General features: G+C 38.2%; 2 protein-coding genes across 3 annotated transcripts; one reads left to right on the top strand and one right to left on the bottom strand.

Annotated features, from left to right (window-relative positions):
* Nucleotides 1-29,479: 29,479 nt before the first annotated feature.
* On the bottom strand, nt 29,480-36,930 carry LOC127636858 (solute carrier family 46 member 3-like). Of its 2 annotated transcripts, none has more exons than XM_052117633.1 (6): nt 36,736-36,928; nt 36,058-36,263; nt 34,223-35,084; nt 32,614-32,697; nt 32,194-32,350; nt 29,480-31,620 (listed from the first exon to the last, which is right to left on the bottom strand). In XM_052117633.1, the coding sequence occupies exons 2-6, from the start codon at nt 36,244-36,246 to the stop codon at nt 31,524-31,526; spliced, it is 1,389 nt and encodes a 462-aa protein (XP_051973593.1). In that variant the 5' UTR covers nt 36,247-36,263; nt 36,736-36,928; the 3' UTR covers nt 29,480-31,523. The 2 variants fall into 2 exon arrangements, with proteins under 2 accessions (XP_051973593.1, XP_051973594.1); XM_052117634.1 differs by having other exon boundaries at nt 31,567-31,681; nt 36,736-36,930.
* Nucleotides 36,931-38,800: 1,870 nt separating this feature from the next.
* On the top strand, nt 38,801-71,841 carry LOC127636784 (synaptojanin-1-like). The gene is given in 32 exon segments (XM_052117514.1): nt 38,801-38,885; nt 40,073-40,220; nt 40,518-40,604; nt 41,601-41,868; nt 43,561-43,786; nt 44,086-44,169; nt 46,431-46,492; nt 49,260-49,356; nt 49,524-49,699; nt 50,046-50,127; nt 50,230-50,382; nt 53,220-53,376; nt 53,898-53,921; nt 54,674-54,865; nt 57,215-57,299; nt 57,453-57,593; nt 57,761-57,953; nt 58,030-58,188; nt 58,291-58,447; nt 58,656-58,773; nt 59,176-59,388; nt 59,501-59,579; nt 59,732-59,894; nt 60,746-60,931; nt 62,418-62,549; nt 62,775-62,813; nt 63,669-63,704; nt 65,009-65,055; nt 65,184-65,229; nt 65,232-65,369; nt 65,513-65,808; nt 68,355-71,841. Coding segments are annotated over 31 exon segments (4,752 nt in total). The 5' UTR covers nt 38,801-38,885; nt 40,073-40,096; the 3' UTR covers nt 69,147-71,841.
* The last annotated feature ends 248 nt before the right edge of the window (nt 71,842-72,089 follow it).

The raw sequence follows: 72,089 nt of genomic DNA, 5'->3' as shown, positions 1-72,089 counted from the left end.
GTCCATGATCAGCGCCTCAGCCAGTGAGGGAGGCGCCTGTCGAAACGGTTTTCCGGCGACATGACGCTCCCGACACTGGCCCTTGGGACAGGAACCAAGGTTTCTTCCATATTAGCAGAGAACGAAGGCACCTGCGCGCTACTCTGATTATACTGAAATGGATTCCCGCTGGGGAAAACCCCTTGGCTTTCGGCCACCACTGGAGGGGCCTCATGTGTAGAAGGCCCAACGGTACAATGTTGGATGCCGCTGCCATGAGGCCCAGCAGTCTTTGAAATTGCTTTACAGTGATGGCCTGGCCTAGCTCTAACCCGGACACCATCGCCATAAGGGACTCGATACGTGCAGGAGACATGCGTGCCTGCATCGTAACCGAGTCCCACACAACACCCAGAAATGTTGTGCACTGGGATGGTTGTAACACACTCTTTTTTGTCACTGAACAGTGAGAAAACCGGCGTGCTTGGCTCACGGTCGTCCGCATCGATGCTGAGCATATCCACTTCCTCGGAAGCAGTGAGCTCAAGCATCGGGACCTGATCATGGGCAGAAGAAGCCGCGACGCGGGCTTCTGCACCACACACAGTAGGCTCGGGATCCTCAAACGAAGAATGAGAAAGTGCCGCAGCAGTCTCATTCTCATCTGCAAAATCCCGCTGCGAACCCCGCGATCTCAATCGCCGCGCTGCCTCAACAGACGCGGGACCAAAACCGTGGGGAACGCGAGCCTGACCGTGCTCATCAAAGCACGCCAACCGGAGCGCAGCACTCTCATGGGTAGTGCTTCACAACTTTTACAGGCAGATCCCTCGAGAGCTGCTCAGTGCGTAGCTGCGCTCCCAAACAGTTCAAACATAAAGCGTGCGTGTCCCTACCCGTAATGAAACGAGGGCAGGGGTGCACGCACTTCTTGAACTGTTCGGTGGCCATAATATTTTTAAATCAGACAAACAACACCAAATAAGACAAACAATTTCAACATAGAGCGCTTGCTGAAGAGCGAAAGCTAATGTGTATGTGTGCCGGCGTCACTTTTATGCATCCGGTTATGCCGTCACATGTTACGTCATGACGCAACACCAATCAAGATTGGAATAGTTTCATTCATACTTCAGAGGCGCACGCTAAGGAGCGTTCCCCAAAGAGTCGTTTTCAACGACGCAGTGCGAGTTCCCTCGGAAGGGAACTAAGATTTGTGTGGCTTTCTTTCTTTTGCTGAACACAAACAAAAATCTTTAGAAGAAAATCTCAGCTCTTTAGGTCCAAACAATGCAAGTGAATGGTGGCCAGAATTTTAAAGCTCCAAAAATGAGATAAAGTCAGCATAAAAAGTCATCTATAAGACTCTAGTCAAGTCTAGTAGTTTAATCAATGTCTTCTGAAGTCACCCAGTTTGTTTTAGGTTAGAACACACCAAAATATAACTCCTTTATCACTGTACATCCTGCCACTGCTGTCTCTAGGCACGATCATGATTTCAAGCTGGATTACACTTCCCAGTGCGTGACACATTTGCAGATTGCTAGATGGTGCTCTAGGAAGTTTAATCGAGCTTGAGATCATGATCACCAAGGAGACTGATGATGTCAAGGTTTATGGTGAAAATGAAGTTCTATTTTGATCTGTTCTCACCCAAAACCGTTTTTTAAATAATTCAGAATAAGTCCTTTGATCACTCTTAAGAGGACGTCACATTGAACAGAAGCTGGACAAAGGAAAGGACATTCAAACTAAATTCTGCATCTGATGAATCCAACAGCTGCAGCTACACACACCAGCTATTAAAAATAAAATAACCTCTCTTTTAACGGTTATTTGTTTTTTCAAAGCAAGTTATGACAGTCATTGACCACATGTTAACCTTGAACTGACCTGACACTGCGCCATTAGTTGTATGCAAGATAGCTGGAGTTGTCTATGATCTGAGAGACAGGAGGAAGAGAGTAAGGGGGAGAGATGCAATGTTTGGAACAGCATACTTACTTTACTGTATTTCTGCATTGAATAGCACTGTTCATGTACAGTGCACAGTATGCAAATGTGCTTTATACATAAAATACCTACATTTGCCAAAATGTGATGTGTACAACAGCACATTCTTGTGGAATTATTAAACCAGATGTAATTACAGCTGTTATTTTCATTTTTCATTTTTCATTTGTTTTAGCGGATTGTCTTTTTGGAATACATTTTCACACAGAAATGTAACTAAAAATCGATTATTAATAAGATGATAACTGGATGCCACTCACTTGCAAAATGTAAAACTGCAGTTTTAGTAATCTTAAAGAGCTACTGTACTTCAACCTGACCCTTAAAACTTTCACTGGTATAATCAGGGTACTGTAGGCAGGTTGGCATTTCAGTCATTCTAAGACATATTAGGTTACCTAACTAAACATTCTTTAAAGTGTAGCAAACTGCTGTTTATCATGGAATAACCTGATTCACTTACTGTTCTAAAAAAACAAATATAGGGAGTATACTGTGTAAACTGCACAGTATACAGTAACTAGTGTTTACATACTCATCTCCAGATCTACAGCTCTTCATTTCCTCTCTGTGAAAGGTGGAACATTGAACAAAAGGCAGGAAATTGTTTTAAACATGCAGCTAATGATGAGAAAGTCATGCTGTATATTCACACTTTGTGCAATTAAATATGGGCAACATATGGATGTACAGGTTTGTGGGCCCATATGTCGTTCTAAATCCAGCTGCCGTGCTACTGCTGGACTCGTGAGAAGTTGTCTCTGTAACAGCAATATATAACTGTAATGTTATTATTGAAAATATTCGTGTAAGGGCATGTAATAAAAGGTATGACTTATGCACATGGAAACAATTACAGAAAATAATTTTGACATATCAGATTTAAACGTAATTCTTTGCAGCTTCTGAATAATGCAAAAAGCCATGAGAGGCACACGTTACAATTTTACCACTCATAAGAGGTTTTCTTAGGCACAAATGTTCAATAAGCAATTCAATGTTTTATTAAAGGGATAGTTCACCCAAAAATGAAAATTCTCTCATCATTGATTCACCCTCATGCCATCTCAGATGTGTTTGACTTTTTTTCTTCTGCTGAAAACAAACAAAGATTTTTAGAAGAATATCTCAGCTCTGTAGGTCCAAACAATGCAAGTGAAAAGGTAGCAAATCTTTAAAGCTCCAAAAAGCACATAAAGGCATCAACTCCAGTGGTTAAATCCATATCTTCAGAAGCGATAACAGACCAATATTAAAGTCCTTTTTAACATTTAAATTCTCCTCCCAGACCAGTAGGTGGTGATATTCACAAAGAATGTGAATCTCCAAAAACAAAAGAAGAAGAAAGTGAAAGTGGAGATTTATAGTAGAAAAGGACTTAAATATTGACCTGTTTCTCAGCCACACTCATCGTGTTGCTTCTGAAGACATGGATTTAATCACTTGAGTCTTATTAATTAATTTTAGGCTGACTTTATGTCCTTTTGGAGCGTCATCATTTTGGTCACCATTCACTTGATTGTATGGAGTGGACATGTAGAGCTGAAATATTCTTCTAAAAATCTTCACTTGTGTTCAGTAGAAGAAATAAAGTCATACACATTTGGGACGGCATGAGAGTGAGTAAATGATGAGAGTTTTCATTTCTGGGTGAACAATTGGCTACCTTTAATAATAAGAATAATAATCAAGTTCATTATCATAACTATAGGCTCTTTACGGTTGCCAAGCAATGTAATGTATTACATTAATACAGAATGTGTGCATATGCAGGTGTGCATTTATAGTTATTTTAGAATGGCTTTGAATGTGGCTCGTCCAATCACAACTTGGAGTCAGAACTATCCATTTTATAATAAAAGTTTTGAAATGTTGAACTAGGAATTGACAATGATATCCAATTTTTTGTCAATTAAAACATGAATTAAACCCACAAAGCCGGTAAGAAAATGTTATTCATGCAAAACTAAACACAGATAAGTATTTCCTCTGTATCCAGTCATTTACCATGATTTATATTTCCAAACAAATTTTATACCAGTCCCAATTATTACACTAAAGTACTTCTGCAAGAAAATATTCTGCTCTTTTACACTGGGGTCCCTTGTGCTTGCAAGCTTTTGGGTGATCACCACAGAACCCATAAAACCCATAAAGGTGGTCTTTTTATGAGTCCCACAGTTTCACTCTTGTTCTCCCCTAAATCATGGTGAATTGTACCCAGTTTCATTTTCACACATCAGGCTCCTCTGATGTGGGGTCTCTGTGTTTCTGGGGTAATTAAGGTTTTTTTTTTACGTGAGGGGGTAGAAAGGAGGGAGTATGTGTTGGATTCTAACCTCTCAATTTATTAAGCCTGAGGGGACACTAAACAGAGGTAGGGCTGGAAGACACACTCTCAAGAAAATCCCGTAATGATCAGTAACTCAAAGGGACTGTGTTGTGGTTAGAACGTTCACAAGCAGTCTTGTGATGTGGTTCTAAAACATCAAATATAGAACACAAGCATTTGCCCACCTGCTCCTTTATGCCCTTGTTTTCTGACAACAAAGAGAAAAAAAAATGGAAGAAAAAAAACAACGCACTTTAATGCAGCAGACCACATTTTAACATTTTATAGACCAACATGCGAGCAGTTCTGTGGGGCGTTTCAAATCTACTACAGAATTTTAAAGGGATAGTTCACAAACATGAAACTCGCTCATGTTGAAAAAGGTTTCATTTTGGGGTGAACTATCCCTTTAAGTACTTTTCTTGTAGGGTAATACATTTTGTAAGTTTATACTTGTCTAAAATGGGGGTAACAGTCTAAAAATGAAAAAGCAAAAGTAACTGTTAGCGTGGCTCTGTGGTTTTCTATTTGTGGTAGAGGGGGTGTGGTTTTTAACTAAGGAGGGTAATGAAAAAGATTCGAAAGGCGAAGCCAAAAAACATTCAATGTCGAGCCAAAATGTTGAATTTAATCTTTCTGGCTCAGCTAAAAAGTGTCTGTGGTTGAAACTCTTAATTTTGAGATCATTTTGGGTTAAAATGACAAACACCCCCATGGCTTGCAAGTTCAAAGGGGTAGTTCAAATAATCAATCCCATCTTTCATCTCAGTGTGCAATGAGGACAATTACCATGGTGATATGCAGGTGGTTCTCATTTTACTGGCTAGATCATCTTCTCTGTTGACTCTCCATGTCTTCTTCTCCTCCTTTCAGCCTTGCATCTCTCCTCTTTTGCTATCACTTTTTCTTAGAGAGCAATAATGCTAAATGGACTAGACCAATCCCACTGGGGGGAGGGGCATAATTCAGGTGTTAGGTATAATTTAGCTCAGGTGGTGACAAATGAGCGTCTTGTGGGAAATTAGTTAGTCTGAATCAATGATCAAAAGAAATATTTAATCATTTAACATTTGAATGTCTACAGACCTACAAAGAGACATTAGTAGAGGTTTTAAACATTATAAGAACAAAGCATATCTATAATTTCCATACAGTTTGTGAACTGCTAAACATGACTTTTATCAAGACAACAATAATAGTCTTATAATAACTATGAGTTTCAATAACGTCTGTACGTTTCCATGTAGAAAAAGCATGTCTACCAACATAGAGTTAAAAATCAGGAGTTGATATTAAAAATAACTTTATATATTTAACACAGATCTAGTAATCTGCTTAAATTGGCCAAAACAACTGATCAAACTATTACCTTATTTTATAATGTAAAAGCATAACTTTATGAAGACTCGTGCACTGATATAATCTCCACTTACAATGTGTGCTTTAAAGAAGGATTGTCCTTAGTTTTTTTTTTTTTTTCATGTAATGCTGCCAATCAAGAACTAAATAAATAACTCTTTATTTGCGTGTTCCTCATCTATAGATTATTAATTTAGATCAACATCAATGCCGATAAATAAGCATTGTTGAAAGCAACTTTGTAGAAATGACCGGAGCCACATTGATTAGACCGTCTGACTGACCGCCTATTACGTAAGGACTGTTTCATGAAACTCACCTGTGATTGGCTGGATGGTCACTCAATCAGCCCAAAGTAACAAACCACAAATAATTCTGTATACAAGTCTGTTATGGGTTTAGCTTGGAAATGTGCGGGGACAAAAATCACCTTTTCAAATAGCACGGGGGACGTGTCCCCCACATCCCCTGTGGCTGCTACGCCCTTGGCATGCTCAGTAAGGACAGATATTTGACAGATAAGACAGCTAGCATTAGCTAAGCTCCTCTAAATATTGCTAAAAGATCATATAGCTTTGAGGATCAAAGCTAACTAGGTTTGTTTACACTAATGCTAGTCATACAGCTAGTTTATAATTATCGATTAAATGAAAGTACAACGCTAAGCTGTCAAAAATACAGAAACATTCTTAGCTATACTATTATTATTATTATGATATGAGTTTATAACATACCTGTAAAATATTTTGTGAAAAGCCATGAGTTGGAAATTATTTTCTCAGTCCATTCAGCTCTGCTGACAGAATCTGATAAAATTTAAGCCATCGGTTTTTTCCATTTTATGATTTTGACAGCTAACAGCACAGCACGACATTTCATTTAGCTTAATCAGACAAGTTAAAGGTAACAGCCACATTTTTAAGGACTGTTTTGGCTGCTAATTACAGGTTTGATTTACTGTTTGAGCCAGTCTTTTTGCCACCACTTGTGTCTGTGATGTAGGCATTGACGTTGCCAAAGTATTGGTCTTTTGTCAATTGGATTGTACTAAAAGATGAGTCAATTTACTTATACAGTCATCTATTTGTTTTTTCTTTCTGATTTTATTAGATTTTTCAATGTTCTTGTCTAGTTAAAAAATAAAAAATGCATTCATTATTTACTCATCCTCGTGTTGTTCTAAACCAATAGAATGTTATTCTTTTTCAGAACACAAAGGGAGAAATTTTGAAAAAATTTCATACAATGGCAGTTAATAGTGACCTCAAGTTTCAAAGAGACGCAAAAGTATAATTCAGAAGTCTAATAAATTAATCAATGTGACTCTTGCCTTGTTCTGAAGGCATATGATAAGGTTTGGTAAGAAACAAACTGAAATATAATTGATTATTTAGTGAAAAACTTTACCATCTGTTTCTCTTCTGTGCGTGTTCATGAGAGTGCACGAGAGCAGCAGTTATGCTGCTCCTGCTCGCAAGATGGGGCGTTCAAGCAAACATTGGCTTGGTACAATCTGAGATGTAACAACAAAAACACAGCACAGCTGCTTACAAACCATTGAACTGAACATGCAAAACGTAGCTTTTGTCATTTGTGCATCAGCTGATCAGTGAAGGGGCTGTGGACAGTCTGTAGGCTATAAATGAGATTACTTTTATATGGCTAATACCAAATCAATGTAAAGGATTTGGTAAAGGAAGTGCATATTGCAAATCTCATTAGAAGGTCAGTAAGAACAGCAAACCAAAGATTATACAATAGTTATGAAAAAAAACTATACCTGTCATCACTATAAAATCATTCACAGCACCCCAGAAAATGTACTGTCTGAGCATATGTATAAACATATTTAAATGACCTCACAACATGAGGTGAACTGCAATTACTCAACAGAAAGACATAGATTTTTAAATGCACTCAGAGTGTTGCATGATGTGTTATGAGCTGGCTCTGACAAGAGCACTGAGCTGGCCCTATACCCAAGAGAGAGAGGGAAAAAGAGAGAGAGAGAGACTGTGAGAGAAGGTTGTGAAGTACACCAGCATGGGAAGTGGGAAGAATCTTGGCATGGTGAAGAGTGTTAATATGTTTAAGGGATGCCAGGAAAGTCTGCAAAGAAAGCCAGCTCACTCGCTCCTGCTCTGTACTCTCTCCCACATCTCTATATCTTCCCCTTTACTGTCTTACTCTGTCTCTCTCTATCATTGGAGCAGCCCCAGGCAGAGGTTTGGTTGATGCCTGTCTACAGCTTGAGTGAGAGGACTAAGGACCCAGCACACAGTAGGGAGGGCAGCCTCCATGCCAAACCAACCATTTTAATTCTAAAGAACAAGTACACTGAGTCTGGAAGAAATTAAGATGTCCCTTTAACACTGCAGCAAATTAGATCTTACAAACTCTAAAACTGTATGTCATACATTACTTTTAGCCTCAGCCTCCTAGAGAATCACATAAATGGGATTGGGTGACCTTTCCATTGTCATTAACACCCAATTTATCCCATATTTCCAAAAATGTTCTACTTAAAATATTTTTTGCAGGCTCATTACAGTTCTAAAATGCTTTCTTTGGTTTCACTTCTATGCTTTGTATTTTACTCTAAGGCAACAGACCTAAAATCGCACAGAACATTACAATAAATGAAATTAAAGGAATGTTCCGGGTTCAATACATGTTAAGCTCAATCGACAGCTTTTTTGGCATAATGTTGATTACCACCAACACTAATTTCAACATGTTCCTTGCTTCTATATATATATATATATATATATATATATATATATAAAGCAACAATCGCGGTTACAGTAAACTGTGATGGGTAAGATACTCAAAATTGTAATCCACTACAAGTTAAGTAATTACCTTAATTGAGAGTCTGTCAGTAAAAAAGTCAGTCACTGTAATATGATTACATGAATTTAAATTGTAATGAATTACACTACTTTTTGACAATAAATTATTAGATTACAGTAACTAATTACTTTGTAATCAGATTAAACCCAACACTGGCAGTAAGGCACTAAATATGGAAGTGAATTGTGCCTTGGCCAATGGAAGTTAACTGTTTCAAATGTATAGCCACAAGACGATAAAATCTGGATTTTACCAGCATTATGTCGTCATGACAAAGAAGTTGTAATATTGGATACAACTGTACACAGACAAGGTTATTAAGCTTTGCTATAGGCTATGCATAATTTTATTTAATTTAAACCAACTGATTTCAGTTAAGACACTTGGCTGTCATAAATGGTTTAAACTTTTTCTTGAAATATGAATGGATGCATCCAAAAGCGGGAAAATGTTGCTTTTAGAGTTATAATGAAAATAAGGTGCATTTCATACTGTTCTGAGACCAGTGCCGACAGACAGCAAACTGGAGGTTAAGTCATTCCCTAATTAGGGAACAAGAGAACTTTCTATATTTCCAATGCAGCTAAGTGCAAACACCTGGTCAAAAGTTCAGGTTCAGGCTGTAGATGATGTTTGGAGCACTTAACATGTTTGGCAGACATGGGACAATGATAATCTGTACATAGATTCACAATTTTTCATGCAAAAGTTTATTTGAACATGGTTGACAGAGATTGGATGATGCTGGACATTACTTTAAATCGTGATTATTTATGCTATTTTCTGATGTAATGTCTGTAATGTCTCAAAAACTTGAATAACCAGCACTCCTGGAAACATATATAGCAATTTGATCAAAGATCATTTACTTTCTATAACTTGGTATTATTTAAAATTTCACAACTTGGTTCCCTGTCCACATTATTTTATTTTATTTATGTATTTTTTTTTTTTTTTTTGCATGTTTCTTTTGGACTACAAGGTACAAATCAAAAAGGGGAATGGAAAATGCACATCAGGCTCGGGCCTCAGGAGATTAAGAACAAAACTCTTACTCATTCATTTGTTTTTCAGACAGTGTAAGTTTTGTGTAAAAGAATACTTCATACAGTATGCAGAGAATCATACATGTTCAATCTTACAGCCATAATGATTCATATTTTCCTAAAGTAGCTGTTAATTGACATAAAATACATATCAGTTCCAGCAGCTGAGCATTTAAATGGATTAACACTTCAGAGTGGGTGATTGGGTACCACTACTTCTTGAAAAATGTACTGAAATATATTTCATAGTAACTCTCAGAGGCTGCATCACTCAAAAGCCTTACTCTTAGAGAATATCCACAGCCCTTTTTGGCAAGATTTAGCCAGATTTATATAGAAGGTTTCACTCATTTCTGAGTTTTGCAACTGGTTTTGTGTCTGTTTATGCGTTCGTGAGAGTAAATTGTGGTATTTGGGTGCATGAAATGCTTTGCATGTGTGTCGTGTGTTTGTATGGTTTTGCCACATCGGTCTGTTTCTATTTAACAGCACTAGAGAAAGGGTCTAATTGAGAGTTTAAAAGGCCCGGCCATTGTAACGCAGGCTCTAATTTGCAGTGAGGATAGTGTGTGATGGGATAGTGATCTGGTACAGTATAACACTGCACAATGTTTTAAATATGCTGGCAGGCCAAGCACACATCAGAAGCTGACCGCTCCTGGGTTACACACTTACACTGACATCCTAAAAATAAAAGCGGACTATATTTTGGGAGACTGTGGACACCAAAAAATGGCTGCTTAAAGTCATAAAGTCTGTAAACTGTGAAGACCTCATTTCTAATTGACAGATTTTACTGGGAAACCCATTTTGAGTTTTAAATACAAGGAAAGAATGCAAAACTATGCCAGACGTGAAATACCAGCAACTTGCTTTGGGGATTGCACTAGCAATACGATTTGTTACAGAACTAGTATTTGCAATATAAAAACTTTAGTATTTTGTGTTAATAAACCAAGTCAAGAGCTTTCCCCTCCAGAATGTAAAACGATTCAGCTATTGTTTTGCAGTTTACTTTTCTCTTCATTCAAAACTGAACCTTCCTCTTCTCCCTTATTTGCCATATTGCAGAGACACACACTACAGATCGCATACTTGTCCCTTGTTTTATACTGCTCACATATTTTATTTTATTTTATTTGTGGGTCTATCATGTTCCTCGGGAGCTTATGAGAGCTGCTTTTTCATTCTGGGACAGTGTGTTTGCACTGTACATCAGTTAGGTTGTAATCGGCGAATGTAAAGTATACAGAATATGAATACAAGATACTTACTTTGGGGGAAAAAAAATATAAAAGCCTTTTAGACATATAAATCATTGATGATTTTGCATCATTGCGTTTGAATTGGAGCTTATTTAACACTGCATACAAAAAAGCCAAAATAAAGAAAAACTCATTGGTGATGAAGCCTTTGTTATTTTAATTCTGTTAACATTCCATCAGTTAAGGAAACCGTGGAGTTCACAGCAAGTGTCAATATATGTTCACTTCTCGATTAGGATGAACTGCCAAAACCTAGAGAAGGTTCTGGCATAGGGTTTACTGACTTACAGCTGTCCGATAAACATCAAACAGAGTGAGATGAAAAACTTCTCATCTGCCCTTGATATGGTCTCTATGAGTGCTCAATGCGTGTTGACATGATTTTCACATGAAGCACAATAAATACTTCACAATACAGAGATTTGGCTAACCGACTGGCCAAAAGGGATCTGCACCTGTGTAAGGGCAGTTGGCTCCTTGTATTTTTATAAAACCATTCTGCAGAGCATGTCAGTAAAATAGCACAGCTCCAGGTGCATCAGAGCACAGGAAATGCTGAGCTTGTTTTTATTACACTACTGGAAGGAAACCACAGACAGAGGCAGGAGGCGATGAAGGGAAGATTTTGGAGTCTTGGAAAGGAGAAAACGTGTTTGAGAGAGAGAACATGTTCACTGCAGGGTTATAATAGTTTTACATTTTTCATTAGGGCTTTATTTTTATTATATTTCCAATTTGTCCTTTTTAGGCTTTTCAGTGTTTTATAGTTATATTACCAACTGGCTGGTGTTTTTACGGATATTTTCAACCTTTCCCTCTCCTTGTCTGTGGTCCCCACATGTTTTAAAACATCCACTATTGTGCCTGTACCAAAGCAATCCAAAATCACTTGTTTAAATGACTGGTGTCCTATTGCTCAGACCCCCATCATCAGCAAATGCTTTGAGAGGCTAATCAGAGATTACATCTGCTCTGTGCTGCCCACCTCACTGGACTCACTGCAGTTTGACTACCACAACAACCGCTCCACTGATGATGCCATTGCATCTACACTACACACTGCTCTCTCCCATCTGGAAAAAAGGAACACATGTGTGAAAATGCTGTTTGTAGACTACAGCTCCGCATACAACACCATCGTGCTCTACAAGCTTGATGTGAAACTCCAGGATCTGGGTTTAAACAGCTCGCTGTGCAGCTGGATCCTGGACTTCCTGTCAGGCAGACGTCAGGTGGTTAGAATGGGCAGCAACATCTCCTCATCACTGACCCTTATCACTGGAGCCCCGCAGGGCTGTGTTCTCAGCCCACTCCTGTATTCCCTATACACACATGACTGTGTGGCAACACACAGCTCCAATGCCATCATTAAGTTTGCTGACGATGCGACGGTGGTAGGTCTGATCACTGACAATGAAACAGGCTACAGAGTGGAGGTGCACATTCTGACACGCTGGTGTCAGGAGCACAACCTCTCCCTCAATGTCAGTAAAACCAAGGAGCTTGTAGTGGACTTCAGGAGGAAAGACGGAGAACACAGCCCCATCACCATTAATGGAGCACTGGTGGAGAGATTCAGCAGCTTCAAGTTCCTCGATGTCCAAATCACTGAGGAAGACACATGGTCCGTCCACAACGAGGTCGTTGTGAAGAAAGGCTCACCAGCGCCTCTTCTTCCTGAGACGGCTGAGGAAGTTTGGAATGAACCACCACATCCTCACAAGGTTCTACACCAGCACTGTAGAGAGCATCCTGACTGGCTGCATCACCACCTGGTACGGTAACAGCACCACCCTCAACAGCAAAGCCCTGCAAAGTGTGGTACAAACTGCCAGACACATCATCAGAGGTGAGCTTCCCTCCCTCTAGGACATATATAACAGGCGGTGTGTGAAAAAATCTCAGAGGATCATCAGAGACTCCAGCCACCCGAGTCATGGGCTGTTCTCACTTCTACAATCAGGCAGGTGGTATTGCAGCATCAGGACCCGCACTAGCCAACTTCATGACAGCTTCTTCCCCCAAGCAATAAGACTTTTGAACTCTTGATCGCTCATAATACATATATCAGCACCACATTTTATTAGCCTCAGACTGGACACCATATACTTCTCTAAATAACACACTGGCAACTGACTATCAACCGACAGCTGAATGTCAACACACACACAACATTTTTTATTTCCACTGATTACATGGGGGGATAGATAAACAAACTATTTTTCGCTTGAACGCCCCAATGTCACGAGGGGGCTGTGTGAACTGTTGCTCTCGTGCCCTATCATGAACGGCCACAAGAGATTAATGGTCAGTGAACATTTTCACTAAATTATACATTAGATTACAGTTTGTTTACATTCTCATATGCTTTCATAAAAGTCTGTCTCATGGAATAATTTATTAGACTTCTGAATTATACTTTTGTGTTCTTTTTAAGCTTGAAGAGGTGGTTAGCCATTGTATGACATCACAAAGCACACATTTTTTTCACAATTTCACCCTTTGTGTTAAGAAAAGGTAAGAAAGTCATATAGGGATAAACAACAAAGGGGTGAGTAAGCAATGACTGAATTTCTTTTGGGGGGTGAACTATCACTTCTAATATCAATTGCCAGTATTTGTTTTTATTTCTTTTTCATTACAATTAACTTTTTATCATTCAGTTTTCATTAACAATAAAAGCACTCACTGACAGCTTGTTCCTCTAACACCAGGAAAATGGGTAACAAAGTTATTAATATCTGTGTGGGTACGCGTGTGTTTGGGAAACAGCCAGTGGGGGGAGGCATTTCCGGAAGTGTGGCCGTGTGCAGAGCGGTGGTTCACATGCTGCCGTGCTGTGCTTTTTGGGTCATAACAGGGTGTAGTTGCTAGAATTTTCCATTTTGGGTGGATCCAGGAACCGTATCAGGAACAGAGGTCCATTACAAACCACAATACGTTGACTAACCCCACAGTACTCTTTTACCAAAACAAGCAACAGGCATGCATGATGTGGCCTCGGCTGCTCTGGTCCAACGGGAAACATATCCAGTGCCCTGCTGTGGTGCTGGGATTTTCTAAGCAGGATGCATTGTTTGGTTTGCGTTTGAGAGACGGTCATTTTAGCCATAGGACCAATTGTCAGGCAATGAAAACACATCACACGTAGAAAAAGCATATATGAAAGGATCATGTAATCCGTGTCTGTGTGAGATCCACCCATAGTTGTCCTAAATTAGATGGACGTGTGGTTTGAGTGGTGATTTTCTGTTGAGCCAGGCCTGGCCACTAAAAACAGCAGTTCTTCCTCAATGTGCCCTTCACTGCAACAGCTTATAATGCCTTAATATAAGTAAGATACAGTAGATACAGTAAGACCAAATGACTTTATTTTTTGTTTTACTACAAGAATAAATGCAATGGCAATAAAATAAAACCCACTTTTTTATCTAGGTGGCATGTTTTTGTACAAAGTATGTCTACCATATGAATCCAGTCCACATGCTGAACACAAGTGAAACATTTCCGTTCCATGCATAGATTACTTTTAGTTTAGATGGGCAAAGGAAGTAGACCTCATCCTTTATCATCCTGCTCATCATCACATTTGTTCAACACACCAGCAGAAATAAAATCTAAAGTGAATCTTTAATAACTGAAGGGCTGTTAAAAGAGCTGGGGACAAATTCCCTTGCTGTGCTATATATCATATATCAAAGCTGATGACTCCTCTGTTTCCCTCAAAGACCATCTTTATACAGGGGCTGACACATCCTTGGAGCTCGTCCGATGCAGGAAGTGAATCAGACAGCTGTTGAAGAGGTTTCTGTGAGGTTAACCATCTTCAAACAAGAAAAGCCAGAGTGGGTTTTTAAATAAATATGAAAATGAAACACTGTTTCACACAAGCACTTCAGTTCTGTCGTAATTGAATCTGTTAACACCTGCTCTATGTGTGTGCTCTGTGGTGTTTTTTCATGCTACCTTTAACCTAAAAGTTTTTCATGAATCAAATTGTGGGAACAGGACAAGCCAGGGATCTTTTAAGGCCATTGGAAATATGTTAGTTTTAGGGAGGTTTCTGCAGTGCAATAACACTTATAAGGGCGGTAGGATAAGGCCTTATCTTCTCTGTACACTGATGATCCAAAACATTATGACCACCTGCCTAATATGCTGTTGGTCTTCCACATGCCAACAAAACAGCTCTGACCTGCCGAGGCATAGAATAGAAAAGACCCCTGAAGGTGTCCTGTGGTATCTTGCACCAAGAAATTAGCTGTAGTCCTGTAAATTGCAAGGTGGAGCCACCATGGATCGGACTTGTTGGTCCAGCACATACCACAGATACCTAATCGGATTGAGATCTGGGGAATTTGGAGAGCAGGGCAACAAACTGAACTCTTCATCATGTTCCTCAAACTATTCCTGAACAATGTGTACAGTGTGGCAGGGTTATCCTGCTGAAAGAGGCCACTGCCATCAGGGAATACCATTGCCATGAAGGGGTGTACCTGGTCTGCAATGATGTTTAGGTACGTAGCATGTGTCAAATTGACGTGCACATGAATGGACGGACACAGGTTTCCAAGCAGAACATTTGTCAGAGCATCACACTCCCTTAGCTTGTCATCTTCCCACAGTTCATCATGGTGCCATCACTTCCCCAGGTAAACAGCACACATGTACACTTTATGTAAAAGAAAATGGGACTCATCGGACCAGGTGACCTTCTTTCAGTGCTCCAAGGTCCAGTTCCGACGCTCACGTGCCCCTTGTAGGCGCTTTCGAAGGTGGACAGGGGTCATCGTGGGCACTATGACCAGTCTATGCTACATGAAGGCATGAGGACTGCAGATGTGGCCAGGGCAATAAATTGCAAAGTCTGTACTGTGAGATGCCTAAAACAGTGTTACAGGGAGACAGGAAGGACAGCTGATCATCCTTGCAGTGGCAGACCAGGTGTAACAACACCTGCACAGGATCGGTACATCCGAATATCACACCTAGCAAGACAGGTACAGGATGGCAACAACAACTGCCCAAGTTACACCAGGTACGCACGATCCCTCCATCAGTGCTCAGACTGTCCGCAATAGGCTGAGAGAGGCTGGACTGAGGGCTTGTAAGGCAGGTCCTTACCAGACATTACCGCCAACAATGTCGCCTATGGAAACAAACCCACCTTGCTGGACCAGACAGGACTGGCAAAAAGTGTTTTTCACTGACGAATCATGGTTTTGTCTCACCATATCGTTTATCGTTACACCGAGGCCTGTAATCTGGAGCGGGTTCAATTTGAAGGTGGAGGGTCCGTCATGGTCTGGGGTGGTGTGTCACAGCATCATGAGCTTGATGTCATTGTAGGAATTCTCAATGCTGTGCGTTACAGGGAAGACATCAGCCATACTGCTCGTTCTGTGCATGATTTCCTGCAAGACAGGGATGTCAGTGTTCTGCCATGGCCAGTGAAGAGTGCAGATCTCAATCCCATTGAGCATGTCTGGGACCTGTTGGATCCAGTAGCTCGTTCTCTCCCACACTGACACTCTGGGTGCTGTTTCAGATCTCATCACTATAATTAGAGACAGGTGTTACAGTACTCAACCCAGGTGATGAGCCTTACTGCTCTCCCTCTCTCGCAGACCGGCATATAACCCCACCATGCCACAATGACCATAAGGCAACTTTTTGGGTGAGGGATCAGGAGTCTGAGCAGCAGAAATGGGATAAGATGACATACAATACAAAAAAAACTATTAAGACTAGAGAGCCTTTACCAATATTCATGGAAACCAAAAACACATACATTACCACATGTCTTAGAAAAAATAATGATGTTTTGTTCCATACTTTAGAAATTGAAAACATTGTTTTTAACCAGTATACCATGTTATTCTTTTAAGTAATATGGGAAATTTTCAGTACCAATGTACCATGGTATTACCATCTGAAACCATTGCATTGTTCCAGCACAATGAAATGTGAATGGTTTGTGCCTTGGCAAAACAAGGCTATGCTATTCAGTAGCCGAGGTAAAAGAACCCACTTCCAAGTCATGATATTCTGGTCCCTAGATATGGCTTGGGTCCCTCCTATGAAATATATTTGCCCACTTTATCATCCGTCAAGATCAATTTGCAAGCACATCAGTGATAAGATCAACATACATAATCTAAAGTGGGCATATCATGGTAATACCATAGTATTCTTTAAAATACCTTGGAGTATAATGTAAATACCATGGTATACGAAGAGGATACTCCTTCTACATAATAAAAGTCTAATGCTGTTACCATCTGTAGCATGCATAAGACCACTGCATGCTACCAGTACAGTAAACATTTGTCACAGCAGTCCCATGTAAAACCACAGAAGCTTTTAATGCCTGCATAAGAATAGTGAGGATATTACTGCAACCCCCACCACTGCTACAGCTAAGCAGAAGATCAATACACAATGAAATGGAATGCAGTTAAGCAGGGATTGCACACTATGGATGCAGCAGGTAATTGTGATATGTAGAAATCAATAATGAGAGGGATTCCACAGACTAAAGGAGCAGTCACACTAGGCTTTGAGCATGCACATTTTTGGACAGCACCCTGGAATAGGATTACACAGATTCGTCATATGGATTCACAGATCAGAATTTGCCAAACTTGAACTCTTAAACTCTAAAAGGACATAGAGGCAGCATAAATGTAATCCATACGGCTCCAGTGGTTTAATCCATGTCTAATGATTTGATAGGTTTAGGTGAAAAACAGATAAATATTTAGGTGATTTTTTTCATCAATCTCCACTTTCACTTTCCCCCTCTTTTGTTTTTGATGATTCACATTCTTTGTGAATTTTGCCACCTACTGGGCAGGGAGGAATTTTTAGAGTAAAAAAGGACTTAAAATATATCAGTTTCTCACCCACACCTATCATATTTCTCCTGAAAAAATGGATTTAAGCACTGGAGTCTGATGGATTACTTTTATGCTGCCTTTATGTGCTTTTTGGAGCTTCAAAGTTCTGGCCAACATTCACTTGCATTGTATGGAGTCACAGAGCTGAAATATTGTTCTAATATTCAGCAGACGAAAGAAAGTCATGCACATCTGAGATGACTTGAGGGTGAGTAAATAATAAGAGAATTTACATTTTTGGGTGAACCATCCTTTTAAGACAGGGGCAGGAATTCAATATTTATTGATTGACACACTAACCTTTTCATGACTGTTGTGCATGGAGAGATGCCAGGTGCTGATGAATATTAATATGTCTGACCTTAAGACACTATACATCAGAACTGCAGGAAAGGTTAGCTGTGCAGAATTTAATTTTAATTTTTTAATTTACAGAACCTTTACAATAAAAACCTTTTATTGTTTTTATTGCTGCACCTTAGTGTATTGCTTATCATTAAAATGTTTAATGTATTTCTTCACCATAGCCGGCACTACAAGGGGGCAGCAGTGGGCATCATACCCCCCAGATGACTCTGCCCCTTAAAATGCAAGGCAAGCAATAATTCTTTATCATGATTTAACTTTAATTTGTAACTTCTATCCCACATGATTATGGCATGAAATCAGGAAAATCAATTTTCAGCTTTATAGGTTATGACTGAATGGGTTTACATACACAGCAATACCCTTGACTATCTATCAAAAATCTTCTCAAGTCATGATTTACATTGATTTGATTTACCAGATTATTACCAACGTCATGGTTTACTCAAAATCCACAACAATTGCTGTGAAGACATATGCCATTTTCTGGAGTTGGAGGTAGATGCTTACTATAGCTGTGATAACAAAGAAAAGAAATGTACATGTTGCTTTCTGGTTGTGTTTGTAAACACAGCTGAAACATATCCATTACTAACAAGTGTTGACTACAGATGTCATTTTAGAAAGTTCAAGGAAAACTTGGATGTGTTTTCTGTACACTTTAGAGTGGTCTAAACAATTAATTATGTCTTACCTGTCCAACAAAAAAGAAGCAACATTGGCATCACTACTCATGTTTTTCACTGACATCAAATCTTTCCAAATTTCTTTAGCCAAAATCAGCATATGTTGCCTGAATTTGAAAACACTGCGTCCAGAGGCTAAAGTGGTAAGTGTTTCAGAGAATATAAACAAGTGTGACATCCATTTATATCCAGGAGAGGTCCCCAGAAGCCAATTGTTAAAATAATTGTTTTCAGCTGAACAGGGTGTAAAACAATGACCCCCCCCCCTCCACCCCCACCCCCTTCGTTGCCTACTTGAACCAGGCTGTACACTGCACTATAATCATAAACCACATCTGAGATATCACAAAAGTAATGCTCTCAAAATACACAAGGTTTCCTTGGATGGATTCCTTCTCTCTGTGCTATAAGAAGGCCCCACTTCCAGCAAGAACGTCAGACCAATCGCACCATGTCAGAGGACATGAAGCAGCTGTGTCTGGACTGACCTGAGGTCCACGTGAGACTCACCCGTCCTGGGGCAGAACGGCAGATCTGGAGTGAGCTTGAGCTGTCTCAGATTGGGCTTGAGTGGAAGAGATTGACAGGCCTGTGGCAGACTAAGTCTGTGGTTTGAAACACAGCTCGCTGATCTATATCTGAGATTGAAAATAAATAGCCTGTCAATTTGTAACAGCACTGTGTTTGGGGTGGAAAGGATATGGGAGACAGAAGGAAGGAAGAGGACCCTCCACAAACCCTGGCAAAACAATACAGTCCTGGTTTTTATGGTAAGCATGCTGGCACCAAAATGCGAGCAGCATGAATTACATTTGGGGTAATAGGAATAGTTCACCCAAAAATAAATATGATGTCATCTTTTACTCGCTCTCATGTCGCTCTCATGTCGTTCAAAACCTCAAAGTCAAAAATATTTGTTTTTCTTCTGTGGAAAACAAAAGGAGAAATGTCGAAGTATGTACTGGACACTCTTTTCCATATAATAACGGCATAATATAAATGTGACTTGGGCAGTCAAGTGCAGAAATGACAAAAAAGCACTATAAAAGTAGTCCATATGACGTTTGAGTTATTTTCTAAGTTGGGCTGTTTATTTAAAGGGGTCATTTTCATGAGGATACGCAACGTTTAGTTACAACTCTGAAGAAGAGACGGCTTTCTCTGTCATTCAGCTGCTGCCTCTTGATGTTTTGAGCACAAACGCGTTCTTTCACCCATCTATGCTATTTTTAATTGTCGGTGTATGAAAACATTCACTGGATGGAAGTCTTTGACCTTTTAGATGCATTTCTGGCGATGTGCATTTCAGTGCAGGATGGTACTGGAAACTGGATGTGTGTGTCTAATTTACACCGTGCTTTGGACTAAATATGTGTGTCATGTGGATGTGTCTTCAGCGTATTTCAGCGTGGATTGCATGTTTTTCCGTGGTCAGCGTGGATTGCTTGTGAACCAGTTATAAAATGATTTAAGCTTTGCAAAGGAACTGTTATTGAAGGATGAGGCATAAAACATCAGATGCAAACATCAGATGTAAGTGAACAGTTTCATTCATGAATATTTTAAATATCATGACTGTTTGATAGTTTCTGGTGCTGATGTGATGCAATGCAATGGCTTGAGTCTGTCTACACCGGCGACACAATCTTTCTAAACTGTTTATTTGTGTTGTTGGCAGCAGTAGCACTAGACACTGCATCCTAAAAACATGCCGTTTATGATGCTGAAGACCAGTGGGACATTCCAAAAGCTTCCATCTGATGCATATGTACATAGACTGACAATTCAAAAAACGCAGACTGAATGCAAGAACGCAACCTGTGAGAGCAGGACAGATTGATGAAATCAATTGCAAAATGGATTGTTGTTGACGGTAGGATTATGTTTAGTGATATGGGAATAAAATAAACAATATATTGACTTCTAAAGCCACTTTTGTATTGTCTGGTCAATGCTTTACTTGTCTGACACAATATATGAATATCTGAATTGTTGTATTTATTATATATTTATATTTATTTGAATTACCATGTGTGGAAGACAAGCCTCTTGTTCATCAAAAAAGAGGAAACGGGAACCATGTTACCAACCAAAAAGACTTTTAATGAACAAACACAACATAAAACTTCTTTTCAGCTTTTCAGCTCATCAACATGGCATTTCCATCCACAGAGCTGCCGCTCACTGGATGTTTTGTGTTTTTGGCACCATTCGGAGTAAATTCTAGAGACTGTTCTGTGTGAAAATCCCAGGAGATCAGCAGTTACACAAATACTCAAAGCAACCCGTCTGGCACTAATAATCATGTCATGGTCCAAATCACTAAGATACAATTTTTCCCCATTTTGATGGTTGATGTGAACATTAACTTGATTTTATGCGTTGCACTGCTGTCACATGATTGGCTGATTAGATAATCTCATGAATAAGTGTACAGGTGTTCCTAATAAAGTGCTTAGTGAGTGTAGTAGCTTTGTATGTGGAACAGATCGAAATCTTAATTGTTACTCACTCGTAATTTTCCCCTCTGCCTGAAGCTCTAAAATGGACTACAAAATGGATGACAAAAAATAGCGTCATCGCCATTTAACACCAAACGCGTTGGTTCTCGCATGTCTCGTAAACCAAACATCATTGACGTCATACCTGACCAAGTATGTATTGACTTACATTCCAGACCATTCTTCTCACAATGATATTGTATGTGTTCAAAAGACTTGAAATAAAGCGCACAAGATATTTAAACCACATTTTTAGTCATTTTGGAGCTTGACAGCTCAAGCCACATCATATTCTTCAGCATTTCTCGTCTTTTGTTCCACTGAAGATTGAAAGGCATGCGTCTTTGGAACAACACGAGGGTGATTCAATTCTGGCATAATTTGGGGTTTTGAGGCATGCAAAAACAAAAAGTTTTTGAATCCCTGTTTATGGATTATCCTTGATGCCCACTAATAACTTAATCTTTATATATGAAATTACAGTATTTTGCAACTAATGTTTGGAAACAAGCAATGACATATAACCATAGAGAAAATTGCTAGCTACAATTTAACAGATAGCACACAATTATTAGACAGATATAGTATCTCTCTCTCTCTCTCTCTCTCTCTCGCTCTCTCTCTCTCTTTCTCTTTGCACAGTGACCGTGAGTTCAGTGGCATTGCCTGCTGTAAGTGATGTTAACCCTCCCAAAGAGTAAAGCTGCAGGGTATTGAAACATTGTAATTATGGGTGAGGCACAAAGCGTTCACCCACTGGCAGAGCGTCAGCTCAATACAAACAAGCCTGTAAGAAATTACATGGACAGAGCAATCAGTAAAAAGCAACAAAAGAACAGAAAACCCAACAAAGTTTTAACCTTTCAAGGAAAATAGTAGGAAATTTAAATGAATGATCAGATTGCAGGGAGGGGCTAGTGTGCGCTTCAGCCTCGCCAAGTAAGTCTGTAGCACCCCCAACAAATGTTTGTAACAGCCAGCAGATTATCCTCTGTGTGAATATTGTGTGAAGAAACATTTTCCCTTACTATATTTTAGCAATCATGTTGTGTGTCTCGTATTTGTGTCGCCCGTTTAGAATCAGAAATAATGATGCCCGATTTATGAATGAATTACTCATTTCAGTTGATTCCCTCAAAGAATAATTCAAGCGGTTTAGCAAAATGGTCCAAATCGTTCTGACAGCTCACACACACTGTGTCGTTTCTCACTCCAAACAACTCTTTCTCAGTAATGGTGGAGTAACCTCCTTAACCTCACAACCCCGGACCCTGCTTTGTAACAACCAGAGCCCTTCTGCCAAGTCGAGCCTGCAAAGTTAGCAAAAAAAGCATAAAGCAGCGATACCATTGACATTCTTATGGCGGTTCACTGGCGAGGAGACAAGAGACAAGAATAATAAACTGCTTTTGTGAGGAAACAGCGCATAATTTAATGAAAAGGGCCATCTGTCCACTAACCCTCAACAATCCTATTGGAGTGAACGATGTGTGGAGTTTAATATGATACAAAATTACTGTTTTTTAAGAAAAGTCACTGACGATTTTGCAACATGTAGGCGTCAGTTTACGGGCTCTCCCCATTCATATGGTGACAGTGATATTTTGAATCAAAACATGCAAGTGCATCCTTCGTTTGACAGAGATGAATAATATCTATATTAAGTTAAGTAAAGCATGTGCAGCTTTTGAACAACTCAACCAAACAGGTATCAAAAAGTCATTGCATCACTTTATATTGCTCTGGGCCCCTTACCTATAAAAATAAATACAGTTTAGAAATGTTTGTGGGGCCCCTTGACCTTTAGGCCCATAGAATCGTTAACACCATTCGTCCCACTAGCTACGGCCTTGCAGTGGAGGACTATGTAAAAATCATGGTGTACATCAATACACCACAGTACTGCCATATGATACCATCACAATAACATGGTCCTCCCACAGCAGGCAATTATTTATTTATCTTAAAAAAAAATTGAAAGGTAGCTGATTCTGAAAAACTTTAACTAGTACAGGATGTGTTGCATGAAAATGACATTGGGACAAGTGTAGGGTAAGATGGGTGAATTTTCCTCTTGACCACAGATGGCGCCAAAACTTACTTTACTGTATTTATAAATTGCATGTTCACTACTTCATGTTGATGTTTTATGAAGGTAAAATACTGCCTAAAAGTTTTGCATGTGTAGAGTAAGACTTGTAAACGCATAAATTAAGTTACAAGTGTGATAGAAAAATGTGCATGCACAGATTAAGATTTGTGAAAGTGTAAATCAAATTGCAAGTGAAAAAATTAATTTATCAGTAAATGGACACTGTTCCTAAGGGGGGCATCTTCCCCTATTAAACGTATTATTGTTTACAGATGCCACTTGGTTTGATATTCAGTTATACAATGCAATTAAATTAATATACTTTTAAGTGGGGCTTAATTGTTCATATAATTTTTGGGACCACTGCACACGGAATAATTATTTTCATACATGGATTTTCTCATTTCTTCAGACACATGGTGTCTGGGTGTACCAGAGTCTCTAAAATTCAAGCAACTGGCTATTGCTCAAACCAAAGGGGTTTTCAATGCATTCTTCTCATATCAGTCTCTGACAGCAGGAGATATTTTCACCATGGATTTTGCTGGCACCTTCTCAATGAACCAAGTCAACACTCTCCATACCTGCTCTTTTTCTGATCTAGGTGTAGTGGATGAGGCCAACCAATAGCAGCATTTAAACCATCATACTAAAACATGGCAAACACGCTAAATAAATTATCTAGTCATTACTCAAAATATGAATTTACACTTAATCCTTTGGCCAGCAGAGCATGTGGACTGTTCAAGACAGATTCGACTGCCAGAATTCAGCAGCTTCTCAGACACACTCTTCTAGAATAACGGTCTATCAAATCTGGGTGATATGAGTTTACTGATAGTTTCTTGGCTTTTTCTTCAACTGAATTGTGCCATCTCAACCTCAAACAGTTTTAGTTTATTACATTGTTCAGTGTTGGTCTTGCAGAGCTTGCAAACAAGGTTTAAATCAGAATCAGAATCAGCTTTATTGCCAAGTATGCACAAGGAATTTGTCTAGGTAACAGGAGCTTCCTGTCTACAACAATACAAACAATACCAAAAACAGCAGCAAGACATAGGTAATTAAAAACAGAAAAGAACACAAAATAAATAATTATACATATACGTACATACACTCACCTTCATACATACCCACATACACACACGTAGTGCAAATCTAATACAATCTGTTATATAAAGAACAAAAACCTGTATATTATGTACAGAGCAATGTAAGTAATGGCAGAAGTGGATATGTTGGATAATATAAATTAAAATTTAAATTAAACTGTGTATTGCACATAATTATTGCTCAATGGGGCAATTTAATTGTTCATTAGATGGATGGCCTGAGGGAAAAAACTGTTCCTGTGTCTGACGGTTCTGGTGTTCAGAGCTCTGAAGCCCCGGCCAGAAGGCAACAGTTCAAAAAGGTAGTGGGCTGGGTGAGTGGTGCCCAGAGTGATTTTACCAGCCTTTTTCCTCACTCTGGAAGTGTATAGTTCTTGAAGGGGGGGCAGGGGGCAACCAATAATCCTCTCAGCAGACCGAACTGTCCTTTGTAGTCTTCTGATGTCTGATTTCGTAGCTGCACCAAACCAGACAGTTACTGAAGTGCAGAGGACAGACTCAATGACTGCTGAGTAGAACTGTTTCAGCAGCACTGGTGGCAGGTTGAACTTCCTCAGCTGGCGAAGGAAGTACAACCTCTGCTGGGCCTTTTTCACAATGGAGTCGATGTGTATCTCCCACTTCAGGTCCTGTGAGATGGTAGTGCCCAGGAACCTGAATGACTCCACTGCTGCCACAGTGCTGTTTAGAATGGTGAGGGGGGACAATGTTGGGGTGTTCCTCCTAAAGTCCACAATCATCTCCACTGTTTTGAGCGTGTTCAGCTCCAGGTTGTTTTGACTGCACCAGAAAGCCAGTCGTTCTACCTCCTTTCTATATGCAGACTCATCATCATCTCGGATGAGGCCGATGACAGTGGTGTCGTCTGCAAACTTCAGGAGCCTGACAGAGGGGTCCTTGGTGGTGCAGTCATTGGTGTACAGGGAGAAGAGTAGTGGGGAGAGCACACATCCCTGGGGGGCACCAGTGCTGATGGTACAGGTGGTGGAAGTGAATTTTCCCTGCCTCACAAGCTGCTGCCTGTCTGTCAGAAAGCTGGTAATCCACTGACAGGTAGAGGTGGGAACAGGGAGTTGGTTTAACTTAGTCCGGAGTATATCTGGTATGATTGTGTTGAAAGCTGAGCTGAAGTCCACAAAAAGGATCCTTACGTATGTCCCCGGTCTGTCCAGATGTTGCAGGACGTGATGCAAACCCATGTTGACTGCATCATCCACAGACCTGTTTGCTCGATAAGCAAATTGAAGGGGGTCCAGAAAGGGTCCAGTGATGTCCTTCAGGTGGGCCAACACCAGTCTCTCAAATGACTTCATGACCACAGATGTCAGGGCGACAGGTCTGTAGTCATTAAGTCCTGTGATTTTAGGTTTCTTAGGGACGGGGATAATAACTGAGCGTTTGAAGCAGTATGGGACTTCACACTGCTCCAGTGATCTATTGAAGATCTTAAAGTGGTTATGTCAGTGATTCTCAACTGATTTTGCAGTAGAATCCAGTTTTTACATTAAGTGGTGACTTACAGTATCTCACAAAAGTGAGTACACCCCTCACATTTTTGTAAATATTTGATTATATCTTTTCATGTGACAACATTGAAGAAATGACACTTTGCTACAATGTAAAGTAGTGAGTGTACAGCTTGAATAAAGTGTACATTTGCTGTCCCCTCAAAATAACTCAACACACAGCCATTAATGTCTAATCTGCTGGCAACAAAAGTGAGTACACCCCTAAGTGAAAATGTCCAAATTGGGCCCAAAGTGTCAATATTTTGTGTGGCCACCATTATTTTCCAGCACTGCTTTAACCCTCATGGGCATGGAGTTCACCAGAGCTTCACAGGTTGCCACTGGAGTCCTCTTCCACTCCTCCATGACGACATCACAGAGCTGGTGGATGTTAGAGACCTTGTGCTCCTCCACATTCCGTTTGAGGATGCCTCACAGATGCTCAATAGGGTTTAGGTCTAGAGACATGCTTGGCCAGTCCATCACCTTCACCATCAGCTTCTTTACCAAGGCAGTGGTCATCTTGGAGGTGTGTTTGGGGTCGTTATCATGCTGGAATACTGCCCTGCGGCCCAGTCTCCGAAGGGAGGGGATCATGCTCTGCTTCAGTATGTCACAGTACATGTTGGCATTGGTTCATGTACTGTGGTTCCCTCAATGAACTGTAGCTCCCCAGTGCCACCATCACTCATGCAGCCCCAGACCGTGACACTCCCACCACCATGCTTGACTGTAGGCAAGACACACTTGTCTTTGTACTCCTCACCTGGTTTCCACCACACATGCTTGGCACTATCTGAACCAAATAAGTTTATCTTGGTCTCATCAGACCACAGGACATGGTTCCAGTTATCCATGTCCTTAGTCTGCTTGTCTTCAGCAAACTGTTTGCAGGCTTTCTTGTGCATCATCTTTAGAAGAGGCTTCCTTCTGGGACGACAGCCATGCAGACCAATTTGATGCGGTGTGCGGCGTATGGTCTGAGCACTGACAGGCTGGCCCCCCACCCTTCAACCTCTGCAGCAAAAAGGTCCAACTGTTTGTTTGGAGCGTGGATGCGTTTCATCCCTGAGGGTGGCGTGTGGGTGTGAGTGTTTTGTGAGTGATCTGGCTTAGCCAACCACAAGCAGTTGTGAATTAGGGTAGCATGCCTGAAGTGTGTGTGTGTGTGTGTGTGTGTGTGTGTGTGTGTGTGTGTGTGTGTGTGTGTGTGTGTGTGTGTGTGTGTGTGTGTGTGTGTGTGTGTGTGTGTGTGTATGTGTATGTGTATGTGTATGTGTGTTCCACCTGAATAAAGATTAAATTAAATAGAATCTGTGTCTATAAGGGGATGGAAAGAAAAAAGGAGAGAAATATGGTGCATAGATTAAAAGAGACAAATGAGAGAGGAGGAGATAAACAGAGGGTGTGTGTGAGACAGCCGTCTGTGGTGTGCTAGATCATGTGGAGTCAGCTCTGTGGAGCCTCAGTGTGGAAACCAGAGAAGCCCACCATCCCTCCATTTCAGATTTATCATACTTTAACTCTGCAGACACTCTGGCTGCACAGTTACCATGTGCTGCAGATGTCTGACTTCTCATCATGTCAAAATCAGGGGGGGCTTGGGAATCAGATCCATAGGGAGGTATGACAGGACAGATGTCAGAGGATTTCTACATTTAAACACAGTGGATTTCACTGTTTTACTTTGGCATGGATGTGTTATTTTTTATCACCACAGATCAACCCCCATATCCCAACTAATGTTTTATCTAACTTTCCATTATATATACACACACTCTCTCTCCTACTGAATAATATGTCTATTCCACTGACAATGTTATGCACTGGTGTAACTTCCTAGAAAGCTACATTTGGGCAGTGTTGAGGAAGCTACTTTGAATCAGTTGCTTCCAAGCTATTCATAATTAAAAGTATTAAACTACAATTAAGCCACCATTAAAAATAAATAAAAATAGCTAGCTACATTACCTCTGCTAACAAAGCTATCTACATTGAAGCTATTTAAGGAAGCAATGTCTTTCTAAAATATTCAACTATCTGCTTTAAATATTCACTAAATACAACCAATAAAACTTGGTAAACATAATATAAGGGATAGTTCACACAAAAATAATAATTCTCTCATCATTTACTAACCCTAATGGCATCTAAGATGTGTATGACTTTCTTCTGCAGAACACTAATGGAAGATTTTTAGAAGAATATCTCATTTCTGTAGTTCCTCACAATGCAAGTGAATGGTGATCAGGCCTCTGAAGCTCCAAACAGCAGACTCCAGCAGTTGGTTTTGGTTGAGAACAGACAGAAATATCATTCCTTTAAAACTCTACATTTTGACATCAGCAGTCTTCTCAGTAATCATGATTTCAAGCTCGATTACACATCCAATAGCGCCATCTAGCGCTCTGCATGCGTGAGGCACTAGGAAGCGTAATCAAGCTTGAAATCACGATCATGCCTAGAGACTGAAATGGCAAGATGTACAGTGAAAAAGAAGTTACATTTTGGTATTTTCTCACCCAAAATCAATTGGAAAAGGGTCATTCTTAAAACAAATTGACTTACTGACAGTTTTCACCCATAAAAGCTGAGGGTATACCACCGTGACATTATTTGTATTCGTAAAGGTCAACTTGACTGTTGTTCTTTATTTTATCATTTCATTTTGTTTCACAAATGAAGCAAGAGTTGTGACACCATTTTGTTAACCAGTTAACCCTTAAAGGAACAGTTCATCCAAAAATGAAAATTCTCTCATTATTCACTTACCCTGATGCCATCCCATATGTGTATGACTGTCTTTCTTCAGAATAACACAAATAAAGGATTTTAGAAGATAAAGCTCTGTTTGGTCCTTTATAATGGAAGTACATATGTGCCAGCACTTTGACAGTCCAAAAGTCATATTTAGGCAGCATAAAAGTAATCTACAAGACTCCAGTCGATCAATGAATGTCTTCTGAAGCAAATCAATACGTTTGTGTAAAAAATAAATTGATAATTAAAACATTAATAACTTTAAAAAGCGCTTCCTGCCAGCAACTGTCACGTCATTTAGATATCGCATGAGCTTCTATCATGAAATATCATGATAGATGCACAATTTATAATTTCAGTAGTACACCCAAATGACAATAGTGAATTAATATTGGTGTAAGTGTTGTACTTGCTATAGTTTACTTCCATGATGTTTCTTCATCAAATAGCAATATCAAATGTAAATCAAATCAATCACTGAAACAACAGCACCACCACAAGTATAAAATAGCATGTATATTTTGTTTGTTTGTTTTTTTGTTACACTATTTATAAGAGAAAGATTGAGGAATACTAAAGAGGTGTGAGCACAATGAAGTCCAGGGTCACTAAAGGCCCGAGGTAAGCGTTTAAAGGTTAAATTGTAAATTAATAACTTTTCCAACATGGTGAACATATGAGAAGTCTTTTCTTCCTCTGAACTTTGACCTTGGATGTTCTTTTCCACAAAGTTTTGTATTTTGAAAATACACATTTTTAACATTCAAAACACTAATGACATGAAATCAAGGACAAATATTCTTCTTAAATTATTTAAATTATTATTAATTATTTAGCTTTATTGCACACTTGTTAGACCTTGTACTAATTCTTGACCTGAGAAAACTAAAAGTATGAAAAAAAAAACACATAAATAACTGTAAACATCATAGAAGTATGACCAGATGAAAGGGATGTGTGTTTTTAGGCAATTGATAAATTCAGATTTATATTTTCAAAAAAATATGTAAAACAATTAAGTCAAACCACTTCATATTATTTAACAAAAGGTTAGGTTATAGAATGATGCCTTTAAAACGGTGCTTCTTGAGTATTTGAAATCTTTTTCAGGGACATGTTTGTCACCATATTTTAATAATGGGCCAATGGTCGTTAAAAGAACTGGCAATGTAAATTTACTACCGTCGCTACTTTAGGAGTACAGAAAAAGTCCAATTTGTGAGTGGTAGTGTTGTGGCTTTGTTCTACATTAATGAATTAATTTGTCATACAAAAGCAATGAAACATGTTACATTGTTCACAATTTAAACAATTACATTTAATAAAGAATCTGAGAATATAATGTTAAAATTACCTAAAAATAGTGACTGATATTTCACAAAGCAATCCTAAAACCCTCCCTCCACAATAAAATCCAAAACCTCCAAAAGGTAAAATAAGATCTATACTGCAACCTGCTGGCCACATTGATGAACAGTTTAGAGTGCAAGGACTCTAAAACATCAGCGGCTTTTAAACTCTGTAAAAGCAGACAGACCAACAAAAAAAAAAGAGCAGCAGCTATTTTTATTATCTATATAACAACTAAATTTGATAAAGATATTGATGTGGGCGTGGCCGAGCGACGTCTGTGGAGAGCAAGGCCGGAAGAGGAAGAATGGTAAGGATTGACACCTGTGGGAAAGTAACTCAGACTACTGTTTTGTTTCAGTGAGAACTAGAAAGGGATAAAAAGGGTGTCCAGACTTGCTCTCCACAGATGTCACTTGGCCACGCCCACATCATCACACAAATATATTAATATTTGATTAAAGGAAGAAATATATAAAAAAGGACTAAACCACCACAGTTGGTATTCAGAAACTAGTTTTCTCAAAAACAAATTAGGCCATCATAATCATACACAAGTAAACAGAGAGGTTTCTTTGACTGAGTTTGTGTGAATGAAAGAGGTGAACTGGTTTATTGAAGTAGTCCAGGAGGTACTCCTATTATGTCATCTTAAACAGGTGTGGGTTTCACTGTGTAGGAGTACAAGTATGAGGCAGGCACTTACAAAGATTAATTCATTGCACTGACCCGTTCTCAGAAATCGATCATTTATGCTTTGATCCCAGTCTTTTAAACAAAGATTGTGAAAAAAGCTAAAGGACAGAAAGGTAACAACAGTCCATACACATTTTAGACATAATCTAAAGGTCTAAAAAATGGGAATGGCAGGTCACAGCTTAGTGACTTGGATTTGTGCAAATATGAGATAATGAAAACTTGCCACACTCTGGGAAGCAAAGATACATTTTCAACACAGAGTATGCACCTGAGTTAACTGCATCTTTAGTGAAATGCATCTTAAATCTTATGCTTAATTATTTAGCATAAACTATAAAATCTATTTGTTATCTTATACAAAACAACATCTTATTGCACATCACCCCAAACTTCAGATCATTTTTGCTAAAATTATTATTATTATTTTAAATGGTCTTCGCTCTATTACAAAATTTCCCTTTAGAAATATAATGATATGCTATGGTTCATCCTTAAAATGTCCATTTCTATACTGAATACAAACTGAATATACTTGCACACTTCATGACTGTCACTCAAAATACTCTAAAGCTTTGGCTTGAAGAAAGTAGCCACTCGTGCACATTTCTATCCAGTTCTCGGTTTAACTCCTCAGAGTCTCTGAGTAAAGAATCACACAGGGGAATTGAGGTAAATGACTGAGGTATCTGAACTCTCTTTGTTTTTAAGCTACAGGTGCATCATCTGAATTTTCAGTCTCATCGTCTGATAAGAGTGCTTCAGTCTCATTGGAATCCACTGGATGAAAACATCTAAGGATGCTGGAGAGGGACACAGAGTCAGAGTGAGTCAGCATTCTTGGACACTCATGGACACGTGCATCTTTGCAGAAACACAAATACAAATTTTTGCAAAAAGTACAAAAGGAAATGAGGAACTACAGCCTATTTACCAAAATAAACCATGGGCTGTGGTCTTAGTTCAAAGTACCAGTTATGACAGAGATAACAGAGCAGCTCAAACCTGTTGTGAATAATCACTAATCATCTACAATATGATAAACTGGTGAAACAAGGTACATTCCACACCAAAGGTCAAGCCATACCAAACAATACTGTGCAGGAACTTTATACTTTTAAATGAAAGAGTTAACAGTGTTGTGGTGAGTCATATTATCAAAATTACCAGACTTGATTTTACAAACCAAAATATACAGTAACTGACTAAAGGAGATTTGGCATATGCCTGCACAAACGTATGCTAATAGACTTATCACAATAGACTCCAAGGTCACCCCAGGAACACACATACAGTAATGATAAATGTATACCTTTAAGGTGCCTCTCTAAAACACATTAATGTAATACGCTTGTAATGTGATAATATTCTCTTACCCCAGTAGACTAACAGGAATGAGGCAGAGTCCAGCACCCAACAGGAAAACAAATCCAGGGCACCATGCCACAGTAGCTGCATAGATGCTGCTAAAAACTGCGGAGGCCACGTAACTACTCATGTTTTCGGTAAAAGCCACACAGGCAAAAAGGGATCCTAAGAAAACAACAAACGACAATAGAGGAAATACGAATTATACAGTGTATACAAATATATCCTTGTTCACATACAAGGTATACAGTACAAGATGTCAAATTTTTAATTTGAAAGTTGGTCTGTAAGGGGACTTAGATTTGACAACACAGAACATTGAAATGAACCTCTTGTTTAAGGAGCATAGTCTCTTTAACTCTTAGGAGTGGCATCTTGCTGAGTGAGGAGTTTTGCACTGGAAAAGTGATTTTCAGAGAGCCACTCACCCTGCTCAGACTTTGAGATGACCTTTGACATCATTGAACGCAGAACGGGGAACGGCATGATCGCAAACATTGTAGGAATCCTCACTGTAAGCAAACACATCAATATTCATATTAACTGAACAAACAACTCCATTAGAACCGCAGTACATTTTGACCTAGCTGGTTACATTAAGAAAATTTGGAGCACAAATGACCTTTCCAAACTGGTTGTTCTGGACTAATATATGTGAGAACTAGATTACAAAAAAACGTATAGAGTTTTGATCATATTTTAAACAGCACAGTTAGCAGTGTAATTGTATAAAGTCATCTAAATGAACAAACCTTGGCTCAGTAATTACATATAATAAGTACATCAAATGTGATAATCTATGTGTTGTTGCTGTAATCCAGTGGCAGCTGTTGTTTGTTCTTTAAATTAGTGTTATAATCTCTTATCTTAAAAGAAAATAATCAAGAGATATTTAAAGTAAAACTGAGCTAATCTCAGATTTAGATGGTGGAATAAACGTTATATTTTTGGGGTAAACTTTGTACACTTAAGAGTGCAATAATGGAAATGCTGAATCAAAATGGTAAACATAAAATTTCACAGTGCTGTATAATAATAATAATAATAATAATAATAATAATAATAATAATACAATTATTTAAAATGTGATTAAAATAATATATAGTTTATATAACAAATTATAAATAGGAATAATTATGATTCTTATTATTCATTTAATATTATGAATACATTATATATTAATAATAATACATTATGAATATGTTAATAATTGTTTATAATAATTAGTAATAATAATAATGTTGTCTTTTTGTAGTAAAATGTGAAAATGCCTTTAATATATACATTTTAATTGATATCTAGAGGTAAATATTAAACAATATTAATATTAATAATGAATACTATTCATTTAATAATATATTAATTATTAAATATTGTATAATAAATAATTTATTCATAATTATAAACTACTCATATGTTAATAATTTTTTATAATAATTAGAAATAATAATAATGTGTTTGTTTTTGTTGTAAAATGCGAAAGTGCTTTACATAAAATATACATTTTAATTTATATAAATTTATATAAAATGGTTAACCTGTAATTTCACAGTGCTGAATTATAATAATAATAATTATTATAATAATTAATAATAAAATAATAATGTATTATTGTTCATCATAATAATAAATCTACCCATTTAAAATATTAATAATATATTATACATAGTATAATAAATTATAAATACTATATGAATAAATATTTTTAATTATTAATATTATTAATTCAATAATATATTGCATAATTAAATTTTTATTAAAAATGTAATAACAAATTATCTATTAATAATAATAAATTATGACTATGCAAATAATTGTTCATAATAATTGGTGATAATATTTATAATAATAGTTTGTCTGTTTTTGTTGTAAAATGTGAAAATCTGCACTTCCTTCATTGCTGAACATTTGAGCATTCTTTCTTTTAATTCATATTGCTCTTAAAACGCATCATTATTTCAGAATGGTCTTAAAGCAAAAACAAAACCCATATCCACTACAAAAGCCTTTTCAAAACCAGAATTTGGACATGCTCACCAAGGAACATCATGACTGTGGTCTTTGCGAAGGCGATCATCACCATGCCTATAAAGACCGACAGCATTCCTATGAAGGCGATGGTTATGTCAGGCAGACAACGGGAGAACACATACACACCAACAAAACTAGTGATGAAAACAGTGAGCGAAGCCGCGGAGCCATAGCCAACGAGTACCTCACTCCAGCAAAGCGGCTCATTGAGTTCATAGAGTGTCATCATGGACAAACCCCCAGTATTGGCAAAAGAAATAGAAGTAAATATGACAATCATCAGCACAAGAATCCAACTTCTTCTGTTTCCTCCAAAAAACAGGTAATAGATCCCTGATACAAGTTTCTGCAAAGTCCGGCAACAAGCCACAGTCTCAGAACGGTCAATCACCTTGGTTTCTTCCAGGATGAAGATGGCGTATAGCAAGTTAACCACCTGAAAAATGGCTGACGTGAAGAAAGGCCAGTTGAATCCAGATGCTCGCAGGAAGTAGCCAGTGGAGATCGATGCCACACCCGCCAACAAGCCGATCACCATGTCCACCGTAGCCATGCGAAGGGTTTTCTGCTTGCCGTCCTCACACAAATCGGCCACGTAGGAGAAGCAGCCACCCAGCATGGTGCCAATGCCACCAAAGAGGGCACTTACAAAGGAGGCAGCTATTAGGAGGTAGAGGTTTAGTTCAAAGAAGGAGACGGCCAGGAGGGAAAGCGTGTAGATCAGGGACCCGATGAGTGGCATAATAATGGTGATCTTACGCCCGCGCTGATCACTGTAGGCCACCAGGAGAAGAGTCACCAAGAGACTGGGGATCATGGAACACAAATTACTGTACAAGGAAAACAGGGAAGCTGCTTTCTGCACCTCCTAAAAATAGAGGAAATATAAATAAGACAGATGTGCATACATAACGCTGTCACAAAAATATCCAAACAACAGCTATGAAATGAGAAAACAAAAAGGAAATGAAACAGATGTGCTTAAATAGCAGTGATAACCCAAACTATATGTGACAGTTCTCTAAACCACAACAGGTGTAAGGTACACAATATGTGCAATAAATCAACATAACACATTCAGAAAAGATTTTATAAAACAATTCATATACTTAGTGGAATATGTCAATTGGCGATGAACAGCACCGGTTACACTTTTAGGGGAACTTGTGTGAACTTGAGATGTACCGATCTCTTGCATTCACTAAAAATGACCTTGGGACCAAGGTCAGAAATTAAGAGGGGCTAAGGGCAAAAAATGCCACCAAAGGTGCCCCTGAAATTCAAAATGTGTGAGCAAAAAAATAATGATTTTTTCTGATTTTGATCATAACATTCTATTCTAAGCCTAGATATACACACAACATGATTTGATGTTAATTTAATTTTGTAGGTAGGAGGAAATATATTTGCAGTCTAATTATTTAGATTGAGAATTTAAGTAAATGAATTGATTAAACAGAAAAATAAAACAATGACAGGTATACTTTTTATAGGTTTAGAAAAAAAATGCCTTCATAAATGTAAAAAATGCCCCTGAAGACCAAATCCAGGGGGCAATTTTTGCACCTATATGAAAACGTTAATTTTTAACTCTGCTTGGGACCCATTTGTTTCAAGTAAATACAAAAAATAAGTTAATTTTTTTAATTAAGATTAAAAAAATGTAGTTATGAGAACAGTCTTGCAAAAGCCACTTGGTCTACTATTTTGTCATCTAATGTAAGGACATGTATTTTAAGTAGAGTTTAACAGTCCAAATAACTTTGAGGCCACTGTATATGATCTTTCGGTGGCATGTATATTCCTGTGACATTTGAATCATGCGGTGCTGGAATACTCACATCTTGCTGGCTGGTGTGGTTGCTGCTGTTGCTGGCACATCGGGAACTGTTGTCGGACACGGGATATGGTGAGTTTGTAATCTCCAGCCACAGTCTGCGATACACATACTGCTGTACCAGAGGGTAAACCATAAAGCTGGCAAACGAGTATATCGCGACGACCGGCTCGACTAAGTACAGTCCCTTCATACTGTCGAGGAAGTGCGCTGTAAAGCCAAGTGGAAATATAGACAAGGAGATAAGTCCACATGATCTGACCAATTAGGAGACCTACATAACTAGTTTAAGTGATTTATAGGACTGATCCCAGCAAACACAGAACGTTCTAGGAACGTTCTTTTTAGGTTCCCAGAACGTTCCCAGAGAGCTCAGGGAGACAACAATGGTTTGCTGGGGACTCATAACATACTGAAACTGACCTCTCAAAGAGTAAAGATGTTACAATGCATACATAGCGATCTGAAACATGCTTACAAGTCTTTATTGGCATGGACACATGAACAAACATCAAGGTAATCATATGAGTTAAGTCCGTGCGAAATAATATCCTTTAGTCGATCTAAAACAGTCCCATCAAGGTTACGTTGCAAACATGACAGATAATTCAGCCCCAAGTCCTGTCTGACTGCTTGCAGTCGTAGCCTATTTACGAACAATCCCAACAGATTCAAGACTTACTTCTTCATTAAAGTACATCTAGCAGAAGTTCCTCACTCTTCAGCGACAGAGTCCTATGCTTTGTTTATGAAACGATGATGACAGATCACAACCACTTATGAAACGTTGGTCATTGGTTGGACTCCAGGTCATTGGTTGATGAGACTGTCAATCATCGGAAGTGGGGACGGAGAAGGGAAAATGAGCGAGGGGCAGTGTAATATCAGGGCTTCAAAAATGTGAACCCCATTTGCTGTTTTTGGTAAATATAATTTCAAGGTCAATAAAACCAACGAGTTTGGAATGCCAATTTTAGTCACGATCCAATAATCCAATTAATGTTCTTTGTTGCACCGGCTTGATGTTCTTCCTTTATTTCATATGCTTAATTTTACAGACCATCTATTGAAACCGGAGGTGTTCGTTTCGGTAAGGGCAGGCTCAAATCGCGGCAGCGGCACTTCCGGTGTCATGATCAGATGCCGCTGACTTTACGGCATCTGCCGCTGTATATGAATACTGAGTATTCCCAGTGATGAGAGAATAACGTCTGTGATATGATCATTTTAAGAACTCACTGTAAGGGACTATCAAGCAATTATGATAAAAAAAATATTAGGCCTAACCAGTGCTGGAGGTTCCATGCATGCACGAAATATTAAAACATTTTCATTACCACAACCAATTCGAGGAGAGCCCCTTTTTCCCCAATAATATTTGTCCTAAAATTTGATTTGCTGTTTATAGGATTCATATGCATTCCAAATTCACCAGAATGCAGGAAATATCTCTGATACTCACATTTTCTTGGGAAAAAGGAAAACAAAAAGTACAAATAGCTATAAAAGCTATAAGCCCGCTGTTATTGTGCTTCTGGACATTTTACCTTTAAACAATGCCAGTAAATTGTGCATTCTATGAATAGGCTGATATTTTTTTTTATAAAACATGCAGTGTTATATTACTGACTTTGAAATGACGACTTCTCAGTGTTTAAAACATTATCATATTAGGGAGATCTACATTAACGCTACGCCCTTTTCTCCCGATGGCCAGTCCGCTCCTGATCGGCCCCAAATGCCCGGTATGCCAGATTACCAGTCCAGCACTGGTTAGGCCTAATATTTGTTTTAATCATAATTGCTTGATAGTCCCTTACAGTGAGTTCTTAAAATGATCATATCACAGAAATTCACTGGCATCATCCACAAACCGAGGCATATGCCATCTAAATTCAATGGCACGAGCCACAGTCAGCGGCATTTGAGCATGACACCGGAAGTGCCACGATTTGAGCATGCTGTCTCATTTGTTTGATCCTGTATTCCTGCCAGTTTATTGGGAGTTTCTCACTCTAAATTTGAACACAAGCGTATATTGGTTTGTATTTACTGTAGTTCAGACAGCGGATCAAAAAGAAAATAAATACAATTATTATGATGTATTACATAATTAATATTTATTATTATTATTATTTAAAAATATTATTAATTCTTTTATTATTAATCATATTTACTTTTGAAGCATTCTCAATTCTCAAAAGTGATAACTGTTGTTAATAAATGAGTGTTCACTTAATCAATTAAGACATCAAATAATCTTTACTAATTTGTATTTACCTATTATTGATGATTACTTATTTTCTAAATAAGTGTCTTAAAGACGATACTGACATTTAAAGTGTCGTAATATGTATTCGCCACATATCTGAGTGTTACGGTAATATTGAATAGGCGTGTGGGAGGGGCCAGGATGACTGAACTGCACAAAAACATAGACATAATAAAGTAAATAATTCATTTTGCAGTACACTAATATTGCCAGAGGGGGCGCATCACGGCCTAAAATGCACAATTCTTTGTATTTAGGTGGGATTAAAGATACTACATTATTTAATTTTACTCAGGGGGGATATTTAAGCAGCACAGAACGAGTATAACGTTACTTTATACAGTGTGGTTTGCTCGTGACTCGATATCTTAAATCACATGACACAAATTTGACCAATCAGTGGTTAGCATCAGTGCGCGGAAACGGTCAGGGGTGTAACCAGATTTTATCTCCTGCTGTCATTTCTGGGTTCCATCTGTCGTTGAACTACCTGCCCCGCAAATCATTTTGTTAGTCATAAAGGCTTTTCAACCGGGGGAAGACAGACACAGCTCTGACAGGTACACAAGGCAATGCATTTCTTTACCAAGCATTAGCGTAACTAAATAATAAGAGCGGAGGTATTACATTTGTACCTTTAAACATATAAAAATGTAATTTGTTTATATGGTTCTGGAAGGCGATGGTGAGCTAGCCGGCTAACGTTAGCCCCTAGTGTCGACTTATCCTGCTAAAGGATTTTTAGCGCTGTCAGTCTGTCTTAACTCTTGCTTTTGACAGATCAAGTGCCATCAGTGCCTGGTCATCTGTATATTAATAATTGCCATAGATGATTACTATTATGTTATGAACTAACCTTCAGCCACACACTGAATCAGTGGCCCAAGGTTAGACACAGGATGAAGCTGATGTTGTGTCTTGTATGTTGATAAATTTTAAGCATATTTATATGTTTGGGTTGCAGATCTGTCAGTTTTTGGTCTGGGATCTAGATCGTGCTTGTGATGAGCACCTGTCATTCTCAGTTTCGTCACGATTTGATTAGAGTCGGACATTTAAATGTGTTGCAGCTCGTTGCTTCAGCTTTGCTGGGATTTGGGTGCATCCTTCTTCTCTTGATTGGTGTTTGACCTGAGATAAGCGGTATTCTAACGGTTCGTCATCAGTGTTAGGAGTCGTTAACACCGATCTCGTTTTTGCGCCCGTCTGCGCTGTTTTTTTTTTTATGTTTTTCTATGTAACCGACGCCGTTTTTTGAATCGTCGTGTCAGGTTTAAATTTTTTTAAAAAAACGCCAAATTCTTTCATCTTTAGTTGTAAAGATGTTTTTTTAATTCGTCTTTAGTTGTATTCGCTGCATCTAGAGGTGTTCGGTCTGAACGGCCCCTAATAACCGCTTTTATCGTCAGTATTCCTTTATATAATGTTATGATCATGCGATGTGATCTCTGCTGCAACCTAACCAGTGAAATCAAGGAGAGCTTGTATTTACAACAGCAAGAACATTGCAACCCTCTCAGTGTATTCCCCTCCTCTTATGTCAATTAGTGTTTAGACTGCATTTCTCGATGCGGCAATTGATGCACCTGTTCATCTGAATCTGCAGGCCGATTAGGGTTTTGAATGTTTTTATCAGCAACTTAAAACCATTTCAGCATATTAAACATTGAGGTTTTATCAGACGGGCTTTGAAGCATGTTTGTGTGTTTGACATTTGAATTGAATTTGCTATTATTTCTCATTTTAGTATTGAAACAGGTTGTGTCGAGCCATGGCTTTCAGCAAAGGTTATCGTATTTATCATAAACTGGATCCACCTCCATACAGTGTGATTGTGGAGACGAGAAATAGAGACGAATGCCTGATGTTCGAGTCTGGAGCTGTTGCCGTACTGTGTAAGATCATCCAAGACACCTTTGTGCACCTCAAATCGATACCTGTCAACCTTTAATAGTCCTTGTTTTTTATTTATCCTAAATCTGATCATTTATTGACACATTGCAGACTTTTCCCATTGAAATAGAAGAAATCCTGCTTTCAATAGATGAATTGTATTCCCATGTCCTCAACGAAGATATGCAAAGTGGCTTTCTTTTCCATTTATATGTGAAACTATGGAGTTTTAAAGTCTATAAATCATAACAAAAACATGCTATGTGGCTTTCAAGCGAAAGTTTTGTTGTCGTTCATAGCGGCAGCAGAGAAGGAGACCATCAAAACAGCATACACCAAGATGCTGGATGCTTATGGTATCCTGGGAGTTCTTCGTCTTAACCTTGGTACGTTTCTCCTTTCTTATGATTTGGCTCTCTGTTTTTTAGTTGTTCTCAAAACAAGTTCCCTTTGACATCTGATTAAAGAAAAATTCTTACAGTAATTATTGTAATGATGAGTTCACATTGTGAACATTGTGAAAACACTGACTAAAAATCATAGCACAACAAACATTTGTGGGAGGTAAACAGTTATTAAACAGTTATTATGTGCATTATTACAGTATTGTAAACAGTGCTGTAATCCTATCTCAAACATTCCACCATCGAGGTACAGTGAAGGCGAAAGTCTGGGAAAGTGATTTGATTCCTCTTTGTGTTAGCACCACAAGGTGCCACTCATTTACAGACCACAGCCTTCTGTTAGGAACTTAGCTCTGCAGGAATAATTTCAGATAAACTGGCGCAGAACCAGTGACTATTCTGTATGCCGGCATTAGAGCTTTGAACTTGATACGTGCAGCAACCACCAGTCAGTGTAGAGAGACAAGGAGGGGTGTAACATGCGCTCTCTTGTGTTCATTGTTGACCAAACGTGCTGCTGCATTCTGGATCATTTGCAGAGGCCTAATTGCGCATGCAGGAAGGCCGACTAAAAGAGCATTGCAGTAGTCCAGTCTAGATATGACAATCGACTGAACAAGGAGTTGTGTGGCATCAAACATATGTACAGTAACTACACTGCCAGCTATTATTTGAGCTTAAAATATTTTAAGGTAGACCTTTAATCAATCCATATCAATAAATAAAAGCACATTTACAAAAAACTCTCTTCTCTTACTCTCTATTTTCTGGATTTACACTTCCACTCTTGCTTCAGTACTGCTCTGCTTTACAAATTTGGTATAAATGGCCTGTATTTTTCTTTTGAATAAAAGTGTCTGCTAAATGATTAAATGCAAATGTACATGTAATACTTTCAGTGTAATTTCCTTTTTATAGGAGATTTCCTAAAGATTACAGACTGCAGGGGCTGAATTCTGTGGCACTCTTCTTTCATAGGGGATTCAATGCTACACAGCCTTGTGGTTGCATCAGGATGCAGTTCAGTTGGCAAAGTCCAGGATTCCGAAGTCTTTCGGGTAACTGGTACAGACTTTGTGTCTCTGAACAATGACCCCTCGGATGAGGACCGGATCGCTGATGTGAGGAAAGTCTTAAACTCTGGGAACTTCTATTTTGCCTGGTCCTCCACTGGAGTGAGTCTGGACCTCAGCTTGAACGCACACCGTAGAATTAGAAAAGACATATCGGACAATCGATTTTTCTGGTATGGAAATATTTTTCAAATATAAAAAGGTCCTTTTTATATTTAGTGTTAGTACTTGTATTTATTTTTGTAGTTACACATTTATCCAAAGCATTTTTCAAGACCAATAGGTGGAATCCACATCAAATTACATGTTAAGTAGCAAATTAACCATGTGCGAGCCCACGTCCCTATGCACGGACATTGTCTTTTGGCTTTGCTATAAGCAACACAAAATTTGTATTCATTTAAACTGACTGATATCAGTTAATGAGAATCTGTGTTGTCATTAAAGGGTTTAACTTTTGAGTCATGTGACAAAACAACATGGTGCTGATCACAGCAGTGTTTGTTTTTAGGAGAAATGCCAAAAATAAACTACATTTGGTAAGAAACCTAAGTAAGATTTTACATTGAATCCTGTTTGAGTCAAAAGACTAGAATCTCTGGTTTCATCTGATATGCCATTTTCTTAATTTGAGTAATTTACTGCAAAACGGCATGCTGTTAAACACAAGTATCACTATAGTGGACAATGTCGCTAGTTTTTCATTAGAAACCCAATAGTTACTGTGCATTTTCACACTGAGAAATATATTTGCTTTCAGTGGCTTTATATGAAGTTAGGATGAAAATAAGGTGTATTTCAAACTGTTCTGAGATCAGTGCAGACAGACCGCACACTGGAGATTAAGTCATTCACTAAATATGCAAGAGAGCATCCTATACATTTCCTATGCTGCTAAGTGCATTCACTTCTAAAATCCAACCAAACGTTCAGTTTAAGGCTGCAGATGTTTGGATCACTAAACATATTTGGCAGAAATGGGGCAGTGGTAATCAGTACATAGATTCACAATTTCTAATATCTAATTTTATTTTAACATGGTTGGCAGTGATTCGATGAAGCTGGCCAATACTTTGAATCAGAATTATTTATATTAATTTCTGATTGGTAAAATGCTTCAGCGCTGGCTATCACTTGTTTGTTTGACAGTGCAAGATTAAGATTTTGTTGCCATATTAGAAAGAAAACATTGTAACATAAAAATCAAATAATTTTTCCTTGTATAGTTTTTTATTTGTGCTTTTCCCAATACACATTGTTCCAAAGCAGCTTTACAGAAAATCAGCTGTAATGTCTGTAATGTTTCAAAAACTTGAATAACCAACACTCCTGAAAACATAATGAACAAATGATAAAAGATTTTATAAAGATAAAAACCTCTGATATTCTATTGTTTGGATTATTTTAAATTTCACAACTTAGTGCCACTGTCCAAATATGTGGACATCCATTTTTAGGAAACTATTTGCTCTAGAATAAATAGTTTTTTTTTTAACAAAATTTGTTTTTGCATTTTTATTTGCCGCTGCTTGTTACAAATCAAAAAAGGAAATGGAATATGCACACAGCAGTCACGCTCGGGTCTCAGGAGGTTTGCAAAAATGTACAAGAGGCCATGCTGTATGGCTGCAACCCCTTCTGTCTTCACTCTATTTACAATAGAGCATGGCCTTGAAAGCCTTTATTGATTTTATAAAATGGTTACTACATAATAATAATATTGAGCTTGCAAATTTTCAGTAAAACAATATTTTAGTTGCAATCTCATTAAGTGCCTCTGGTAAAAGATAAAATCCATAAATAACAGAACAATTGTATGAAATAAAATAATATTATGTATATATATGTATATAATTGGTTCACAGGAATCAGTCCCTGCATCTCCATCTCAAACATTACGGAGTGAACTGTGATGATTGGCTGCTGAGATTGATGTGTGGTGGAGTGGAGATCCGCACCATCTACGCTGGACACAAGCAGGCCAAAGCTTGTGTGATCTCGCGGCTCAGCTCAGAGAGGGCAGGCACACGTTTTAATGTCCGGGGCACGAATGATGACGGGCAGGTGGCCAACTTTGTGGAGACTGAGCAGGTATGCCAACAGTATGAGTTACATTTGATCTCACTTCCTTAAAGAGATAGTTCATCCAAACATAAAATATTTACTCACCTTAATATTATTTCCAAAACATATGACTTGCATCCTAAAATCTCCTTTTGTATTGCTTATTAAAGTAATACAGGAACATCATGAGAGTAAGTAAATGACAGAATTGTCATTTTTGTGTGGACTATCCCTTTAATTGCACCTTATGTGGAATACTAATGCAAAGACCTTACAATGCTGTGCAAATTCACTTTATGACGTGTTTTTATTTGTGTTACTTGCAGGTTATTTTTCTTGACGACAAAGTGTCCTCCTTCATTCAGATCCGAGGCTCAATACCTCTATTCTGGGAGCAGCCGGGTATTCAGGTATGGTAAAGCCCTGAATCAATAAAACACCTATATAAATTTAAATCAGATTGTGGAAAGATATTAGCATTTTCCTTTAGCAAACTTTAACTCAGCTTGTCTGTGATCCAAGCCCCTGCTGAGTAATCATTATGAACTTATTCTGTTGTGCTTCCACTTCTTCATTCATGGCCAGTGCTGACCCCTTCTATTCACATTATCAGAAACACTTGTTTCAGGGGATTTTCTTGCAGCTGAATCAAACTTGACACTCAGACCCAAAAGGACAGCATGGAAACAAATAGCTTTTATTTCAAAGGCTTAGTTCTATCTGGTGAATGATCTGTTGTATGCTGCAAAGACTTTGTGCAATGTTTGTTGGCGAAAGCTGCATATAAACTGGCTTTGGTCCAGATTCTGATAAGTTTATTGCCGTCTTGCGAAATCAAATTAAGATGTCAGGAAACAGGTCTATAAATGTCTTTCCCCTGATATTGCATAGACATTATCATTGCTGCTGGTAAGGGGTCTTTCTTCGGCTGAGTTCTACAAAGCTTTCCACAGAACCTGAAGAAATTGCAGTGCAAAACTTATAAATGCTGTGGATTAACAGGCGTTCTTTGTCATTTTAGACCACAGTGGAATTGGTTAAGAGATTGTTATATCCTTGGTTTTGTTTAAGTTATTGGTTTGTTCCTGTCCAGTTGTTATGTGCATCAAAGCAAAGGGCAAAAATAAGGTTAGTAAAACCCTTTTCTCTGTTCCCAGAAAGCTCAGGGTAATTTGATCATGACTCTGTTGCCATTAGAATGTATAAAATATTAATGGCAGGGACCTGCAGAGGCAAGAAACAGAATTGGGTGGGACAGTACAAATAGAGCCTTAGAATCAAACAGAAAATATCCAGTGGTACTAGTTCTATACCTGCAGCAGAGAGTCCAGTCCAAGATGTCTAGGGTGAAAATAAATGGGTGATTCTTATGAAACCAGTCAAGAGAATGTCCTATATTACTTCTAAAGGACAATAAAAAAAATTGAAATTGTATTTTGCATTTAGAAAATGAAGATGAGTTTTTAGGCCCATTATTTTTTTTTTCATTGTGAGATTTAATTAAAAAAGTAACACACATTTTGCCAATTCTAATTACAGCAAAGTGAAAAATATGGTCATGATATGCTCATTACCGTAATGTAAAAAAAATTATATATTATTTAACGGGGTCATTTCATGAGGAATCACATTTTCCTTGATATTTTGACATTTAAGAGGTCATACTGTAAATTTCAGACCTCAAAACCTAATCTCCAAAGCAATGGATGTACGCCTCGTTCTCTACTTCCACGACTTCCCTACATCATTTAGGGGCTCAAATTCATGACCACCTCTACAGCTCAAAAACATTAACGCCTACTTAAAATCATCGCACCCTTGGCCCTGCGATCTGGTGCTTCACTTCGTAAACTGAGAGTGAAGGACAAACAAGGCCTACTGTGACCTAACTATTCCTGAACACCAAAGGGGAACCATCTGGAATATTTTTAATTATTTTTGTATTTAAACATGCACAGACAGACTTTTAAAAGATGCTGTGTCTGATGAACATTTGTATTATTAGTAGCAAATAATAATAAAATGTTTATCCTTTTCAGTGACCTTGTCATGAGAAGAGGAATAAATGGGAGTTGCCAGTTATTGCCAAAAAAGTCTTCTCATAGCCTACCTTTTATGGTTCTGGGTGTGAACATAATACAAGAAGGATGTTTGAACAGTTGGTTTAATGTCACAAAGAAATTTCGGAACAGATCTTGCGTCCATTATTAACAGCTTAAAATAACATGTGCCAGTTTTACCTTGTTATACTGTAATTGTCCAAGGCAGCTTAGATTGTGATTGCAATAACTGTTGTCTTGTATGACCAGTATAACTCTTCTCCAATTTTAGAACCTCAGACCTTAATCTAAATTAACAAATCATGACTATCTAGCCTTGTTTCTTAATATAATGGTTATCTCTCTAAAGATCTTCAGGCTTCAGTGAGTTATTACAGATGATTCCGCCGTCTAATCCTGCCCAAATATTTCTCAAATCTTCAAGTGAATATCTTCACTATATTCAGCTGGCAAGCCAGGACTACATTGTTTTCGAGACATGGCTCTCATTCTCTGTCTGTTTTCACATCTTATTTCCTTATGTAGGGTACTTCATTTCCTCTTGTCTCACTCTCAAATAATGAAGAAGTCGTATAATACCATCTTTGTGCTTTTTGTGTCTTTCTTAAAAGGTTGGTTCCCATCGTGTAAAGCTGTCCCGTGGTTTTGAAGCAAATGCACCAGCTTTTGAGAGGTAATTAAAATTTTTCTGCTTCCGTTCTGATTCAGTTGACATTGTGGAGTGTATGCAGCCCTGCTTCAATCAGTCCTGCCTTTTAACAGGGTCTGGAAGGGCAGTCTGTGTCCTACAAATACAAGTCAAATACAGTACATGATATATAACAAATCTCAAATTCAAAAAAGGTGCTCAGCCTTTGTGAGACGGTTTTAAAGCATTTGTAAGTTCACTAAACACATCCTACATCAGTACTCTATAAACAATGAAAAAAATTCAGGGGAGAATACATGAAACCAGGCGCTATCTGTAAAGGTATAGCGCTGCACCATGCATATTTAAAGTAATGTTAAAGTAATCACGAATGCAGATTCTAAAGGGAATTTGGTTGAGATCATTGGATGCAAAATAATGATCAAATAATGGAAAAGAGTGTTGTAGAGCTCAATGTCAGCACTAATGTTTTGGCAGTGTTTGCACTGTTGCCTTGTTTGCATAATGGCTTTATTGAATCATGTGCTAAAATAGCACACTACGTCATGCGCATTATCTTGAGGGGGCCTGCCTGGTCTTGATGGAGCCGCTAAATGACATCCTTGCTTCGGGAAGAGTTGTATTAGCAGGATCAGATCAATTGTACCTTGTTTTATTAAATGCTAATGGGAAATGCCACAGAATAAGTGTAATATCTGATATAATGAGGGCTGAAATGGATGCGATGCCCATAAGCCACCAGCCTCCACATACATTGGAACGCCAGTGCTCAAAATTGTTGTGGCGGATTGTGAGGACACACTTTAAAGACCAGCTGTTGGTTAAACTTCTGAATCACAGTCGCTATGCACAAAGAATTACGTGCCATGGTCAGACCTTTCATTGGGCCAGTCACATCGAATTGTCGAATAGTCAAAGTAAAATACGTTGTAGTTTTGTGAATAAATTGTATAAACTCTAGAAAATCCACCTCCTCCAAGCTCATAACATTTTATGTGAATTTTGAGTTTATTCACATCAAACGTCACCTTTTAGAATTTTTGGATGGAAACACAGCTAGTGGGCACAATTCATTCTTAGTGAATTTAAGCTGCAAGATTGCCAATTATAAGTGATCTGAGATTGCATTTCTAACATACACATTAGCATAGCCTTATCTTGTATATAATATGTGAGAGTCACTTGAAGGGATAGTTGTCTTCTGCAGAACTCAAACGAAGATTTTTAGTAAAATATTTCAGCTCTATACGTCCTTACAATTCAAGTAAATGGTGACCAGACCTTTCAAGCTCTAAAAATCACATAAAGGCAGTATAAAATTAATCCATACAACTCCAGTAGTTAGAAACATGTGTTCTAAAGAGATATAACATGTGTGTGAGAAACAGATCAATATTTAAGTCCTTTTTTTTTTTTTACCACAAATCTCCACTTTCGCTTTCACATTCTGAAAGTGAAAGTTAAAGTGGAGATTTGTAGTAAAAACACAATGAAATAATGATCATTTTCTCGCCCAAAGTGATTGCATTGCTTCAGAAGACATATATTAAACCACTGGAGCCATATGGATTACTTTTACTTGCCCTTTATGTGATTTTTAGGGATTGAAAGGTCTGGTCACCATTCACTTGCATTGTATGGACCTATAGAACTGAAACATTCTTAAAAAAATCTTGATTTGTGTTCAGCCGAAGAAAGAAAGTCATACACGTCTGGAATGGCATAAAAGCGAGTAAATGATCAGAGAATTCATTTTTTGGGTGACGTATACCTTTAAATACAGCAGTGATATTATTTTGGATGTTGTTAGCCAGCCCTTGCTTCTTCCGCTCTGTTCCTCACACTGAGCATGATGGACATTCTGTATTCATCATGAGTCACTGCTCAGTTCCCTGGAGTGCTGAGTCATGTCGTGATGAAAGGGGAAGTAGATGCAATCTACAGTCCCCAAGCTTTTATTTCTCCTTCCCCTTCCTTAATGATCTATTGATCCATTCGTTTGTAGTTTGTAGCTTTCTTTATTTAAAAAAAGCCCCTTAAATCTTGACAGATCAGCCACAACATTAAAACCACCTGCCAAATATTGTGCCACCAAAACAGCGCCAACACGCATCTCAGAATAGCATTCTGAGATGATATTCTTCTCACCACAATTATTCAGAGTGGTTATCTGACTTACTGTAGACTTTGTCAGTTTGAACCAGTCTGACCATTCTCTGTTGACCTTTCTCATCAACAAGGTATTTCCTTGTTGGACCTACACAATATTAGGAAGGTGGTTTTAATGTTGTGGCTGATCGGTGTATACAGTATGTAAGGGATAATGGACAGCCAGCCAGTCATTATTGCAAAATACATCCCAAAGAATGATCTGTTGGGTCTGCAATCCATGTTACTTTTTCTAGAATGCAGAATATCTTCCTCTCTTATCCAGCTCTTACCAGTTTCTTTGTTCTTCTGAGAATTTTCTTGTATTAACTCCTGAGCTTTAAACAAGTGATACGTTTTATGCTAACCACATATATAAAAATTAATACTGATGTCCTCTAAGGCCATTTTTACTATGGTCAGCTAACTTTTTGTGTCGCAAGATGGCACCTATTAGCTATTCTGACCTGCATCGGTATATAAAGAGAGACTGATACGAGAAATATGAAAATAGCACATGTATTGTATGATGCAATAGAAAATATTCAAATCTCATTTACTTTGCTTCTGTTCTTTTTGAAAATGCTTAATTAGTTTGTATAGGAGTAATAACCTGTTCACCAGTGTGATGTTCCCTGTCCAGACACTTTAGTGCTCTGAGGAGGCTGTATGGCAAACAGGTGATCATCAACCTTCTGAGTATGAAGGAGGGTGAGAACATGCTCAGCAAAGCATTCCAGGTGACTGTTATTTTGAACATTGAAAATTGTTCCAGTTGGTCAAAAAACAATGCATTACTTTAGGCATCTATCAGTAACTAGTGTATGCCTAAACTTTAGATCAGTTTGTACACATGATTGTTCTACTTCCTTTACTATGTAAAGACGGTCTTGTTCTTCACCCACAGAGTCACCTGAAAGCTTCGGAACATGCAAACGCTGTGAAAATGTTGAACTTTGACTATCATCAGATGGTTAGAGGTGGGAAGACTGAAAAGCTCAGCACTGTTCTAAAACCTCAGATCAACAAGTTTCTAGAGGAATGTAGCTTCTTCTACTACTCCGGGGAGGCTGGCATTCAGAGGTGCGGTCATATAATGCCCCAACACAACTCTACTGTTGTTGAAGTATAGCTAGTGACTTGTTACTTCCAATCCTTTTTTTGCATTTATGTATTTGTTACAGCCATTGGAAGTTTTAAAGCACAATAGTGAATTTAACTGACCATAAAAAGGATCTTTTGTACATTCCAAAGAATTCTAAAGACTTAATTGTAATCGGCCAAGCGGGATTGGTTATCGAAAAACATATCTACACAAGATTCATAAATATTTGACTGGTTATGCTGATCATTTCAAACTGCTAAAAGTAAGCTGATCCATTATATCAATCTACCACTAATTAACATTCTGTCCTTTTTTCCACCACAGGTGTCAGACAGGGACCATTCGTTCCAATTGTCTGGACTGCTTGGACAGGACAAACAGCGTCCAGGCCTTCATTGCACTAGAGGTGGGTTTCCGTTTACAAAGTCTAACTTTAAAGTAAGATATTTTTTTCTTTCACTCTTGATTTGTCTCTAATTTATTATGTATTATGTCTCTTTTTGTTCAGATGCTTCCAAAACAGTTGGAGGACATGGGTCTGACTGAGAAGCCTCAGCTGGTAGCACGCTTTCAGGAGGTCTTCCGCTCCATGTGGTCCACCAATGGAGACTCAGTCAGCAAGATCTACGCAGGCACTGGTGCTCTGGATGGCAAGGCTAAGGTATGTGACATAGTCTAGTGGGGAAAGATAAGGGCTATTAACCAAAAGTTTGTAGGTTTGAACCAACCAAGGACTATCACCATTGTGCCCTTGAACAAAACACCACTTAAAGGGCGTTCATTTCGCATTGACATCAGTTTGCAGAAAAACAATTACCAGAAGTCATTTGTTTCAATAAAAGTTAGTGACATCAAAGAGAGTTGGCGAAATGAGACCATTGGAGATGTGACAAAGTTGCACAGAGTTCATTTTTGTTTAAAGCAATGTGATGTGTTCATTCAAATGGGAATGCAGACAGTGAAGCTCATATAATCCAAGTCCTTACACAGTTACATAAAGTAAGAGCATGTACCGGCATCCAGCAGTTCATTAACTTGCCGACCTCTAGCGATTAAATTGCAGTCTGTGTGAACGCATCTTGAGTTGCTTTGGATAAAACTTTTGGGTAAATGACAAATTTTGTAAAGGTTTAGCTCAAGCATAAAGATAACAGCGGGGTGCCAGTTTAGGGATGAAGTTTAGTGTTTGTGCCATTTTCACCTTATAAGACTGTTTGTTTTGGTCTTAAACTGACGTGTTTGAAATTTTTCCTTGCTTTCCTCTGGATGTTCCTCTTCCCATGTGGTAAGTTACCAGTAGCTAGTTGTGTGGATTTGAGTTGTGATGCTGTATTTATCTTGTCCGCACCCTTTTTGTGTCTGTTCTATTTCATGAGGAGAGAGAGAGGATTACTGCAGCTGGCAGTGCTGTCAGCTTTAATTAGGCCTCTTTACTGACTGTTATAAAAGCTTGTAAACCTCTCTTAGCTTAGCCTTAAACCTCAAGCTTTATGCAACTAGCTACAAAGATGGGTAGTTGACATATAAGATTGTCAATGATATTTTTTATTGTTCAACATACGTATTTTAGGTTAAAATGTCTATATATATATATATATATATATATATATATATATATATATATATATATATATATATTTAACCTAAACATATTTAACCTAAAATATATATATATATATATATATATATATATATATATATATATATATAATAAAAACTGTTTATCCGAGGTCATGTAAATGGCCGCCATTTCTTTGTAGTTTCCACCCCCTTTAATCACATTTTAGCCTTCACTAGTTAATTTTAAATTATTCTGTGGTATGTCAAATAAATGTTTTAAGTTGTAAATATTTCACTTAGTCTTGCAGTTAATATAAGGTCATAAAAATTCCAGGTTGACAGATTGGATTTTCCAATACCGATAACTAAGGTGGAGGGAAAGGCAGATAACAGATTAATTGGTCAGTAGTTTTTCAAATCTATTTATAGAATGCTATAAAACTTTTTACTATGACAGGTGCAGACATAAAGGCTACAAGTTTTATAAAATCCCAGATCCAGTTTTTTGTTCAACAAAAATCCCAATAATAACCAGACAAAAGTGATTTGGTGCATAACGCAGGACTTTTAAATATAAAGAAGCCTGAAACACACCTGAGGCTCTTATTTTAAAATGAGACTTTGACCATTACAATGCTCTAGCCTATGTTAAGTATTAACAAAATTAAGCTTTTTATAGCCTTATATTCACCAGATGAAGGGCTTTATACACTGACAATATTAAAAACACCTTTCCAAAATTGTTTAGGTCCCCCTATGCCCCTAATAGCATTCTCTTCTTACCACAATTGTACAGAGTGGTTATCTGAGTTACTGCCGAATTTGTCAGTTCGATCCAGTCTCTGTTGATCTCTCTCATTAGCAATTTCATCCTCAGAACTGCCACTCACTGGATGTTTTTTGTTTTTGGCACTATTCTGAGTAAATTCTAGAGAATGTTGTGCATGAAAATCCCAGGAGCTCAGCAGTTACAGAAACACTCAAACCAGCCCGTCTGGCACCAACAATACAGCCATCAACATTTTTCAAAGAAAATTTCCCCATTCTGATGGTTGATGTGAGCATTAACTAAAGCTCTTGACCCATATCTGCATGATTTTATACACTGCACTGCAGCCACATGATTGGCTGATTAGATAATGGCATGGATGATTGTTGGTGCCAGATGGGCTGGTTTGAGTATTTCTGTAAATACTTCTGGGATTTTCACACACAACAGTCTCTACAATTTGCTCAGAATGGTGCCAAAAACAAAAAACATCCAGTGAGCGGCAGTCCTGTGGACAGAAATGCCTTGAGAGCGGTCAACAGAGAATGGTCAGACTGGTTTGAACTGACAAAGAGTACGGTTACTCTGATAACCTCTCTGCACAATTGTGGTGAGAAGAATATCATCTCAGAATGCTATTCTGAGATGCGGGTTGGCGCTGTTTTGGTGGCATGAGGGGTACCTACACAATAATAGGAAGGTGGTTTTAATGTTTTGGCTGATGTGTGTGTGTATATATGTGTGTGTGTATATATATATATATATATATATATATATATATATATATATATATAATAAGATGAGGTTTAATGAGGAATAATGTTTATTCACAAAACACAATGTATGTGCTGAAAAGCAACTATTGGCACCGATTAATTGGTAAACCCGATATATCAGTCTACCTCTATTGTATAATAATTATAGAAGAATTGGAAAAATATTTGTTTAAAATAGTTTTTGTTGAATTATAGCAGGTCACACTGCAGGACACTGCTGAAACCACCCAAATTTATGAGCATGAGTGTGTTATGAAATATGAACATGAATGATCTATTATAGGTTTTGCATTTATGTATCTTTTTTTTGGATGTCTGGTTTGGTTGATTCAATTACAGCCCTTCTGAACTAAATATAATTTGTTGGGTTCTCTTCACCTACAGGGTGGAAAGCTGAAAGACGGAGCTCGCTCGGTCACAAGAACCATCCAGAACAACTTCTTTGACAGCTCAAAACAGGAAGCCATTGACATCCTGAGGCTGGGCAGCACTCTGAATAGTGACCTGGCAGATAAAGCACGAGCCCTCCTCACCACCAGCAGCCTGTATGGTACGATTTACGACACCACAGTCTCATTTCAACTAAGTAAATCTTAATGTGCATTGAAATAATTAAGTGAACTGTAAAAGAAAATAAATTAAAAGTGAATAATAAAATAATTGAATTGAATTTTAATACGATTTTCTAACAGCCATTTTTACAGTGTGTTTTTTGTTGTACAAGAAAAATAGATTCTTACTATATGGTGACAGTATATTAGACTTTATATAGTCCGACAGAGGTGATTTTAATCTCCTAGCCTCTTTACCTTTTGGTTTGATTGAGTTTCTGTTCGTGGATTATGGGATAAGTCTGCACTTGTGGACTTATTCTGTTTTGTGCATCTGGATAAAAGATGACTTTCTTCATGCTATTTTCCTAATCTGCATCTCCAGGCTGTTTTGGGTGTGAGATTAGAGTGAGGATTAATGCTGTTAACTGTCTTAACGGCTGTCTGTCTAACCGTTAACTTATTTCTCTCTTCACTCTTTCCCTTTCTTTTTTTCTCTCCTTACTGCTTACAATGTTAGTCTCTGAGCCCATTTTACAGTCAGGTACAGTATACACACACCAGCCATAAATCCATTACTGTTTATGGCTTTTGTTCTATGATGTCTGATGTTTTGGAATGTTTATTTTGGCACTTCTGAGATTGTGTTTCTTTCCATTTTTATCACACTCAAATCGTAATTTGTTATTACGTTTTATACTGAATAAGTCATATCTTTTGTCCAACTTTCAGAGACAGAATTAAAGACCCCATGAAGTCATGTCTGTTAACTTTGAGGCCATGCTAGTATACTCTTAAAAGACTTGAATATATATATATTTCAGTCTGTCTCTTCCCGGAAAACAGACAAAAATATGGATCACTCATTATGCATTTATGGCATATAACAAATTTTTGTCCAATAAACTGCTCTCTCTAATGTCCCCTACCCCTAAAACCATTTGCCACCAATTAGCCACCATTATTCACACAAAGTAAAGATTTAGGGTTCATGTCTGTAATGTAACTAAATGCTTTTGGCTATATAAAAAAATGGACAAGCCGTTTAAAATGTCCTGACCAAACATCTTTTTTCAATTGAAAAAAGCCATTTTTATGGTGTCTTTAAATTCGTCTTGTGTGGCTCAAATTAGTTTGGTCAATGTCATATTCTCAATAGTTTGGTAAATTTGTGTATTTTCTCTGTGGCTTTTATTGTCATGATTAAGATATTGTTTCATTTCAATTATACACTCATAAAGCCGTTTATTGTTGGTCTTTGATAAGAATTTTCCAGTTGTGCCTCTTTGTTTTTAGCATCTCCCAGAGTCCTGCTTGGTATGTGTCAGAACCATTACAAGTACACACGTCCCAAGAAGATCAGAGTGTGTGTGGGGACATGGAACGTGAACGGGGGCAAGCAGTTCCGTAGCATTGCATTTCGTAACCACACTCTCAATGACTGGCTATTGGATGCACCTAAGAAGGCCGGGCACCCAGAATTCCAAGGTATGTGCTGATGCAGGTTGTATTAAAATAGGAAAGAGTTTTATTGGCAAAGTGGAACACACTGCACCCCGTTGTGCCCCATTGGCAATTAGCTCATCCGGATATGCAAACCTGAGAGCAGAGAGAGAGAAACCGAGAAAGGACAGACAACACACCACAAAATTACACACCCAAAACATATGGCTCCAGCCATCACACCATCCCCCTTAAAACAATCCAACGGGTTACTCAGATCAACTGGATAAAGCATGGTCATCTGAATTGAATCTTATTAAACAGGTATGCAATCTACTCTGGCACTCTGGGCACCTGGCAACAAAAGAGAGCTGCAGATTAATAACAACAAAAATAAAATAACACTTCATTTTCTTTTGGGACTGACACAAATTTTCTTTGGCCAGTCTTCCAGCCTCATGAAGTCGACATTTAAACCCACACACATACTCATTTAAAGATTCAGGAGGATCGTTTTGAGACCAGTTATCATGCAGAATGGCAAATGGGCCTCTTACTGTAAGTCCAAAAACAAATTAGTTCAGGCTAAAACCAGCACTCTCCTGAATGACTTCTCTAATGGCTAACAGTAACCAGGGCAACCCCTCTTCCCAGTCAAGTGACAACTCCACACAGTACGCTCGCAACAGAGACAATAGAGTTTGGTGGAATCATTCCAAAGACTCCTGACTTTGTGCATGATAAGCGGAAGATGTATTACGTTTAAAATGTAGCTGATGCAAGACCTTGAAAAGCCACAAAGTAAAATTAGTGCCCTGGTCAGTTTAAATAATTTTCGGAATACCGAAAACAACCGCTCATCTCTCAGCACCCTCCAATCAGGGAACCTCCATCTTACATAGCCGAGGAACAAACTGCGCACGGATGTGCCCCATTGGCAATTAGCTCATCCGGTTGTGCACACCTGAGAGCAATGAGAGATAGATTCAATTTCAATTTCAATTGAGAGAGAGAGAGAGAGAGAGAAAGGACAGACAACACACAATAAAACTACACACCCAAACCATATGGCTTCAGGCGTCACAACTTGTATGTACACATACACATGAGTAGGTGCAGAGATGTATGTGTTTGTACAGGTCTTATAAATGTAGTTTTGTGATTCTTGAACTTTGGGCACTTGCAGGTATTAGAAATGAATTATACCATAATAATTGCAAATGTGAGCCCGCAATGACGCAAATTATATGTAATCACAAGCGGTTCACTTCGGTTCGGTTCCAGGGTGCGCACCCGAGTTCGGAAAACAGCGTTCAGATTATCCAAGTGAACCGAACTTTGACGTCATTCGACCCCGGGTGCGCACCAAAAGTGCTAGTTTGAAAGCACCCTTAGGGTGTTTTCACACCTGGCTCGTTTGGAGCATTTGTTTCAGAACCTGACGCGTTTTCTCCCTCAGTTTGGATTATTTTAGCATATCTGAACACGGCAATCACACTCCGATATGCACCAAAACAGTCGGTCGCAGTCTCGGACCGATTGCAAATGAACCCTGGAGCGTATCTCTTGGGTTGAGAATGCAATCCGACCCAACAGACCAAAGTCCCAAACAATATCCCTATAAAAACAATGAACATACCTGATTTATCTTTGGAGAAGACCTACAGAGGTCAGCACCTCATTGTTATTCATCATCAAAATGCGTATATAGCCTTTTGGCGAATATATTAGATAGTTGCAGGTATAAAATAGGAGCTATTTTATCATTTATGAGGTCATTATAGTACGATCGCTTCTCTCGGATAGCGGCAGAACACAGGTTGGACGGCGTCAGCAACTTTTTGATGATGGAAAAAAAAATAACCATGATGCAAATTTTACATCGCAAATCAGTCGTGTGTCGAATAAAGTGTATTTAGCTCATTCTGTACAGTGTTTTTACATAAGTTTGACATAAACAACACTTGAAAATGTGGTATATAATATTAACTGGTATATCAATGGATGTGCTAAATCCCGGAACAGCACACAAACATTCTGACAAATAAGGGGACAGTTTGCTTACATGTGACTTTCATTGACACAGTTTGGTACGTTTTAAAGGTTGCCTTGTGAAAGCAAACCGAACCAAGAGGAAAATGCATCGTAACAATTTTAGCCCCTGTTTCGGAACAAATCAAATGATCCACAGGTCTGAAAATGCCCTTAAAGGCATAGTGACCGCAACAAGGCTGTGTTTACAATTTTACCTGAAGTTGAAGAAACTCCCATATATCAAAAATAGAATTTTTAAGATGCTTATTAATCATATGTCTGAAAGAATGTTTATTGTTGAAAATGTCTTAAATTACATTATGCTTCGTTGTCTCTTTTTGACTGATTTTAATCCTGCAGACAGTAAATCCAACCCGGTGGACATCTTTGCCATTGGCTTTGAGGAAATGGTGGAGCTGAATGCTGGCAATATCGTCAGTGCGAGGTAATAATTGATGTGACGTCAAGAGATTTCACTTGCTGGGGCATCTTTGTCTGTGTTTCTTTCCATTAGTATTTCAAGTTAAATATGTATTTGTAAAATTTTCTTGCTCTCATTTCTGTAGGAACTATCTAATTTCCTTTTTCTCATTGGCAGCACCACTAATCAGAAGCTGTGGGCTGCAGAGCTGCAGAAGAACATCTCACGAGATCAGAGATATGTGCTATTGGCTTCTGAGCAGCTGGTGGGGGTGTGTCTGTTCGTCTACATACGGCCTCAGCATGCACCTTTCATCAGGTATATTCACACACCTGAGCCCTCATTTTACCACTGAACAGTATATGCTTGTTTAAATGTGCTCAACGCTTTACAACATTCTTTTGGCAAAACCTATGGAGAAAATGAATGGGAAAAATACTTCCAGAAACAAGCCTGCTAAAAAAGTGGGATCTTTCTTACAATAGGGATGTTGCTGTGGATACTGTAAAGACTGGAATGGGTGGAGCCACTGGTAATAAAGGAGGTGTGGCCATCCGCATGCTCTTCCACACCACCAGTATCTGCTTTGTATGCTCTCACTTTGCCGCAGGCCAATCACAGGTCAAAGAAAGGAATGACGACTACAACGAGATTGCACGCAAACTCACCTTCCCCATGGTAAGCATTTATCATGTAATAAATGTCTGTTACTGTTCAGTTTGTTCAGTTTGTAACCACCTTATTTCATTAATAGGGTCGTCTGCTGTACTCCCATGATTATGTATTCTGGTGTGGAGATTTTAACTACCGGATAAATCTGCCAAATGAAGAGGTGAAAGAACTGATCAAACAGCAGAACTGGGATGCACTGATTGCTGGAGATCAGCTGGTGGAACAGAAGAATGCTGGACAGGTATATCAGAAAAACCCCAAAATATAGCTAATATATGATTATTTTAAATTCTCTGCTCCTCTGAACCATTTTTTCTTTCTTTCTTTTTTATTAATATTTCAGGTTTTCAGGAGCTTTACTGAAGGGAAGCTGGATTTTGCCCCCACCTACAAATATGACCTGTTTTCAGAGGACTACGACACCAGTGAGAAGTGCCGTACACCAGCCTGGACCGACCGTGTGCTCTGGAAGAGACGAAAGTGGAACTTTGATAAAACTGGTGAGGATTATGATGGAATGGCATCTGCATTCATTCAAATGTCAAAACAGATCTTTGAATGCCAACCAACCCCAAAATGTAGTTGTCATGCACTTTTTATATTGGCAATTATAAAGAAAAAATTTATTTATCTTTCAACATGGCTGCACTTTCTTAGACTGTTTAAGTTTCAAGTTCTTTTTTGCATGTGTGTGTGTGTGTATTACAGCTGAAGAGTTGGAGTTAAATGTAGTAGGAGCTCAAGTGAATGAGGAAGATCAGTACCCATGGAGCCCTGGAGACCTCAAGTACTATGGCCGAGCAGAACTCAAAACCTCTGATCATAGGTGAGAGATACTGTACTAAATACAGAACCCCAACCTTTAAAGTTGACTATACCTGATTTTCTTGGGAAGTGGTTTTAAACCTGATGGGTGTCCTCATTTAAATGAATGAAATTAAATTATTAATTAATTCACAGGGGAATTTTTTTTATAAAAAAAATATATATATATATATATATATATATATATATATATATATATATATATATATATACGTACTCACACATTGGCGGCCAAAAGTTGGGAATAATGTACAGATTTTGGTTTCAGAAGGAAATTGGTACTTTAATTCACCATTCAAAAAAATGCATCAATCGATAGAGATTGAGCTCTTTCGTGTATTCATTAATATATTTATGGGTGGGACCTTTATGTCCTAGTGCCCTTAACATCCATCTCTTGCAGGCCTGTGGTGGCCATCATTGATGTGGACATACTTGAGGTGGATCCAGAGGCCAGACATCAGGTGTATAAGGACGTGATCGCCATGCAGGGTCCACCTGATGGCACCATCCTCGTCTCTCTCTGCTCGTCTGGTCCCGATGACTTCTTTGATGATGCTTTGATTGACGAACTGCTGGACAAGTTTGCTAACTTTGGCGAGGTTATTCTTATCAGGTATAATTCCATTGTCTATTGTCATGTCAATACTCTTTCAAGTTTTGCGCTTCCATCATTTTGCATCAAATACAAATATTTCTCTTTTAAAACTAATTATTTTCCTAAATAGGTTTGTTGAGGAAAAAATGTGGGTGACATTTTTAGAGGGCTACTCAGCTCTGGCTGCTCTCTCCTTGAGTGCCTCCAGTGTAAGTTGCAATTAAATTCATGCTTTTAAACAGATTTCTTAGATGCTGATAAGAAAGTTTGGGTTTGAGAACTGCATACTAATTCAAGTTCAGTATCAAAATATTGACCGCTGAAATATTTAATTGATCCTTCCCTTTGTGTCTGAATGCAGGTGAATGGAAAGATCATAGACGTCCGTTTGAGAAGTCCTGGCTGGATAAAGTGTCTAGAAGAGGAAATGAGTGTGGAGAGAATCTGTGGGAGCATCCCAACATCCACCAGCTCCACTTTGCTGGCAGAGAACTCTGACATGGGAGAAGAGTATGACATGGAAGGTTTGAAACCTGTCTTGGTTACTTGGTATCAAGATGTGTAATTCTTGTTTATATCATAACTTAAAGGAATAGTTCAACCAAAAATAAAAATTCTGTCATAATTTACCAAATCTGTCCAAAAATGTCTTCTGTGGAACACAAAAGGTGATTTTCATACAATGGCAGTTGATAGTAACTTAGTGTGAATGTTAAAAAAACACCCAAAATGTCATAAAAGTAGTCCATGCGATTTGTGCGTCACATTCCAAGTCATCTCAAGACATACAATAGGTTTTGGTGAGAAACAAGCTAAATTTTGACTTATTTTACAGTTAACACTTTACAATAAGGTTCCATTCGTTAACATGAACTAACAATGACAATACTTATTAAGCATTTATTAATCTTAGTTAAGGTTACTTTCAACATATAGTAATACATTTTAAAAATCAAGTGTATTAATTAACATTAGTTAAGGCACTGTGAACTAACAATGAACAATATTGTTAATTGTTAAGTATACCTAATGCATTAACAAATGGAACCTTATTGTAAAGTGTTACTGTTAAATCTTGACTTCTGCCTTGGCTTTCCTTTGCACATTCATTAGTGCATGAAACTTATGAGATATAATGACTGGAAGTTCATTTGAAGTGAACCATTTCTTTAAATGCCTCTAATTTCAGTTATTAATGTGCTTTATCAGCTCTGCCACTTGAAACCTCATGAACGTCTCTTTATTCTTTTACTTATCTCCTAATACATTAGCAATGTGATCTTTACATGAGCCTATGGGACTTTCACAATATGGAGTTACACTTGAAGACGATTTTGCTGTTAGTACACAGTGTGTTTTATTTCCTTGTTGACAGGTGATGTGGACGAGGAGGTTGAGGATATCTTACCCCAGCACTTGCAACCAGGAGCGGGCATGGATCTTGGTGCATCACCCGCCACTTCCCCTCGCAGCAGCCCCTGCCCCTCTCCTACCCATGGAGAGCCTGCACCCCCCATCCGGCCCAACAGAGCCACTTCACGCACTGCTGGACCACCACAGGGTAGTGCTTGTACTTTACTTGTTATGAGCAAACCCTCATTTAAAAACATGTATATACAATTTCTCATCTATAACACAACAAGGGATTTGTGTTATTTTTTTGCTTTGTTGAAGACCCCATGAAAATGTATTTTAGTCCTTAAATGTCACCTATATGCTAGCATACTCCTAAAAGTGGGTAAAAATACCTTATAGCCGATATACATTATCCATTTCAAATTAACAGTGACTAAGTTTACATGGACACCAGATAGCCATTTATTGTTAGAAAGCTGCCTAAGGCTCAAAATCAGCAAATGCGTTTACATGGACTGTGTTACTGGCTTTCTCTTTACTTCTGTATTCATGCGGCTCAGTCATTAAGCAACTTTCTCCACTGAAATAACAAACATGGCATCCAAGGAAACATTTTATTCTCTGTAGCTTCGCTTTAATTCCAGGTATTCCAGAGTTGTTGTTGTGTTTATTTCCTTATCTTTCTATTGCGACCTGCTTCGAAATTGAGCTTCAATAGTGAGGTTTCCCTCTTACGTAAAACACTGGGATTCCCCCAGTGTACAAGCACATATACGCTAATTTGAGGGACATTTTACATTGCCGTTTAAAAATTGGCCTAGTATTTAGTGTATGTGCTTTCCTCACTGTACTCACAGAAATATTTAATTATTTCCACTGTGTTGACTTGTTGTTGGGCTCCATCTTTGATATTTGTTATTCTGTCTGTTCACTCACATGCGCACTCCTCGAAAACCTGTAAGAACGCCACTTATGTGTTTACAGCGTCAAAATGCCATTTACTGCAAAAAACCTTAAATAAAACCGTTTTCTCAAGTGCATGTAAACATGGTCAGTCTTTCTCATCTAAAAAAAATAAATAAACAGAAAATATAAATGACTCATCTTGCACATGTGAATGTATCAAAAATGTTGTCCAATATATCTATATATATTATCTCTATAGAGTGGCTATGTCCACCTAATACCTGCATCTGACTAGCAAGTGACATAAACGAAATGTTAGCTGTTGGATTTAGAACAAACTTCCTGTTTCAGTATGAAATACGTCAACAAAGGGAAGAAAACCATGCTTGTCAAGCTATTTCATGGGGTCTATAAAAAAAGAAAAGGTTATAACAGCAAAGAAAACAATACTGATTAATTTATTTTCCTATACACCTTACTAGGTTTAAAAGGAAGTGTATACAGTTTGTGTTTTTATTTATTTTAGACAATTTCATTTCATTAATTTAGTATTTCAATTTTGTATTCACACTGCAAAAAGGAGGATTAAGTCCAGCGACCAGTAGAAGGGAACTGGCAGGTAAAGAGAACAGCTTGCAGAGGTGTTGCTGATGTGTTTCTAATGTGTTACTTCAGTAGTTACTGAGCCCTTAGAGTTTGTTTGTGTTCTTAAACATCAGTTTGGTTTGCCCCGCTGTCCTCTAGTCTGACACATGTGATAATGAGATGTTTTTTTTACTCTTCAGGTTCTCCTGTTGATAGTCAGCCAGCCGGAGCTCTCTCATTTCAGGGTCTAGAGCCAAAACGCCCCCCTCCACCACGCCCTAATGCACCACCAGCTCGACCTGCACCTCCACAGCGCCCACCACCACCCTCAGGTACAGCTGTAAAGTGTTTGTAAATGCTTACATGAGGGTTACCTAATGATCTGAACCTAAAAACCCTACAGTTTTTCAGGATTAAAACACACAACCAAATAAGCACTTATCAAATCAACATTATTTTTCCATAAGCAGATATACCCCATATTCTGTTTTCCACTTGTCTTTTTATTTAATAATAATGCATTTTATTCATTTCATAATTCCCTGCTATTTCTAAAGGAGGGAGAAGTCCTACTCCTGTTAGGAAAGATTCAGCAGGTAATAATGTAAATTCATCTGCAGCTCAACATTTAATGAAAATGAGATTCATCTTATATAAGCTCAGTGGGCATGAATGGCATCTAATGCACAATGTTGCCGTTTTGTATTGTGTTTGGTACATTTTATTCATGCTTTATGCTAGCATGTCATTTTGGCCTTTTAAATGAGTAAAAATTGAATTCTAGTGTTAAATGTATAGTGCAAGTGCTGCTGTTGTGGTTGTATTTTGCTGTGTGGGTTTCTACATATTGGAGCTTTCTAGAGCATTTTTGCCATTGTTTTGAGGGTATTGATTTTGATCTTGATGTCATATGTTTTGGAAACTATTCAATTTCCTTTCAAAAGACTTTGCTGAGCCTCTCAATCTAGACTTTGATCTGACTGATTATGAAGGTAATTTCTAAAAAGATTTGCTGTGTTTGCTCTCTTGTGTCAATTGAGACCTTTTGTGCTTGCTAACCTAATTCAACTAACTTGATATTTTAAGCTGAAGTGTGTAGTTTATGGATGTTAAACTTCTTAATATGCAAAGCCAACAAGAAGTAAGCTATTTGTTGGTTAATTTACCCCTAAAATTTGTCAACTTCAGCACATCAAGTCTCAATTGTTCCACTTATTTGGATTTAGCTTTCGTGTGTGGAGTGGTGGGTTGACAGGTGAATTAGCTTTTGTAATTGAATAGAGAAGGATAGAGATGGTCTCTCCTGCAGGTAAGGACTATATAGACAAACCTTCTAATGACTTGTCTTCTGTGAATAGATCAGATGCATTATCTCCCTAGATGAAGACTGTAATGTGTGCAGTAAAACAGTAAATCATTTTGAATAATTTGTTTCCTCATGCTGACAAAAGGACAAAAAAGCCCAGCATTAGCACGGGCAGATCCTGGTGAGTTCCTACAAACTCTGCCTTTCCATCAACCATCCGAAATAACGTTAAACACCTTTAACGGACATCCGATTTCATTTAGGAACATATCTAGTCCCCCTCCACTGCTCTACAAAGGCAAAGAAAAATGTAACTACCCCAACACTGAAGTTGATAAAAAAAGAAGTGAGGATTTTGTAGTTAATATCATTTTGTAGCCTTGGGATCAATGCCTTTTTCACACATGGATAATCAAAAGATTTTCCTGAAGATCTGCATTTTTTCAGATATAAATAGGGCTGTTCGTTGCACAATAGTTTTTAATCGCACACTGGATGCATCTAGCAGATGACATGGTGCATTCTATAATTCAAAACAATTATTTTCTACGAAGGTTCAGTATGCACACCGCAGCTGCTACTGCTCACCGTCTCCGGAGGCTACTTGAAATTCCGCAGCACCACAGAGCTCAACTCGCAACATTTTCCATTAAACTCAACCCAAATCATTATCAAAGGACAAAGCTTATTTACTCTAGCCAACACTAGATGATATATTGTGTATAAGTATCTTTCATAGAGCCTACACAATGTATTTTCAGCTACAAGAATGTCTTTTTGTGGTTTCACAGCTTGAATGAAAGACCTATTCAATGTTACATACAGAGAAATCGCTCAATAAACGTCACGATTTTTAATTGATCAGTTTGCACAGTTACACCAGTTTCATACACTAACTTGCCAACTCATCAGTCACATTGTTCATTTTCGAAAAAGTACAAAACCTAACTTTGGACTGCCATCTGATATGCCGTATCAATACATCCTGTGTGTGAGATACCTGTGATTTTTCTACCCACGAACATCTTCAGTTAATGTTATGTCACCCTCTTGTGGTCTCCCAATGCGATTATGTCAGACTGTTAAACAGATGCCAACTGAGTGAATTGAAAAGAATGCAAATTAGGCTTCTAATTTAAATGTGGGCTAATGTTAATATATCAATGTCTCAAAAATATATTGATAAAATAATGTGCAGATAAAAAATCGATATATCAATATATTACTGTACGAAATCCCTACAGTTTTGCCACTTCATTTTCGCTGAATCAGAGTATAGGTAAGACAAACCCGTCTGTCATAGAACAGCTCTTTTTTTTACTAGACCCGATTTCAGAAAATAAGCTTATCAGAAAATAATCTTGATTAACTTAACAAGTATTTTTCCACTCTGAGATTTTACCAGCCTGAAGTTGTCTGAAGTCAGGTGATGTTTAGTTGATATAACTCCCACTGAATGTCTGATTGATATTGGCTATTTTTAAGGTCGAGGTCAGGCCAGTGGATCAGCCCCTGGAGGTGCACCAAGGCCGGTGGGTGGACTAAATAAGATGAATAATATAAAGAAAAAAAGTCTATTTGTCTATATTTTATTCTCATGTTGCATGAACGTTCGTTTTTATTTTGAAAAATTTAAAGTAAGTTGTTTGTTTTGCTTAAGATCCCACCCAGAGCAGGAGTCATCAGTGTCCCTTCTCAAGCCAGACCTTCCCTCCTGCTCATATTGGGACCCCCAGACCCATAGCAGAGGTGCATCCTGGGGCCCCTCGACCCTCACCTGATAATCACCCTGGAGCACCACGACCCATTTCTGAACCCCCAAGCAAACCGTCCGAGCTGCCACTGGGTTCGTTACACGCCACAAACCTCACAATTCCACATCGGAATTTCCAGAATGGCTAACATGGCTTACAGCACCTTTATAGATATTTTATACATCACTTTTAACAATGTGTTTAAACATGTAATTGCCATGTGTTTGTCCAACAGGTCCACCACCTACACTGCCAGGTCCCATGAGACCTCAGATGACATCACCCATGCAGCCCCTGAGTGTGTCTATAATGCAGCCTCCGGTCCGAATGCAACAGCCCTCACCCATTCAAGCCCAGCTCCCTGCACCAATGCAGCCCACATTTCCTGCCGCGGCCCCCCAGGCACACTTGGCTGGATCTTCTGCCGCCTCTCAGCCCGGACTGGCCTCTCCCAAGCCTCCACCTCGAAGCCGGTCCTCCCACACACTGCCACCTGAGTCTCCACCTACTACTGCTGCTCCTTCATCTCAGGTGAATCCTCTTTTATCCTAATGGATCACAAGCCCTCAGTTTTTATCTGACTTTTGAAAAGTGTAAAGAAGAAAAGGTTTATTCAGATCCCAAAGTTCACGATCAATCAGAGTGCTATCAGTCATAAGTTTGGACTCCTACTCATTCTTTATTATTACTATTTTGAGACATTTTGAATAACATTAAAGTCATCAAAACTATTAAATAACACAAGTAGTATAGGAATTATGCATTAAAATATTTAAGCACAAGAATTTGATTGTGACTACTGTAATGTAGTTATGGGCAGGCAGGCATCCATTATGTCCAATTGAAAATAAGTCTCTACCTCCATTTAATTTCCTCGATCAATAAAGTCTATAATAATAATGTTATCTAGCCAATTCATTTCCAGGCTTACTTAGGGGCCTCTTCTTTTTCTCTACTCATAAGATCTAGTTGATCAGGTGGCTCTCATAGTCATGTTTCCCACTTTTCTTGATGCATGTGTCTCTCTCTTTCACTAGCAGGAGCAATCCTCAGGTTGACAGGTACTGGATTAAGTCATTTTTAGTCTCCACGTTGTCTTCATCGCACCATAGCCTGTAGTCACCATGTATGGGATGCTCATACATTACAGGAACCTCCATATTATAATTGTTTTTCCCCCATTGTAATATTTTGTTTGACTTGAAATATAACTTGAACCCCTTGACATAAATGTATGTCACTACTTAGAAAAAAAAAAACTAATTATTTTAGGCTTTTGTGGGTAATTAAGTTGAACTGACAGGGGGTTCAAGGAAAGTGTCATCCGTATATGTTTGGGTATTGTTTGTTTTTGTTTTTAATCAGTGGTATCTGTTATATGTGTTTTTGATGTTTCATAGAGCTTCTTGTATGAAGAATAGTAATTATTAGGGCTGGGAAATGTAATGCAGTCATTTCTCCGATTAATAGTTGACTGTTTAAGGTGTAAAAAAAACAAAAAATGCAATTAATGCAGTTTTTTGCCCTTCCCCACTTCCTGAGGCTAAAATACGCATATATAAATTTTCCATATATATTATTATGAGGGCTTGTTTAAGGACCCGTAAATTTACACCTGCGTCAGACATGCTTGTGTAGCGTCTCGGGTGTTGCGTCATAAACATACAATTTTTAGGTCACTGTGTCAAGTTAAATATAGTTTACTACTTAGAACACATATTGAGATCTCTTAGTTCGGATTTGCGCTCCATCAAGTGTTTTGAACGCAAGAATGTAACACATGTTTGTGTTGTTCTGTTGCTCAAGGGTGTTTTTCTTCACTTTATAAACTGCGCATTGCCACGCAGCTAAAGTTTCACTTACTGCCCTCTGGAGTAAACAGGTGGTACTACAAGCTTGCATTTATCAGGAATCTTCCATAACATTGCGATTAATTGCGTTCATTTTTTAACGTGTTCTTTTTAGTCAAAATTTAGTCAAAAACTTTATATCTGCTTTTACTTTTGGCAGTTTTAAAAACAAATGAGCCATTTTTTGCTTGCTTGTGTGAATAATTAAATGTTATATCTTAGATGTCCAAAACAAAATATGTGGTCCAGCAGGAAAAGCATGCTAAACAAATCATCGGAAATATATGTTATCGACTATAAAATGTTATTTATCATCTAATGACCTAGATTGAGCTTTTAGCTTCCAGCATTTTGTGATGGAAGGCGATTGAAGAAATATCATTTTCCTCTATTTTCCTCTTGGAGTATACAGAACCAGAATTACGTGCTTACAAGTTTTTATTTTTATTCTATTCATCATACGATTGTAAACATAAACAATATTATTTATGAATAATTGGAGTCTTATGTTGGGGGGTTGTTCTGAAAACAATTGACCAATTTTTGGCAATTAGTCAACAGGATGTGTAAATTGAGCTTTTTAATTTGAGTGTGAAAAATTGCAGGCAGCAGCCCTTAAATTCTCCAGAGTTGAAGAGGTTAATTAGTAAAAAAAATTATAATAATTAATCAGTTCACAGCCCTAGTAATTATATCACCATGTAGTTTACACCTAGCTTAATTTTGGCACTTATATATTGTAGACTTGCAGACTAAACATGTTTGTGTTTTGATGCTTTTATAATGCCTTTTTTCATGGTTTATAATGGACAGTTTAATAAACATCAGGAATCAGATCTTTTAGATTTTGATTTGTATACAAAAGTTCTGTCATTTTGTCATTTATGTTCTTAACCAACAAGTCATTGTGATTTTTATCAATTCTTGTACCAAACACATTGTTTATAATTGAAGTCAACATGAAACAACATTCACAAACCAAGTTACTTCTGTAATTGTACGTATATCTGCATAACAGGATATTCAACAAAAAACATATTGGATGAGACTTGATTGAATGGATTGAATCATAAAAAGTGGTCCCTATATGGTTGGAGGGTAGGGGTTGAAAATGATTCACTGATGAATCATTCAAAATGAGACCCTAAGTAAATAGGGTCAGTTCTGATTTCATGTTGACTTTCAATCTCCATTATATTGTAGCTCATGTGTGTTTTATTTCCCCAGGTCAAGGTCATGAATGGAGTCCAAAGAGAAGCACAATGGAATCTAGACCCCTTTGACATGCTTAACACCCAGTCCATACTCCAGGACACATCATTCTCCATGTCCCTTCCACACTCCTCCAATTCCTTCACCCCATCTCCCTACGCTTCCTCTTCTACGTTGCCCAGCTCCCTCTCTCTCTTCTCCTGCTTGCAAAGTCCTCCTTTAGCTGCAGACACCAGCAGTGCTTCATGTTTTCTGCCTCCACCCGTTCCCTCCCGCAGCAAGTCCCAGGAGACCCTCCGCATGTCCCCCAATCCATTCTTTGCTGAAGCCCAACCCAGACCCAACAGCACCAATCCCTTCACCAGTGGCTTGCGGTCCTCACAGCACCGATCGCTCACACCCGATTTCTGTACCCAACTGACCGAGCCTGGCCTGAACAGGGCGATGTCTGCTGTGGTTCAGAGTTCAACTCTTCCTCCTTCTTTCTGTAGACAGCAACCCTTGATTCACGCTGTAGCACCGGCCCCAGCCAATCGGACCCAGAAGTGGGTCAAGTTTGACGATGATTCAGACTTTCTCCGGTTAGGAAAGGTTCAATCAGGGCCTCCGCTTATACCGGCAGCCTCATCTCTTTCCATCCCTCAACCCCAGAGCAGCTTCTCCAACTCTGGCTTGGGCATGGACAGCAACTGGGCGTCTCTTTCCACCTCCTCTTTTCCAACAATCCCCCCTCCGATCTCATCAAGGACTAATACCAGCATTAAAAATGCCCAAAACCCTTCCATAAATGAATTCACAGAGAGATGATACAGGGTTGATTAATGAGCTGAGAGAGTATGTAAACATATGGAGAAAATATTATTGTGTATCTATAATATGTGTATGGTTTGTATAAAAGTGAAAGATATCTGAAGTGTTGACCTGTTTGACTGAAATGAATTTACCAGGCCCTCTCTTTGCCCAAAGCAGAAAGCAAACTAGGGGGACATCAACACAGATCTTAGTGAATTAGTATGTTTTAAGATTTTAGGATACTGTCTGGGCACCTGTTGATATCTGCATATTAACCTGCATATACACACATATGTGTGTACAATTTTACAGTTTAATGGCCAGATTTCATATATTAAGATTTATTATCACAAGCTTCATAATTGGGCAATAAAAACTTCACATCTCACTTGCAACAAATCCTAACCGTAATACAAATGAGAAAAACCTAGGCTTTTATATATATATCAAACGCACAGATTTAAAGGAATATTCTGGGTTCAACACAAGTGGAGCTCAATCGACAGCATTTGTGGCATAATATTAATTACCAGAAATATATTTTCAAATCGTCCGTTGTTTATTTAAAAAAGAAAAACAGTGAGGTGCTTACAATGGAAGTGTATGTGGCCAATCCATAAACATTCAAATACACAAAAGGTATAGCCACAAGATGTAAACATTATATGTGTTAACATGATTTTATTGTAATAAATTGCTTCCTAATCTTACCAGTGTAAAGTTATATCCAATTTGACAACTTTGTTGCAATGATGACGCATCACAAGTAAAGCTTATGAGCATTTTAGAAAGTAAAATCATGTTAACACATGTAATGTTTACATCTTGTGGCTATACTTTTGAAACTGTGTCTATTTTAATGTTTTTGTGCTGGCCCCATTCAATTACATTGAAAGTGTACAGCAATTTTGTACCGTCTTTTAATAAAGGAGGCGAGAATATTTTCTTTGGTAATCAACATTATACTACAAATGCTGTCGATTGAGCTTAACTTATATTGAACCCGGAACATTCCTTTAAAATGCCTGGCTGTCCGACCTGTTCTATGCCATCATGGCAACAGTTAAAGTGGGCTTGACCGTGAGCTGAGGTCAGATATTTTTGTCATTAATCTTATTATGAATGTATCTTTCACCTGTTTCTATTGCCTATGTTTAGATAGTTGTTAAAACACTCTGTGTGCACAGTACATAGATGTATGTTGCTGTGCTTTACTGGAAAGTTCAATTGTGGGTCTGGTTTATCTGGGTGTTCACAACCCCACCCCAACTGTGCTTGTGCTTGGCTGTCTACGTTGTAAAAATATATCTTCTATACACATTCATGGTGATTCTATATGTCTTCCTAGTGGGACAAATGTAAACTGGTTATGAATTGTGTTTATATTTGCAGCATATACATGCCATATCTAAAGTGCTCAGAAGAGCTCTGTCCTTTAGGCTTTTATTCACAGGATGAAGCCAAAGTGTGAGATATTGGGGTTGTGGACAGTGGAGAGCATATCTGTTTCATAGGCATGAGGGCATTAGCCGCCCCTCTTATTTATCAACCCTGATATACATATGTGCTTTCAGTTCATCTGATCCAAAGCTCACAACAGACCTGCTGTATTTAACTAATGTGTTGTGTGTGTCTTATTTGGTGGGTTCCTCCATTAGGGATCCTGGCTTTCTTTTGTGCAATGGACGTGTACTTATTCGCTCAATGAAATCATACTTTTTCATTTCAATGGACAGGTTCTTGATAAATCTATTTATTGTTATGTGGATGAATACTGTGCTGTGTTTTGGAGTGCACTGTCGGTTTACGTGTACTAGCTGTTTGTGTGAGTGTGCTTGCGAGTTTGCGTTGTCATGTGGAAGAATTCAAACATGTTTGTTACAAGTCAGCTGACCCCGGAGTCATTAAAACATTCAGTCGCCATGCTGTTTTAAAAGTAACATTCTGTACGTCCTTTAAAGGTTTCAGCCTCATAATTCTTTCGGTCATAGCCATGTTGATTGTTTAGCATACCAGACTGTAATGGTGCATTATGGTTGAACGATCAGCCCTCAGCACTGTTTTTGTGTAACGAGTCATTTTTCTTATGTTCGTCTCGCAGTTTTATGTGCAGGTTGTATCATTGTGCCGCAAGGGCATAATGAAGTCATTTAATCAGGGTAAAAGTGTGAGTGTTTCAGTGGCAACAGTATTTTACTTGTTTACATTTAGGTAAAACTTTAACATCAAACGTTGAGTTTTCAAAAGTATTACAGATTTACTGTATCTTTGATCATCACAGCACTAAAAAGGTTGAGAACATAGGTCCTCTATTTGGGGTTTTGTTGTGGATGGGTCAGAAGATATTGTGAATTAATGCAATGAGTTAACCATTCCAAATTGAATTCCAAAGCACTAACTGTGAACATCACTTGAATTCAGACAGGTATCCAGCCATGGATGGTATAAATGTGTTCAGGTGTTCTGTATGTAATGAAAGCATCTCATCCTATAATCTGGTTTTATAGAAATGAACTCCTTTTGTTAAGCTAACGTTCCTTTGTAGCTTTAGCCCAGTAGTGAACAAAAGTCTGTGGTATTAACCATATTATATGTATGTATACACAAACCACAAAACTGCAATTCAGTCATTTAAGTGCATATCAAAGGTGCACATTTATGTATGGAGCAATTGATGTTGTATGTATGCAATAATAAATGTAATTCAATATGGAAAATGTGTCATATTGTAATGGTTTTAATGGCTGCTTCAAAACTAATTTAAAGCTGATGTAATTTCTGTGCCACCAAATGGAATTTTAAAAGTAAACGTAGTTTCAAAACTGCTTTCTGATGACCACCCCCATCTGTCATTGGTCAACCAAAGAGATGGGTCCCGATGAGTCCCGCCCCCAACTCACACCATTGGTCGAGAAATGTTGTTGGGGCAGGTCTCTCAAAACAAAGAGTAATATTCAT

This window comes from Xyrauchen texanus, chromosome 44 (assembly GCF_025860055.1).
Source record: "Xyrauchen texanus isolate HMW12.3.18 chromosome 44, RBS_HiC_50CHRs, whole genome shotgun sequence".
Classification (NCBI taxonomy): Eukaryota; Metazoa; Chordata; class Actinopteri; order Cypriniformes; family Catostomidae; genus Xyrauchen; species Xyrauchen texanus.
The sequence above is the reverse complement of the archived record's forward strand: the minus strand, read 5'-3'. Positions and strand labels throughout refer to the sequence as shown.

Bases quoted from the DNA above. Each gene is read 5' to 3' on its own strand.
- LOC127636858 (XM_052117633.1), bottom strand. From the start codon at position 36,246: ATGAAGGGACTGTACTTAGTCGAGCCGGTCGTCGCGATATACTCGTTT. The intron at 32,351-32,613 runs GTGAGTGGCTCT...TTGTTTTCTTAG, and splicing joins CATCTCAAAGTCTGAGCAGG to GATCCCTTTTTGCCTGTGTG. The intron at 31,621-32,193 runs GTAAGAGAATAT...GTCCCTCTCCAG, and splicing joins ATTCCTGTTAGTCTACTGGG to CATCCTTAGATGTTTTCATC.